Genomic DNA, 72,089 nt, shown 5'->3' with positions numbered 1-72,089 from the left:
GTGTGCAGCTAAAGCAAACTGAAATAGGTGTCAGGTAGCCCTGTCCACTCAATGCAGAACTAACATCACTTGCCTCTGCAGGTGCGGCAACGACCATCGATTCCAAGGCCCTGTCCTCCAGCCCAGGTTTGATTGCCGAAGGAAAACGGGCTCTGTAAGCATTCTTGGAGACGGATCAGACAGGCGGGGGGAAGCCAGTTGAAAACATTCTATCACCTGTGCTGGAAAATGATGGACGTCACTTCAGAGCGAACAGATGTGGTCCCAGAGAATGTGCCAAGTGTCAAGCTAGGGGCTGATAACAGGTTTAATTCAATTATTCTGCTGAGATTTTTAACAAAGTTTGAAGATTCATAGATGGAGTGAATGCATAAATAGGCTTTCCGGGGCACCGGCCACTTCTACTCATTTCTGAGCTGGAAACAAACAACACCTGGTTTTGAATATCTGGCATAGCTGTTTGCTAGACCCCATTTATCCCAGAAAACTTACAGTCTGGGCTGGCTGGCTGGAGCGGAGTTTAGACTGCTCAGGGATGCACACCTCGAGCAAGCAAGAGACAGCAGATGGGCCATTTTCAAGACTGTCCCTCCTTGACCTGCCCAAGAGGAGACTTGAGCAATGCTCACCTGCCCACACCTGGATAGTTCTCTACCTTCCGTATTTAGCATTCCTCACAAACCCCCTGTTACAGCTGACCCCCACAGGTGACGTATCAGCAAACAGGAAGAAATTCCCAGGAGCATTTGATTAAACAACAAACCCATCCCTTTTCCCCCAGACACATTTTGCTCCTTGAATCCAATGAACTAGCACTTGTGGCACTTGAATCCAATGAACTAGAGTTCAATTAAAGCATGAGGAAGGAACTGCCCTGCAATCAAACTCTCTTATTCCTCATTATCTTAAATCATCTTGGGTAAAGTAAATAAAGCCAAGAGAAGGTGCAAGAAAGATCCCTGGACACTGCTTTCAGATAAGAAATATGCATGCTCGTGCGTGGACGGTAGAGGATGCATTAACTAAAACCTTATCCAGATTTCCTGAGATCACTCAAAGTCCAAATATTGATTTCAATTAGTTCCTCTCTCTTATGTCAGAGCAGTGACACTTAATCTAAACATGCCCTGCACAAATTCCAGTGTAACAACGAGTTCTTTGGGACTTCCAAAGGCTCATGGATTCATATGGTGAGAAAGTTTAGGGTGGGAAATGAAACAGAGGAAACAAATAATGTAGTCATGTTAGGAACACACTGGAAGAGAACTGTTTAGGTATTTACCCTCAAGATTTTCTGTTAATCATTTCACTTTGTAATGTATATTTCAGTGTGTAAGAGTGAATTTCTCAATTGGTTCATCTTCTGTCTCCCACACCTGCCTGAGAGATGGGGAAATCCTCTCCTAGAGACACTTCATTGAGGAGGATACCAGCAGTAATGTTATTAGGTGTCTTTTCAGGTGGAAACATTTCCTTCAGTGTCAGTTGCTAATGATTCCTTGCCAGAGATTTAAATTTAGCACTTGCACAAATTACAAGAATTCATGCTTAAAATGCACCAACAATCAGAAAAGTGTCTCTGTACAAGGATTAGGACTCTGTATGATCTAACCCACATGTCATATTTGCTCAGTTCACAAGTCACATGGCAGTTTTCCATTAAGCTACACCTGGGATGAGAAAACCAAGCTGTGTTCTTTCTGCTTCTTCTATCATTCTTCTTAATGAAGATTCTACAGTCTCAGCGTGGCTGAAAATTATGTTGTTACATATGCAGATTAGAATCCAGCACATTTTCCTATCGGTGTATTGACTCTAGTATGAAAAGGAGTAGAAACTTGGTGGGGTTTTTTCTCAGTACCATGTGTAAAATACTGATTTGAGTCAAAGACACATAAAAGCAATTTTTTTTTTTCATGGAAAGGTGACCTGTTTACCATAAGTCTTTCTTTTGACTTTGGACCAAATTCAGTTAATGTAGTTAATGGGGATTGAATCCACTTACTCCAGGGCAGCACTTGGTCTTTAAGACTAAAGTTTTCAAACTAGATTTCTTAGTTCTAGTTGCTCAGACCTACCCCACTTCAGAAGCTATTAGTACAGTGCGTGAAATGCCTTTTAAAAGTTAGCATGGAAAACATGGCAAAAAATGATTACATGGTGATAATAAGAATATGTTCAATATTTAGGTGTCAAATGAAACATAATTTTGAAGGATATTTTTGCCTTTAGGATAATATATCATCCTTCCAAACTGACACAAGCTCCTGTTATTAATACTCTTTAGAATGAGTGGGATTGAAACGATAATGAGTTTCTAAATTAATAATGCAACTTCCCATTTCGATATTTGACGAGCTGTATCAAAACTTCATTAAATCACTCTGTTTTGCCAGCTACTGTTTATAATCAGATCTCAGATACATGTCTTACTTCATATCTCAGTTAGTGCCCTAAACCATGCGCTAACTCACTGCTAGTCATGACTGGCAAGCTCCGATGTGCGATGAACTACGTTAATGGGACAAATAAGAGAGTTAATGATGTGGTTTTCAAAATATGACAGCAACATTTTTGACTGTTAAGTAACTATTGCATGCAAAATTACCAGGCTAACAAGATGAGACTTTTATTTGTATTTTGTATCAGTTATCAGAGTTTCTCTTTTTACTCTTCAATACTTAGAGAAGTTCCAATAAGTTGCTCTAATCGTTTGCTGCTATTTGTGAAAAGCAGCAGACACTGCCCTTATGTCCAGGTATATTTTGTTTTTACTTTGCACTTCCTTCTTTCCTTTCATTTGGAGAATATCAGCGCACTTTTCAAAACGTTCACTAAACTCCCGGGTTTCCAACTCTTGTGATTTTATCTCAAGTCTCAAGATATTTGTTGTTTCTCTTACAGCCCCATCTCCTAAAGTCACCAAAATCTCTCTGCCTTGCTTGCTTCCCGTCTTGGTAACTGCCTGACATATGTGCCTGGCTTCAGAGTTTTATGTATCTGTTCTGATTACAATATTTTTGCATAAAAACTAAAAATTGTCCCTAAAACTATATTTCATTGATCAGGAATAAAGGAGAGAATAGAAATCCCCTATTAACACCTCCTAGAGTGGTGTCTATAACTATGCCCATTATAGTCTTTACTGGAGCTAGGACTCTCCCCATAGCTTTAAAGTTTGGTTTAGGTCTGGATATGCTTCCAAATAAGCTGAGTCTTTGAGTCTGCAGAACTGGGACATCTCAGGAAAACAGCTCTTCCTAAACCCAATGTGAAGAACACACGTATCAACACATCCCAGGACTGCAAAACAAGTGTGAATTTGGTTCTACCAGATGGGGAAATGTTTGGGACAAAGGGTGTTACTAGAGGAGCAAGGGTTTTTTTGTTTTTGTTTTGTATTTCCTGTCACTGTTACATGTTCTATTGTCATTATAATTCCCAATAATGGAAGGTCATTTTGAAAGCAATTCAATATCAGGCTACCAAGTTTTCCATTGGAATGTTGAGCAACAGACATCAGGCTGTGACAAAAAAATCAATTTCTAGAATTCCAAAGAAGCCTTTACAAATCTGCAATTCAAGTAACAATTTGAATTTTATAGACTGGACAGTGGCTTTCTTCCAATATTTACGGCTGTGTTTCTTAAGCGGCAAGTGCCTAATGAAGGTTTCAGATCCCATTTTGGTCTTGTTACACTCTTTGTAATTCACACTTCCCTGATTATTATCCATAATAGCAGCAGATATCTTATTTTCTAATCATTCACAACTTAAATTCCCAGCAGCTTTTTTAGTGACAGCAACCTTCACTACATTCTTCACGGTTTGTTTTTCCAGGCAAATATCCAATGTGTTTCAACACCCAAATCTCTCTAAAATTGCTTATAAACATTTGATATATGTTGTACAATGTATTTTTATTTAGGTATCAAAAGAATGAGGGCACTAGCAGTCTCCATATTTTCTAATCACCATGTGTATGATGTACAGGATAAAGCTGGGCACATCCAAACATATTTGTGGTTAGTATAAGTGGATCCGGCTGCCAGGCATTACGGGTGCTCAATGTTTCCGGTTATAGGTCCTGTTTTCAGTTGCGTATGATTTTGCCAAACTTTGGGATATTTGGAATAAAATTCATCATGGCAGGTGTCTGCCTCAGGCGGATTTAAAATGTCAATAAATAAATAAAAACTCATCAAAGACCATTCAGCCATTTCTGAGAATAAAATTAAGGAAAAATACCCTGTTTTTTCCTGTGTTAAAAAGGATTCTTACCACTATTTCATTGAGAAACCATAGCGGTGGCCCCTGTTTTGCTCTATAAACATAGTGTGACTAAGTTACTTCTTAGGGAAGAAAGGTGAAAACGTAAGATCACACCCAGACACTTATAGGATTAGTCTCTTGGAACACTGATAGGTTAGACAGATAATGGTGGGAAGGAAGTGTAGCAAGAGAAACCTTTTCAGAGATGAAAGATAGCATCATTAAAGTACTGATGTATAGAGGAACCAGGACGTGAGCTAAACATATATCCCTAATAAGTACAACTGTTTCTATCACAGCACTGTCTATTCTGTTTTGAACAATCATACACTTTCTCATTTGGGAATAGCTAATCCTCCATGAATATTAGGTTGCATAGGTGGCAAACAAGGGCAGGATTTGGCCTGCAGAATATATTCCAGATGATGACGCATGACCCAGAACAAATCCAGTTTAACAATGTTCAGATCCCTGTTTGGGCCTATAGGGCTGGCATTTAGATCTGAAAGCACAGAGACAATAAAGTGGAAACCGATGATATTTTTTCCAGACACAAAACTGGCCTGTAAGAATTTGAGTTTCTGTTGTTTTACACTCTCAGTGACGCTCAGTGCTACCCCAATTCATTCCTGCCTCACTGCTGTATCTTTTATTGGTATTCAGTCTTTGCACATGGTTACTAACTCAATTCTTGTTAGCCTAACTCCTAAATTTGATGTTCAAGTGTAAGGGCAAAAGGTACAGGTTAATTTAAACTGACTCCTAGTCCCAAAGGATGGCTAAACTTGGATTATCGTGCCTTTCAGGAGGTAGGCACACTGACTGGGTGCGTAGACACACAGTCCAGTTGCACAGAACAGTTCAAACTAACCCCAGCAGAGGCCAGCACCACATAGTCACTGAACATTACACTTCATATCCTAATCAAAGAGCATTCAGTCCCAGAAAGGGGAACATGGCTCTGGACTGGGCACCACTGAGAGCTCAATTGAATTTAAAACTATTCCGCAAAGAGAATCACACTGATCTTTCCAAATAGGAGAGCAGAGTTTTGCTTCCTTCCCAGGACTTTCACACCACCCAAGCCACAGCTGTAAACAAGGAGATGGGATTCCTGTCACAAGTAATAAATCCTCAGGCAGCGCTAGAAGCTGAATCTCTAACAGGTGCCTCTAGTTTAAGCTTTCAATGACCTAATTCAACTAGGGAGCAAGCTAACTAACCTAATTTCCATAGACCCACAAATAGGTCAACAGAGTAAATTAATTAGAAAGCAATTTCAATACTTGTAAAATAATTTAAAAAATCCTAGAGCTAACCATGCTGGGCCCTGCACTCACTGTGTGTTTTTTGTTTATTCTCAAACCTGCCTGTAATTAAACTGCATGTGCCAAGCCAAGATTATACTTAGCTTTTAAATTAAACAGACCTTTTGGTGCCTGGTGAGAGATGCAGCTAATTCATTTAAATTCTTATTTCAAGGGAAACATTTCATTTCAAATTTGGAACCTAATGACTTGGCCTGCACCCAGAATCTTTGCCATTTCAGAATAAAGAGATTATTTCAACCTCCAGCCCCTTGAATATTCTTTTCTTTAAAATGCTAATAAAAAAATGGAGGAAATTGGAGTCCCCTGTTCTAAGACAAAAGCACCAGCCTTGCTGTGTAATTATCGGCCAAGGGTGACTTTGTTTGCATACAACTATGGCTGGGGAATTATTTTCACCTCACTTCCTAATTCATTGTCTTTTCATTTAAACCTTCCCCAAAAACCTGACATGATACAAAACTAAGATTAATAGTCCCCTCTTCTGCTTTTGGCAGTATTGGGCCCACTATCCTATACCACTTCAGAAAAGCAGCTATTCACATCCACTTTACTCTTGCATGAATAATCATAAACAGTGCAGAGCCCTACAGTGGCTGTCTAAAGGGATCAGGGCAGAGACAGCTATCCAACCACTACACCTGCCATTTCTGCTACTAGCCAAGCCTGGGAGCTTTTATAATGCCCCCTGCTGACTGCCACAGGTGCCTCTCTGCCTGCAAGCGAGCACAGCTTGTGGTGATTTATCCCCCACCAACACCTGGCTGGTTGGACAGGCCTTATGGCTGTAGTGTTTCAGTGTCCTACAGCACCAAGGTCCACTTGAGGTGGGCTTTTTCCCCTAGTCTAGATTGTTTCATTAGCAGTGAGTGATGCAGCAGGCAGGCAGAGCTGTAGGAAAGAGATCTGTATTAAGCACGCTGAGTGTTATAAACAAAGGAGGGATGGCCTGTTATCTGAGAGCCCCATTCTGCAAGGAGAACTGTGCACTGCACAGAATCCCAGTCACTTCAATAGCACTCCCTGGTGGCCCTGGTGTCTGCCTGTGTGCTGTACCTTGTGGAGCTGAGGTCTACATTAGAACAGCACCCACCGGATGGGTCCTTCGGGTGTTACTAGAATAGAATGGAATAATTCACTTCATTTGGTATTGGTTATACTGATCTCAGGGGAGAGACCCTGCAAAAACAAAATATAAAAGCAGGACTGTCACTAAATATCACATCTTACCACCATCTTTACTTGGTCTCAGCAAGTCTTTAAAAATGATCAGCCCTACCCCTCCCACCAACCCCTTTTTTTCTGTTTATTTAAAGATAAATCCCTGGTCAGAACTTTGCACACCCCACCCCAGGGCCTGTGAGGCCAAGGGGGAGATGAATTGAGGCCACAGCATGTCTCCATTATTCGGCTTAGTTGGTCCAATCAGTGCGGAGCAGAAAACCAGACATCAATCTGTAGTAAGGACTAAAAAATTGATTCTTTTAAAGTTCCTACAGAATGTAAGTTCATGTGAGGGGATTCAGGCTCTGGAAAAAAGCATAGATCGTCTATTAATTTACATTAATGAGGCTTAACAATGTTTGCCCCAAAGTGATTAAGGAACTGTGTACTAGCTTTAACTTCTGTCAATAGCACAAAGGCAGCTATCGAAGGCATTAATCGAGTTACACATACAAGGAATCCTGAAAATAATTCACATGTTCTGCCCGGCAGATGAAGATGCAAGAAAAACTGCAGGGATGAGTTATGGCAGGGGCTGGTTTTCAAAGGTACCCAGCTACTGAAGCTCCTATTGACTTCAGGCCAGTTCTTTAGCATCGGTTTTCTTCAAGGTTTCTATCTGTCCTCTATGTGATTCTATTCTGCAGGCTTTCCCTGAGAGGCAGCATGGCCTGGGGGATGTGGTACCTGACCGAGGATCGGGAGACTTGGATTCTAGTGCAGCTTTGTTTCTGGATGACCTTAGGCCAGGTGCTCTACATATTTGTCTACCTTGTTTATGCAGATTGGGGAAAGGGGCTGTTTCTTCCTATATGGTGGTACAGTATCTAGAACAACAGGGCCCGGATTTTGGCTGATGATTCTAGGTGCTACCGTAGCAAAAATAAATTAGATCATGTTTAACCAACTGGCCACTGTGATCTTTCCACTCATGTTCATGGTACGAGCTCGCTGGCTCACCTGAAAGGTCCCTCTGTATGACCCACTTCTGCACGTCTGCCTACGCATGACGTGTATTCAAATGTCCCAATTGGTTATTCACCTTCCTCGAATTGTGGCCTACGTGTCTGCCCATCCTGAGACGGCGAGCAGGACAGGGATATCCAGAAAGTGCCTCGCATGTGGCGAGCCCTGGCAGAAATTAATAATAAATAGTAATAACTCAGAAAAGCAGCTCCCACCCAGCTGTCATGCACTAAATGCCCTTACATTCCTCTCAGGTTTCAGGGCCAAATCCTTAATGGTGTAGGCCAGTGTAACCAATGATTTTAGTTTATTATCCATTTATTGTGTGATGTTATGATTAATCAATATGTTATATTACATATATTCATTATATGTTAATTAGAGTTAATTTGTAGGATTATGAAAGTATAAGATTGATCAGTATTTAGAGGAACCAAGTATTAGACATGAGTAAGACAAGCTGAAATGCAAGAACCCATAGGCTGAGGCCTGCGAGACTTTAGCTTAGCTATTTTAGACCTTGGAGACAAGAAATGATGACTTAAGCCAATAATTGAGAAATAACCCAATGCCCTAAGATTATGGGAAAAGAGGTACCAAGTGGCAATATAGTGCAAAATTACCCAGAAGATTAATATTATATCATAAAAATACTGTAAAGGCACATCTGTCTCAGACATGTGCCTTAAACCACGGGGTACAGGTTGTGTGTCCATACTAATGAGAACAAAGGAAGCTTACACAGCCTATAGAAAATTGGGGTCCCTTAAGTTTCCAGGGGACACAGACCAATAAGAGAAAAGAGGGTTGACACTTTAATGGACATGAGCAGAATGTAGCTATAAATGGGGGATGCCCAGAACAGGAAAATTGAGCTCCCTATGGGAGACTCCAGCAGAAACCATCCCTCTACTGATGATCAAGCCAGGAGAGACCCATCAGACCCTAACGCTGTTGTTAAGGATGTGAGTATAACTATAGTTGTAACTTGTGCATAGGTCTGTATAGAATTTCTATATGTTTGGGTAATCATCACTTTAATTGTAACTTTAATAAAACATGTAAAATAGACTAGACCTTGTACTGGTGAGTGTCTGTGTGGTCACTACCCTTGGTCTTCATTAGTTCCTACAGACTAACTCGGAAGCAAGGAGCAGAGGTGACTGTCACTCTGTTAAGCTTGAAACTGTAGCCTCCAAGCTGAACCCCGGTGGCGTAATACCACCGTACAGAATTCACTTGAATTAAAATAAAAGGCTACACCAGCATAGCTTGTTGGCCTCAGTAGAGCTACTCTGTAGAGCTCCCCCAGTGTGGAACTGAAGGGGTTAACAAGCAATGCCCCCTGACTGAAATGATCTCTTCTCTGAACGCTACGGTGGGATCTGCCTGGCACTAGAACAGCAGTTACAGGTGGGGTCTGACTGCGCTCGATTTCAGTGGGGCTGTGTGTGGGCACAGGGACAGGCCCTCGGGCAGTCATTTCCAGGATCAGGGCCTTAATCATTGGACCTTTCCCCAGAAAGACATTCACTCCCAAGAATATGAACTGAAAGCTACTATTTGATTTAAAAACCTTTGAGTCCCGCTTCTAAACAGGGGGGCGTGCTGGGGGGTCCATGAGGGGTATGGGTGGGGGTGTGCGTGTTGGGGGCCCCTGCTCCCACCTCTTATCAAACCCCAGCTATCAATCCTGAGGGAAAACAACAATGCTCTGATGAGGCCACTAGCCCCTTGACTGCTGTCAAATGCTCTTGCCTCTTTCAAATGGCCAAAAAGAAAAATCCATCATTTCCTCCCATCCCTGTTTCTAATATAAATTGCATAAAACCACCCAGGGTGTTTCGCATGGAACACGCCTCTGTTGTTGCAGCTCCATCTGCCACTGTTTAAGAAACAGTTGGAGCGGCCGCAACTGAAATTCATCATGGCGAAATGTACGCAGCCAAACGGGCAGCGTGGTCGGGGAAGAGCAAGACCAGCTATACAAGAGGCTTTTCAAAAACAAACAGTCTGGCAGGAGGGCCAGGGAGCTCCAGGAAATGAGACTCAGCAAATTAAAAGGGTTATTAGAGGGATGAAGAGAAATGACTGGCCGCAAACGACAGAAGGCGTTTTACCTAATAAGAAAAGGGTTGTCAATCATTCCAGCATGTCCAGAGTTGACAAAAGAGCAAACCACTCCATTAGAAATATCGAACCAGCATTGCCAAGCCTGAGCATTCAGAAAACATGAGTCAGGCCCTGAAATATCATGAGATTCGCTTAAAGATAAGGATATTTAAAAAGAAATAATAAACGTTGGGTCATTTTTCTTTGCTTTCTGATTTCTGAGGCTTTACCGGGCTCTCGGGTGATGCTTTCCAGCTTTTCTCTGCAACAATGAGAGCTAGAAGTATGTTTTCATTTTGAAAAGATTGCTGAGATTCTCATGTAATCACAGGATTCCAGAAGCTGGGGCTTTTATAAAGGTACCAAATATCATGGGACTCATGATAGATTTTTGATAGTTGGGAACCCTGAGAAACCCTTTTGTTTCTGACCATTTGTGAAGACGGATAGTCGATTAATGGCCAAATGTAACTAATTCAGAATAACCCACCACAAACAAACCGGGCAGCTCTGAAGATCAAATGCCCACCCCCTTCTACTAATTTCCCATCCCTGAAAATCCCATCCCTCCCTCCCCTATTTTCCAAAGTCTGGGTGCAAAAATGAGCTTTGCAGTGTGTCCCTGTATATGACCTCTAGAGCCTGTGTCCCAGTTTCTACAGATACACAGCAGGAAGCAGGAAACTCACCTGCTTCAGGTACGGTCAATAACCTTAATTGTGAGTCTTAGTGTGCCTGGAGACCCTTAAATTAAAAGCACTATAGAAGGGCAATGGATTATTATATTCTCCTGGGGCACAGATTGGCTTTTTGTTCTGTGTTTGCACAGTGCCTAGGACAATGGGGTGTTGGTGCATGAGTAGAGCCCTTAGGTGCTACTGCAAGGCAAATAAATACTAAATAAAATAGTAATAATACATCTGAAAGGTGGCAGGCAGTGGGCGAAGGCATTAAGATATTGCACATGCATTTACAGAAGAGAATGAAGATGAAGAATTGTCTGAGACTGAACATAATACTAATAACCCTTTGCTTTCCTATGCAGCCTACAGTTTAGGGTTGGTTGCAACTGAGGCTTGGTCCCAAGAGTTCTCACTCTAAAGAGAAGCGACTCTCACCCGGTGAGCCAGTGGCTAACCCAGAATGAAACCCAGGAGCCCAGTGCTTTCACCTCTTCCACAGTGTCCCAAAGGCTTGTAGACTTCAGAGAAGCAGGTGAACTTTAGGGGGGGTTCATCCCTAACTGAGCCTGCAAATCCACTTGGGATCTTCTGTGCCCATGAGTCAGAAGAGGAGGTGGCAGGCTGGAGTGGTATCTGGAGCACAGAGCCCTGGCCTTTCAGGGCATGTGAGCCCAGGAGCAGAAGGCGGAGGTGGCAGGTGGTTTCTGGGAAGACACTAGCTGTAGGGATTACAGGAACTGGTACAATGACATCACCTCCTTTGGAATGAACCTGCCATGCTGGCTGGAAACTGGAAGGCTACAAAGGAGGCTCTTTGGTCAGGCTCAAGCCCTTCCCATCTTGAGGGTGGGGAGCAGTAGGGTCACCTGAGTCTGTAATATAAACGCTTGTCCTGTGGGCCCTATAAGACGTAGCCATAGACTTGGCCCCAGCCCTTAGGGGTGATGTGGGGCGTTGAAGTCATGAGCAGGACATGCTCAAAACTGGATGTCATAATTCCATGAGGGGTCTGTCACTTTTTTATCCTGATTGGCATTTCATTCTCCTAAGCCTTTAAAACTGAAATCTCTATCTGGAAAAAGAGAAGCGAGAGTGAGCAAGTCTGAGCCAGGAAGCAAAGACCGGCTTCCTTTTGGTACATGCCGCGTTTGCATTTTCTACCCTGATAACTCATCCTGTCACTAGCATACAGCAACAGAAGCTGAAATCTAATTTGGGTTTTGTCAGGTTAGTAAATGGTGTTCTTTAGGGGCAGGCTCCTAGTAAATACGCTGAACTCTAATTTGGAGAACAGAATTGCACAGCCAGGGAGCTGTTTGTGCGAACTCAAGGGTCTGTCTCGACAGAAGAGGTGTCACATTAAGTGTGCTAATATTGGGGATGAAAAATGGGCTTTCCCCCCCATCAAACTACACTGTGGTGTCTCTCCTTTACAGACAGATGTTCCCAAGCAGCAAATGTCCTGAAGACTCGGTGGTAGGAAATGTAATCAAAAGCAGGGTAATTTCCATGAGGATAATAGCCACATTTTTAAAAAAATGACTAATGTTATTTAACAAGTTTCAGAGTAGCAGCCGTGTTAGTCTGTATCCGCAAAAAGAAGAACAGGAGTACTTGTGGCACCTTAGAGACTATATGCATCCGAAGAAGTGGGCTGTAGTCCACGAAAGCTTATGCTCTAATAAATTTGTTAGTCTCTAAGGTGCCACAAGTACTCCTGTTATTTAACAAGAAACCCGAGTGACTCCACACACAGTGTGAACATTTCATACCCATCTGAGTAAACAGAAGTGAACTTCACCAAGTTTGGGATTTCAGTCCACTTTGGAGAAGTCTTGAAAAACTCTTCCATTCTCTCCATGGAGCTTATCCAAAGCCATTGATTGGAATTGTGGGGGAGGGTGTCTTTCCCGCAACTTGATTGGACTTTGGAACAGCCTCACGACCATCCTGTGAGCCCCATTTCCTTCCTTCCTTCCCCAGCCACGTTCCATCTGCCCTGTCTCACCCTTAAAGATCCTGCTGCAGGGCCCACAAGCTCTGACAGCCTCTGCTGCCTACACCTGCTGTGTTCACTCTCTGTGGAGCAGAACACAGCCCATGCTAGAATTAATTCAGCAGTGGGCTGGATCCAGCAGAAAAATTCTCAAAGCTGCTGGGCCTCACAGGGGATTTTCCAGAGGTTACAAAGAGTAAGGGAGGCCATGGTGAGAAGCGGGGGGGGAAGAAGGATGATCTTGTGCTTGACGCACTAGACTTGGACCTAGGAGATTGGGCTTCCCTTACCAGCACTGCCACAAACTTCCTGTGTGACCCTTGGCAAGTCACTTAGTCTCTCTGTGCCTCAGCTCTTCCTCTGTAAAATGGGGATAATCATATTGCCTGTCTCCCAGCTTGGTCTGTCTTGTCCATGCAGACTGAGAGCCGTTTGAGGGCAGGGACTGCCTCTTACTAACTGTCTGCACAATACCTACCACAATGGGGCCCTGATCTTGATTACCTCTGGGTGCTCATCTAATACAAACATTATGGTTTCCAGGGTCATAGGGAAGAAGGGAAGCACCAGGCCCCACAGTAGGCATACCACAAATAAATAATATAAACAAACAGGGCATGGTCTGTGTGGCTGCATGAGAGCAGAGCCCTGGGTTCACACTATGAGAAGGAAAAGGATCAGAAGTGCAGAGAAGTCAATGGAAAGGCTCCCATTGACTCCAAAAGGCTTTGGATCAAATGCAGCATTTAGATCCTGGAAACAGAGCAGTTTTGAGATAGGATTCCAAATGACAAAGAGTGTCAAAAAAATTACAGGAGAGGGGAAGGAGTTTAAAGAGCAAGGCATCATGGAGAGGAAGCAGAACATTTAGACACAGAGACAGAAGAATGAATCAAGGTTAACAACATAACATTTAAACAAAAAGAAATGGGGATTCAGAATCCAAATCAGGCAGCTCCCCTGAAGACAGGAAATCCAGAGACACTTGATGTGTATCTCTCAAGCTTTAAATAATTTGTTTCAAGTCAATTACTGTGTGTGCCCAAGACTCAGGCAGTGCTTGAAAAGTTTATTCTTAATGGAAGGATTTGCATCATTCATTAGAATGTACTTCTGAAGTTTGACTATCTTGGCTGGTCTCTTTGAATTCTTACCCACAAGTACCTTCCTGCATCTGCAGCATTCTTACAGATATTACTGTCCAGGACATGGGGGATTCGAAGGTCATTAAACAGGAATTATCATCCACATGGTCCTATGGAATGATCAGCGGAGTGGTTTGGTTCCTGTGCTAACACTACAAAGAATGCTTCATTTGTCTTCCTGCCAGCCTGTTACAATACAAGAAAGTAACCAATATGGCTTCAGCAGCCCCAGGACCTGATTTGTGCGAGCCTCCAACCTTGGTGTCAGCTCCCCCATGCAGCTGTCAAAGGACATTGAGACAGGATGGGAGCTGGATGGGGCGGAACCAGGGACCGGAGGAGGGGGAGCTCTCCTCTGAGCTCAGTGTGGGTGAGGAGGGGCTACGCTTCTCATTTTAACCGTGGTGTGTGCAAAAGAAAACCTTTACTTCACCAGCAATGGGAGTGGAAGCCGCTGCGTGCACATGCCCAATAGCCTCTCTGCTGCATCAAGCTCTGACACTTCTAAATCTACAGTCCAGGATACAGGCCTTGCGCCCCCAGATTGCTCTAGAACCCATTATGTCTTATTCTGTATATGATGATAAATTAATGCTGCAGTGAACTGCTATAGTGTTAAAAGATACCAGTCCTTAAACAATAGTTCTAATAGTCACAGATCAACAATAGAAACCTCCAGCTCAAAATGTTGGAGAAAACTAGCTCTTTTAGTCTTAGGGTGCAATTTTCGAAAACACCTGAGTGACTTAGGACATGTCCCATTAAGACTCGGAGACCCACCAGAGTCTCCTAAGCCAGGTGGCTTTTCAAAATGCCAATCTAAAAGGTCTAGCAGATAATTATCTATGGAGCCTTTCACCGTTAGGTCATTGTCTCAAGTCTGAATCACGTAATGCGGCCCCTATAAGAAGTTAATGTGAGGTCTGAATCCAGTTTGGAGTGAGCAGGTGTCTACAGCTCAGAAGCCATCGGCATGATTAGCAGAATCTCAACAGAGCAATCAAGGAATGAATGGGCAGGGAGAAGCATCACTCCTCAAAAAGCGGCCCTTACAGAGCCCACTCGAGGTACATCAGAGGGCTAGGAGTGTGGGGAAGGAAACCATTCAAGGTTCTGCACGGCACCTCTTCAGTCTCCAGGACAGTCAGGTAGGCCCCATCATTAGCATGACCTTAGCTTACAAATATATTTATAAAGAGCCCTCCTGAAGCCCTAGCTGGTGGTAGGGTTTCAATGCAATAACCTCAGAGCTAAACCCACTGGCTGTCAAAAACAGGGTTGGTTGTTTTTATTGGTTTGACAATCAACTGCACACTGAGTACGTTAGGGTGACCAGACAGCAAGTGTGAAAAACCAGGACGGGGGGGTAATAGCAGCCTATATAAGAAAAAGACCCCAAAATCGGGCCTGTCCCTATAAAATCGGGACATCTGGTCACCCTAGAGTACGTTCACTCTGAAGGTGCTCCTAAATGATACGTCTCCTCAGGCTGTGAACACACACGGGGTATTTTTTTCAGGATAAATTTGCGCTGTTGTAAAAACACAAAATGCACAGATCTTCTCTTCAAAAGAAAAAAAAGACACATAATTCACTTATCCCTTATTAAAGCCACCGAGATTGTTGAATCAGGGAGGGTTTTTTTTAAATTGAAGGGGGGGGGGAGGAATTATTAAAGTATTTGATGCATCTCCTGAAATTCCTGATGACAAAAATATTTGGGGACGTGGCAGCAGCAGAATTATATAAAAAGGTTTAATGAGCTTCATGGGAAAAACCTTCAGACAAACTCAGCAGTTCAGCCTGCACTGTATTTTAACTCACTTGCTCATTAAATGGGTTGCACTGGGACCTAAACTGATTTACTTAGCCTTTCTGAATTGTGACTTTGCTTTTCCCAGTTTTTCTCCATTTTGTGCAAACTCTTTAATCTGAGGGTCGGGGAAGTTAACAGTGGAAAAGACATATCAGTCAATATTAGGTCAAACAGGCCATCCCCAGAGGCTAATGTAGGATTGTTCCATACAACATAATTTTGAGGGCTTTGTCCAGTTCAGTCTTTAACGTCCCAAGGGACTGAGCTTCCACCACTTCCTTTGAAAAACGATTCCACCACCGAATTGATTTTGCTGTTAGGAACTCTGGAGGATTCCCAGAAGGCCATTCGATGTAGTTTGCTCTGTTGGGAGTAAGTCAAACTGCGCAGGCTTCTTGATCCAACTGCTCCTCCGCTGCATTAAATCCCAAATCTGGCCCCATTTGGGGGGTTACAAGGAAGGGGAGAAAAAGGAAAATCTCAGCAGTCAGTGTGATGTCACCATTGATTTGATTTGTTAGTCTCGCTTGTTCATTTATCTTGCCCTGAAAATCCAAACAAAAGCACAAGCCTCCAAACTGTAGCCACAACTGATATATGCAACCAGTGTTCCTCCTACCGTCACCACTGCCTTGCCCATCTCCTTCCTTATGTCCTGCACCCACTAGTCATGCCTTGTCTCTGGTTAGGTCCTGGTCCTGCAAAAACACACAAGCAGACAGCTGCACCTGTACTAAATCCCATTTAAATCAATGGGGCTCCACCTACATGGATCCATTTTCAGGATTGGGACCCTTGGAGCAAAGACTGTCTTTTATTTCTGTACAATGCCCAGCACAAAGGACCCCTGAGCTCAACTGGAGCTTCAAGGTGCTACTGTAGCATAGGGAATAAATAATAGAAATGCTAAATGGGGGCCAAACAATAGCAAATGTGAAACACGTGAACTGCAGTGACATTTCTAACGTGTGCAAAAATATCCATGAAGCAAAATCCCGGCCGTTTTCATGAACCCACCTCTTGCACTTCTGGACGTTTGAGGAGAACGTGCAGCTGGGTACATGGCCTCGAGGTATTGAATGAAAGAGATGCAGGAAGCTCTGAACTCTGCTGAAAATGACACCTGCCTGCTCTGAGCACAGCCTCCTGCAGGACCCCACAGCAGAGCTCCAAAATGCCAGCTTTGTTCAATAATTCATCTTTCCAAATCCAGTGAATAATTGACAGTCAGACAACAATGGTGTGTAGCATCCACATTCTCTCCAATAGCAACTTTGCATCCCCTGTAACATCTTGCCCCCCAAGAAACATCATCTTCTAGTGCAGGATTTTGAGTTTACAACCCCTGTGCTGGGAATTTGAGAGCGAACTAGAAATAATGGAGCCTTTTATTCTGCGTGACACCGAAAAAGGGAGGTCCTGCAACACACAGAATAATGCACATTTTCAACATGATACAAGGACGAGGGATGGGGAGAGAGATTGTGTCACATGCATTAACTGATTTGGCCAGGATATAGGACCCTGCTGGAATCTATTTAGTGACAGACGGGCCTGAAGATTTTTCGGTTTTGTTAAGCTCTTTTTCATGTTTGCCAATCTTTTAATTAACTTGAGTGTTGTAAAGACAATGGGAAGAAGCTGATAGACTTGAATTCGCTGCCTCCAGTTCTCAGAGTCCCAACTTGATAAGGTAGCACAAGCAGCCATAAATTACCCTAGGAGCTGTAGAATTTTAAGCAGGGAAGTCTGGCTTTGACAAAACTTCAATGCAAGTCTCTCCCAGGTATATCTGGAGTTCTCCACATGGCAACAGACTGACTGTAATCAGGGAGCTTCCTTAACCTTTAGGCTGCTGGATGCTACAGCCATCCATGCATGTAGTCCATCAAATCTCTAACATCTAAGGGGCTGAGCTGACGGAGGAGTAGAGACAATGGATGCACCTTGGGCCACGGGAGGTTAGGTGGATCCCCTTCCGGTTTGCTATTCACCTACCTGTGTTGTTTCCTATAGTGCTGTTGATACCCATCCCTCCAACCAACGAGGCTCTGATGCTGGTGCTTCTGCTATAAAGCCAGCTGATCTGTCTAGCTCAGAGCCATGGGCCGTGCAGAGTAGGTTGAAACAGGCAATGAGACTTTTCTATTATGAATATTAACAAGGCCCACAGTGCAGAGAGCAACGTTGCTAGAGAGAGATTCAGTTGTCCTGGTTCTCATAAGAGGGGGGATAGTCATGAATAGACCCATTTGTAGGATGGGTAGGGGGCCAGGTACCTTTTGAAGTATCCAAATTACAGCATTAATATATCGGGGATAATATTCCCCAGTTACATGCAGAGTCGGATCAGTGACCTGCCAGAGAAAGTCATTTATGCATCTGTTACGGTACAATAGAACCTCAGAGTTACGAACAACCTCCATTCCCGAGGTGATCATAACTCTACTGTATCTTGGATTTTATATTGGCTCCCATTACCGCTGTATCTGGGTGCCTTCTACATGCAATTCCAGTATGAGTTATATTTGCCCCATCCGGGCCCTCTCAGAACACAGACACCAGTCTGTCTTGCAGGCAAAGATTAGTATTTTAAAATCAGACATATATGCAAGGATTGCACCTTTGGGGATGAAACTGAGGCATTAACAGGCACTGGGGAACAGTCAGAGTTTTTAGTGAAGAAGCTGGGGAGGCAGCAAGGTCCCGGGAATAGGGCACCTCAGACTTGGGATCTAATCCTAGATCTGCTATTAGCTGACTTAGCCTTTCAGTGTTATTGTTTACCCTCACACCCTTTGCCCATCTTGTCATTAAGCTTGTGAATGTCTCAGGACAGGGACTGCCTCTCACTATGCATGGACAGCACCTAGCGCAATGGGGCTTTGATCTGACTTGGGATCTCTAGGCAGCATTGTAATCCAAATAATCACTCATACTAATCAGCTGTTTGTACAGCGCCCTGCACAAGGGAGGCATGATCCCAAACGGGGCTTCTGGACACTGTTGCTATATAAATATTAAATGATAATAAGTAGAGAGCCATGCAAAATAATGCTAGATATAATCATTCCAATGCAAAAGAATTTTAAAAAATCTGCCGTCTTCTCTGCAAAAGTATTCCTAGATATTTAAAGGGGAAATGTTCCTGCCAGTTTCTCTTGTTGTCAGGGTTGATGGAGCTAGGTACATACAGGGCCAGATCCTCAAATCAGCATTGCTCCATTGGACCTGATTTAGACCGGCCCAGGGAGTGGCCCCTATTCCTCACTGCACTGAGCTGGAGAGGGGAAAAGGGCTTTGCGGGACTCTTACGTGCCAGAGTCACAGCTCTCTGGGTTCCTCCTCTGTGTGCTGCTGCATGGGAAGCAGCTGATCTGGAGAAGAGGCGACAGCGAGCTGCGATTGTTCACTTGACTGGGCCCCGAGTTTCTTTTTATGTGCAATGAAGTGGAATGTGCTGCTCATGTAACCACGAGAAATGGACTGAAAGGAAATGTTTTAGAGTCACAGCTTGGCACAGTGCTCCCGTTCGGCGAGCTCTGGCAGGGTTTGCTGCACAAGGCGCTGCCTGAGACTCCCCTGCAGAGCTTCAGAACGTCAGACTTTGCTCCCTGATTCATTATTCTAAACCTCTGAATAATTCAATGTGCTGGATTAATGGCATATGCTCCATATGGAACTTCATTTCCCCCAGCAGAGTAACTTCTCCAAAGGCAGCATCACATCTTCCAATGCACCGAGCCCCAGGAATGCTGTGCACAAGCTTCCCTCTGACAACGGGGTAAGGATGGACCTAGAAGGGCAAGCTGGCATGAAACCCGGAAATCAGGTTCTTCTCCAACACGGCCAACATCCCAATTCAATCCCAACTCAGCCTGGCTTGCTATAGGCCGCCTGCAGTGGATTGCACGGCGCAAGAGGCAGCTCGGGTCTGTGAACATCAGGGCCAGGGAAGGAACGTAGGGATAAAGAGCTTTCTGGTCTCCCTGTTTACGAAGTTATTAATTAAAGGGACATTCTCAGCCAGTAGAAGCAGCGTGGACGTACCCTTCGTGACCAGCTCTAGGCTCCTGGCACTTTGTCACAAAACTGAATGGCTGAAATATTTTATCTTGATGTCTAGAAGAGCTGGAACGGTGGGTCGATGGTTCTCGCATTTGTAAATAAACCTCTGCATCCATTATTATCCGTTCCTGTTTGTATTCCTGTAGAGCCAAGATCAGGCCTCCACTGCGCTAGGGCCTGAACATACACCTAGTCAGAGACAGCCTCTGCTCCAGAGACGAACAAGACAGACAAAGGAGGGGCTTTATCCAGTTTTTACAGATGGAAACCAACGGATTAAGTATCCCAAGGTCACACAGTGAATCTTTGATAAGCACAGGACATGAGGCTGATTTTCTGGAATCTAAAGCTAGTACCTCAATCACCCTTCTTCTCATCCACCCTGCAGCCCCTTTTTATGGCCTCATGGAAGCTAAGGTTGCAGGTCTTTCTGCTTCACTCTTAGTACAATAAAACCTGTGGATCTTTGCTCCCATTTATGTGGGTCCCATCTCTTAAGCATAATACACACAGGGCCCCAGGCATGTGTAAGGCTTAATGGGAGCTAGAAAGCTTGCTGAATAAACAGAGGAAATATAGACATCTCCTTTATACATTATGTTCTGCTGGAATTTTGAAGTCTCAATTCATGTATTATTGGCATAATTAGGGAATAGTGGGATATTTGATTTGCATTACCGAGCTGCTTGAGGTTGGAATTATAAGAGCCGATCAAATTCCATTGTAGTTCATTATATTTGACTATTTCTTACCCATTATGTGCTGAAATGAACAACCGTATGCCAGTTTAATATGCTCTTACATTGCTCTCTCTGTCTGCAAGCCACAGGGGACAGGGGAGCTGTACTACCTTATAGCTGATATCACGGTGAGAGGCAATACCCATTCTTGGGCAGCAATGAGAGTGATAAATAGGCTCCCATTAATGGAAGTGAGACTAAAACTACCCCGTCTTTCATGTCACTGAGAAGGCATGAATTGTTAACGGAATAACTTACAGGTTGAAAAAAATGGGTGTGTCGGGGGGCAAGATTGTTATACTATAACCCGCTTCCCTTACAGGAGAAAATAACATTCACCTGAGGGTGTCAAAGTAATTTGCAGAAGTGGGAAGGTGCTATGATACCCATTTCAGAGGTGGGAAAATGTAGACACAAAAAGATTAGAGAGCAAGGGTGATCTTGTGATTAAAGCACTGGGCTGGGATTCAGAAGATATGGATTCCATTCCTGGTTCTGCCAAAGGCTCCCTGGGTGAGCTTGAACATGTCACTTAGGGGTCTAAATACCTTTAAATATGTGGCCCTCACTCCCATTCAGAGCAATGGGAGTTAGGGGTCTAAATACCATCTGTCCATGCCTCAGTTTACCATGTGTAAATTAGGATTAACAATACTCCTTTTCTTACAGTCTGTGTCTGTCTTGTCTATTTATAGTATAAGCTCTTCAGGGCAGGGACTGTCTCTTATGATGTTTATGTACAGTTCCTTGCACAATGAGGCCCTGATCTCACTTGGGGTTGCTAGGCATTATCATAATGATACGCAAGGTGCTGGGCATCCCGGAGTTTAAGTGGGGCGTTGGTTGCTGACCACTTCTGAAAATAAGAACCGACATGACTTCTGCCAAGCACGTGAGCAAGCTCCGGAGCTGGGAATAGAACCCAGGTTTCTTGACTCCCCGTAAACATTAAAGATAGAACAATGGGTCTCAAACTTTTTTACTGGCAACCCCTTTCACATCGCAAGCCTCTGAGTGCGACCCCCCTAATAAATTAAACACACTTTTAAATATATTTAAAACCATGATAAATGCTGGAGGCAAGCGGGGTTTGGGGTGGAGGTTGACAGCTCACGACCCCCCATGTAATGACCTTGTGACCCCCTGAGGGGTCCCGACTCCCGGTTTGAGAACCCCTGAGATAGAAAGTTGGTATCATATCTAAGAAAGATGGCCCAAAAGTTAATAAGAACTAGATTTTGGCTTATCCTTTCTTTACCCTGGCTGGAAAGACTAGGGGCAATGCACTGAGCTTCTGTGTGGCATTGCAGGTCACTACTGCTCAGTAGTAGTCGTTCCAGGCTTCCTTGACTATAAATGCAAGTCAGCCTTGTGCAAAGCACATTCAGACACAGTAGAGGAGCCTGAGACATCAGCTAAGGTGCCTCTTTGTTTTCCCTCTGAGTTCTATGCTTACAAAGTGAGTGGACAATATCGATTCCTTTGCATGTTTCTCTTATTTAAAGTTTATCCTAAGAATAAAACAGGAGACACATCAGGTCTGATAAACTTTGCATAATAACTTACGGTCCAGTTCCCAAAGTGAGGACTGAAGGTGAAATTCGTGCCTGTGCAGAGTGACAATGCCAGTTTTGAGCCTTGCGTTAGGTCCTCCTTATGCTGGAATGAATTTCACCGTGAGCGAAGAGTGAATAAGGACGTCAGGGACCAAGTCCTTAACAAAAGAGAGAAAAACGCCGTACGAGAGAGAGTCACAAGCTTTTGGGTAAGCTGGTCATACGGTTCACAGTGACTCCGTCAATCCAGGAGCATCGATGGAGCTGGCATCTTCCCCATCCCAATCCATAATAATTGAACAGAAAGTGGTAACAGACCCAAAAGTACAAGAGATGGAGCGATCTCGCCAAATCAAATCAACGTGCACAGTGTAATCAACACTCATTAAGCCAATTTAGTCAAGTGATGACCTCAGTAGCTTTTATTTAATCATACACTTAAATGTCAAATCAATATGCAAATTTGGCATAGGCCTTTTCCAATTATATCGTATTAAAAACTTTCAAGTAAATAAATGCAACTGGAGTTGACTGTGTCCGATAAACATCACTACAAAATATCTCATACTAGTCAACTAACAGTCAGATTTCCACACAAAGACCTGAGTGCATAAAGTAATTACACTATACGTACTTAGTATCAGAGGGGTAGCTGTGTTAGTCTGAATCTGTAAAAAGCAACAGAGGGTCCTGTGGCATCTTTGAGACTAACAGAAGTATTGGCTTGCATCTGAAGAAGTGAGGTTCTTATCCACGAAAGCTTATGCTCCCAATACTTCTGTTAGTCTCAAAGGTGCCACAGGACCCTCTGTTGCTTTATACGTACTTACTACATTCTCCATAATAGAGATGGCCAACATATGAAGGCCTAAAAGAGCTTGTTAGTTGCAGTCAGTGCTGTATTTATATAGAGGGTTGCAAACATTCTGTGCATATAAGCTGCTCTCCTAGTACTATTCATAATTTTTTAAATGCCTTGTTTCAGCTATTGTTTCCAATTGTACTTGGGACTGCAGCTGCTTTCCATACCATCTCCACCCCTCTGTCATTTGTCATTGTAGAGTCACCTGTGAATCTTGCCCAAGTGCTTTCTAGAACTAAAGAGTTCTTGTAAAACAGATTTTTCTCCAAGTACATTGTTTGCGGATGAAATATGCTGTTTTGTCGAAATCACGCAAGGCATCCAGTTACAGGCTCGTGCACCCGAAAACTCTGCAAGCATTCCGTTCCACAAACCATACGTCACATGAAGCAAAGCTGCCAAACACCCCTGGGGAACAAAGGTTTTTCTGCATTGCAAACTGGTTTCTGAGTGTGCAGACTTCCTGCAGGCATACATGTGTCAGCGGAGATAACTGAGAGCTGCCACTTTTTTGTCTAGTGTCCTATTATTTATGGTGTTCATAAGGCTGAGAGCAGTGACAGGTAAAATATTGTAAATGTCTTGATAATACCACAACTACAAATTGGAAAAGGCACTGCTGGGCTAGCAGACAGAGCGGGAACTGACTCACCCATGATGCTCAACTGTCAAAAATGACCCTTTAAGTGAATCTGATCATCAATGTTAAGAGACTGGCTCGGGGTAAGATTAACCCTTGGCTAATTCCCAGAGGATGGAGGTTTATGGATGAGTCGTACCCCACCACACAAACCAGCATTTCTAATAATCCAGCATCACTAATTAATTCCGCTTGCTTAGGCAAACGGATAGCAAACCCTGCGACCCCCTGGGAAAGCCACAAACAAAAAAGAACAAAAACCTAACGAGAGAGAGATTGATTTTTCCTCAGAAGAGAATTTGTAATGGGGAAGAGGGAAGGAAAAAAATAAGGTACAACAAGGAATTCTCATAAATACTTAGTATGAAGTATGGAGATGCCTATTGGTGTCATTAGTTCTTTAAGCAGCTGTACAAATGAGCATACAAGTACTGTCTGGGTTTGGCTAGTGATAGTGATTGCCGTACAGACAGGTGCATTTGGGGGATTTTTACAAGGCAGGTATAGAGGACGGGGTACATTCTCTGGTGCACTGGGCCACGGACAGGGTGGATTGCACCCTGTGTTGCTGCAGGAGGGCACTGTGCCCTGCATAACCCAGCCCCGCCCCATGGCACAGCAGACCAGCAACAGTTCTTCCAAGTTGCAATCTGCAGCTGCAGAGGAGAGAGTTGCATTTGCCCCTTAACACAGGATGTAAGTGGGGTTTGCGGGGTGCTTGGTGACTTTTGCTGGCAGAAATCATTCCCACTCGGGAGCATTTTACATTCACTTTGCATTGGTGTAAATGACTGCACAAGGTCCAGGGCAACGGAGAATTTAGCCCCTTGTGTAAAAATCATGTGTAGCCTCCAATTTGATGAAGATTTTACCAAGCGCTTTATGCATCAATTAGTTCTGTCCTTGCTCCTCGTCCTGTGTTGCAGTGGCTGATAGACGCACTCTACACCATTCTCCCTGAGTACTTTGATGCTATCAGTGGGTGCAGGGTGAGTAGAGCTGGTCTGAAAAATTCCATCACAGCAGTTTTTGTCAAACTCACCAAATTGTCAATATCAAGTTTTTTTCATGGAAACAGGTGGATTGTAATGTAGTTCTGATGGTCCCTAGGCAGGGCTGCCAGCTCACCCACCCGGCTCCTCGGCAGCCTGGGCTTCCAGGCCACTTCCAGGTGATGAACTAAACTCCATGACCAAATCCTTGCACTTTCCTACTCTCAGAGCCCTCCCCCTGCAGGAAGGGGCATTTGCATCCTTTTCCCATTAGTATCACACACACACACAATTGCAGGTGATTTTATTTGTGGTGGAATTATTTGAATGCACTAAACAGATAAAATAAAGCGAGATGGAGGATAACCAGCCAGCAGGTGAGAAGTGTTCTGCTCTGCACCAGAACTGCTTAAGGTTAATTCATCAGAGCTCAGTTGATACCTCCCTTATATGGAAAGTAAATCTGCTTTAATATATCATACCTATTCCTAACTCACACAACTGAAAATCTCATTTCATGGGCTCCAGGTTCACCAGATTACAATTCCACTGGAGAGAGTCTCTCAGAGAGATACAAACTAATAATAACATATTAGCTTGTAAAAAACGGATTTTTCTTCTGATCGCCCCTAACACTCGATGATGTGCAACGCAGAACCTGGTTCCGCCAGATGTGCATGTGGAGAGGTCTATTTGTCATACACAGTGTGTGAAAGAAGAAAGCCATCGATCTTTGGTTTGTTAATGGAGTGAGGCTTTCCATTTGTGTGTTTACTTGTCTTAAGGGGAAAGCATTTTCCACCACTATAGCTGCATATTTGTGATCAAGCCGAGATTCCTGAATGATGCTCCACTTTAAGCCATGCTAGGCTGCAGTAAATGGTTTAACATTACAGAATGCCTGTTCCTTTTATAACTTATAAGGGGGAAAGATCCTTGCTTCTGTTGCTTTAGCTTTTGGAAAATTCTTTAGAGGGAAGATCCTGCAAATTCTCATTTCTCCGTTATTCTGCAGCGATGCTCTTACTGCAGTTTACTGAAATCTAGCAGTCTCATTCCCTCCTCTATGGCTGCTGCTTTAGGGCCTCTCCGGCTCGATTCTAAGATTAAGCACCCACTGGCATGAGCAGCCAGCTATATATTGATCAGTTGCACAAGGAGCCAAGGAAGATTAATCCTTCCCTCCAGGTTTGGAGCCAGGGCCGGCTCCAAGCACCAGCCGACCAAGCACGTGCTTGGGGTGGCACCATGGGGCGGGGCGGTGCTAGGGCTTTTATTTATTTATTTATTTAATGGCTCGTCGGGGCAGCGCTGGAGGGATTTTTTTTTTGTTTCTGCGGCGCTCGGGGGGGGCGGGGGCTTGGTGCGGCGCTCGGAGGGAGGGCAGGGGCTGGCGAGGCACGGCGCTTGGAGGGGGCTGGGGGCTTGGCGTGGCGCTGGGGGGTCGGGGGCTGGCATGGCACGGCGCTTGGAGGGGGGCGGGGGCTTGGCATGGCGCTGGGGAATTGGGGGCTGGCGCGGCACTGTGCTCGGAGAGGGGCAGGGGCTTGGCATGGTGCTGGGGATCGGGGCTGGCATGGCACGGCGCTCAGAGGGGGGCTTGGCGCGGTGCGGCGCTGGGGGGCGGGGCCTGGCGCGGCATGGCACTCGGAGGGGGGCAGGGGCTTGGCACGGCACTTGGAGGGGGCGGGGGCTTCAGGCAGCCTGGTGCTTGGAGGGGTCGGGGCTTCAGGCGGCGTGGTGCTCTGGGGGGCAGGGCTTCGGGTGGCATGGTGCTTGGGGGGGGCGGGGATTTCAGCGGCGCTGGGGGGGGTTCGGCTGCGTGGTGCTCACGGGGGGGGGTGCTCTTCTTTTTTGCCTGGGGCGGCAAAAAAGTTAGAGCCAGCCCTGTTTGGAGCCCACAGGCTACTTGGGCCAATGGACTTTGTGCACCCTTACCTGGCATCCTCCGAGATCCATTCCCATCGTGTCCCGACTCCTGCCTGACCCTTACATACTTTAGTGCAGGGAGCTTGCGTAGCGTGTGCAGGTGTAACACTGACAGAGCCCGGTCATCGGCGAGCAGGAGCGAACCTGCGATCTCAGTACATAAGCCTCTACCGGATGAGCTAACAGCCAACCCGTTGTTAGCTAATGCTGTAGAACACACTCATTCATCTCTCTCGCTAAGTGATCTCAGTGCTACTAGGTGGGACAGAACACCACACCTAGGAGGTGTGTGGGTTACACAGGCATGCATTGCGCCCCACACGCCACAGCTTACTGGATGAGCAAAGTTCTTCCAAGGTGCTCTGTGCAGCTGCAGAGTAGAGGGGGGTTTGCTCCTTAATGCAGAATATAACTAGAGTTTGCGATGGGTGTAGTTCCTTTTGCAGGCCCTCTGCACTGGGGTGAACTTCATGTTCTGGGAATGGAGGGACCTGATTTTCAGAAGTGTTGACCCGCCAAAAACTCCAGTGGAAATCAATAGGAGCTGCGGGTGCTAAGGACCTCTTAAAATCAGACTCCTGGGTTCTTTTATCAACATCTAACTGGGGTGTCCTAGAAATTTCACTAAGTTAACCAAGGCCCTGAAATCTACATTCCAGCACAGGTGGAATTCTGAGACACTTTCTCACCATCCCCTCGTATTTTTTTTTTTTATGCACAGCCAAGCACCCAAAAAAAGCATCCAATTTATCAAACAGATTTCATCATGTGGAAAGCAAAGTGATGAAGCCTAAATTGCAATTGACTGAATTTTGAATTAAGCAATCAACTGATTAATTACTTGACTTTTGTCTAATAAAGCAAAATGTAAATGATGCTAGCAAAAAGTTACATTCCATTAGTGTAGCGTTCGCCTGACTCTGAACATTCCAATGGAACTGCCAGATGCAAAAGGAGATAGACAAGACTCGCAAAATGGCCCAGCTATCTTCATCTGTCTTTGTTTTTTCTTGATGTACAGCATGTTGCCAAAAAGTGAAGGAAAGATTTTTAAAAAGTGTATAAAACAAGTATTCTGTTTCCTATGCAATAAGATACTGAGATACTTTGTCAATTCCAGCATGCTCTATCAACATTAAAGTAGGTGCAACACATTGTATCCTTCAGATTGATTTTCCACTGATGAATGTGAGATTGTCAGATTGGTTAGCGTTCACAAATACATTAATCAGTGCTAAGGTCAGCCTAGGCTCATCTACAATAGCTTTTAACATCTCTTTCTCCGCTGTGTGATACCACTGATAAATGGTCAGGGGAAGATAGAGTCTATTCTGCAGCATATCAAGGCCACAAACAGGAGGACTGTCAGAAGCAGCCTTAAAACCTGCTCCATGTGCTGTTTTTCTGAAACCCTTTAAACAGCGTTCTCCCTCCTACTTGACATTAACCAATGGTGACGTCCTTCAGCAGGGCTGAGCTTGCATTTCGAGAGAAACGTCTCTAGATCCTGAAGATGGGAATCACCTGAAAAGCAATGCATGCACTGTACGCTGATGGGAAAGATTCTTCACGTCCGTCTGCAGCTCAGAGGTAATCTATCCAATCCCAGACCAAGACATGGGCCGCAGTCAGCACTGTCATGGGCGCCGATTCCATGGGTGCTCCGGGGCCGGAGCTCAGCATCCACTGGCAGCAGCCCCGATCAGCTCCTCTCCCTCCCCCCAGCACCTCCTGCCCACCAGCAGGCCCCGCCCATCAGCTCCTCTCACCCTGTGTTTGTGCAGCACCTAGCACAATGGGGCTTGATCTTGGTTGAGGCAGCTGAGTGTTGTGCTAATAGTAAATATTAAGGCCTATATCCTCAAAGACATGTCGGCTCCCAACTCCCATTGACTGCAGTGGAAGTTAGGAACCTAAATAGCTGCAAGGATCTGAGTCTAACTGAGTCAGGGATGCTGTACTTTTCATACCGCTGTCCTTCCACTGAGAACTTCACCCAAGAACCTTCCTGCCCACCACAGATGGGGGCTTTAAAGATCCCAAATTAATTTCTAAAAAATAAAGAATAAAAGGGAGGAGGTTAACTTAGTCATGACATATTTATGTATGTGGCATTTTCCAGTCTTATTTCCACTGTGATGTGTAAATATTAGCATATCGCTCTTTGTTATTAATCTGTGCACAAAATACCTAGGGTGGGCAATTTAACCTTTACCTTTTGGACTATCCTGATTCCAGAGTGATGAGTATTCATTTTTAAATTGAATTTAATTGTCACTTTGAAGACAAGGAATGGAAGAATCAAAGGCAGATTTTCAGGGATTCAGTGTCAGCTTTCCCAAGTAAAAGTTCTGAGTGTGCCAGAATCAAAGCACGGGAAACTGTGAAATTATAATGATGCGTTTAGTTAAGCTCCCCGTTAATATTTCAGCTCTGCTGAGAATAATCATTTTTGAATAATGAATTACATAAGAACAACGAGGATAATAAAACACTACGAATAATTATGCTTCGCTCTTAGAAGCAGCTTTTCATCCATCGATCACAAAACACTTCACAAAGGAAGGCAAACTTCGTTCTCCCCATTGCATAGATTGGGATACTGAAGCACAGAGAGGGACTTACCCAAGATCATACAGAGCCAGTAACAGAATCCAAATCTCCTGATTCCCAGTCTACTTGGTGGTGGGGGAGGAGAGGGGAGGTTATAACAAATCATTATAGTTATTGGCTGGGGTTTTCCAAGGAGTCGGGCACTCAGCTCCATTGGACTTTTATGCCATAGGATTAAGATGCCAAACTTCCTGAGGGTCCTTTGAAAAGACCAGCCACCAGACAAACAGCAGAGCGATAGTCTAAATGTTTCACATTCCAGTCATAATCAATTCACAGGCACATCAGGGTTCAGGTACAAAGCAGGGCAATGCAGTCACTCTGCAGCGAGAAGACAACCTCTCCTGCCCATGTTCCTATCTGCATTGTCCCCCCTTCACCTCCCTAAATGACATCTACGGACCTGGGAGGGCACGGCTCTGGGATGCACTCTGCCCAGGGCTCAAGTAATGACACTTATTTGAGAATCACCTGGGATAAGAAAAGACCCTGCTACGCGCTAGAGCCCACAGCTGGGAGAAAAAATATGCTGGATCGGCCCCATAATAGTAGTAATAAAAAAGTTCTAATTTTAGCAAATGAAAAAATAAATGGCCATAGGCCTGTATAATCTACACATCAGCACAACAAGATGCTTAGTCAATAAAATAGTTCAACTAAGTGATCTCAGCATGTAATTCCATAAGGATTTTTTGCAGGGGAAAACACTATCAGTTTCCATTTCTGTTTAATGAATCATGTGAATTATAGTAACATTACAAATGGTTTTCTTTGCAGCCTATTAGTTTGTTTCTGTAGGGTTCTAATGGAAGACATGCTTCATTTAGATCTGAGCTTGCCCCCAAGCCATAAAGAATAAATTGTATTATTATAAGCAGTTACCTTTTAAAATGATCTTATCAAACAAAAAAGTATGCTTCATTGTTGTTGTGGAGGGTGATAATCATTTCAGACAACATGTGAGCTCTTAGCAGGCTCTTAGCTGTTTTGTTTATTTGTTTATTAATATCTCCAGTAGAGAAGGGACCAAAGAGTTCAGAATAATCCAGGCATCCTTTAGCCATGGAAATGGGCAATGTCTACATAGCACTATCCTCTCACCAGAGGTAAATCCAACTAATTTAAATTACTTCACAGATTCACAGAGAAAACCAGACAGGAATTAGATCATCTAGTCTGACCTCCTGTGCATCACAGACCATTACATTTCTTCCAGTTACTCCTGTATCGAGCTCAGCAACTTGTGTTTCACTAAATCGTCATCCTGAAAGGCCTCCAGTCTGGATCTGAAGACATAAACAGATGGAGGATCCAAGACTTCCCTTGGCAGTTTGTTCCAATGATAATCATAAGAACATAAGTACGTCCATACTGGTCAGATCAAAGGTCCATCTGGCCCAGTATCCTGTCTTCCAACAGTGGCCAATGCCAGGTGCCCCAGAGGGAATGAACAGAGCAGGTAATCATCAAGTGATCCATCCCCTGTCGCCCATTGCCAGCTTCTGGCAAACAGAGGCTAGGGACACCATCCCTGCCCATCCTGGCTAATAGCCATTGATGGACGTATCCTCCAGGAACTTATCTTGTTCTTTTTTGAACCCTGTTACAGTCTTGCCCTTCACAACATCAAATCGCCCTCATTGTTAAAAAATGTTGTGCCCAGTTTTTCAAGATGTATTAAAAATTAACATCAGTGGACCAGAGCTCACATGAGCCAGATCGTTTAGGACACTTGGGTGCAAGTTATCTCAGCCTGTTCATCCCTAGCAGATGTTTAATAGCATCATTGTTTATAATGGACTGGAAAGCACTTCAACATCCCCATGTAATATAAGCACATCATTCTGCTTCTTTCCAGATACAGAAGAGAAATAAGTATTGACTTCTGCCTTGGCCGCCTCATTACTAGCAATTTGATTACTTCTGTCTAGTAATTGACCTGCACCATTGCCAGGATTTCTTTTTTACCTGATATATTTTAAAAACACCTTCTTATTGTCTTTTGCCTTCCAGCTATTCATTTTTCCCTGATAGTTTTTGCTTCCCTTCTCATTTTTCCATATTTCATAACTTTTCATTTCTATGGATTGCGATCGGTTTTCCTTTTTTTCCGTTTGTTATATGTTGCTTTTTTACTTCTGATGGCTGCCTTCACTTTGCCACTGAACCAGGATGGGCTTTTACCCAAAGTTGTCCTCTTTCTTGATTGTGAAATCATGGCTTTTCGGCCCTGTTAGAAACTCTTCTTAAAGAACTCCCAAGTTTCATTCACATTTTTCTGTCTACATTTTTCCTCCCAGTCAGGTTGGCTCATGATTTTCCTCTGCTTTGTGAAACTGGCCATTTTGAAGCACTATCTATCTATCTAGATATAGCTATAGATATCTCACTGGTTGGGAGTGTCCTCTGTTTACTCATATTAAATATAATCAGGTCACAGTAACTGATCCCTAGCCAACCACCAACTTCCAGTCCAGTGATTAATTCATCTTTCTCCATCATAATGAAATCCAAAATAGAGTTACCTCATATTGGGCCCAGAGCTTTTGTGCTGGAAAATTATCTATCATTTTTTAGAAACTCCAGTGATGTTTTTCTACTGGGTGCATAAGCGCTCCGGCATATGTCTCCCCGATTGAAGTCCCCCATAAAAACACAATTTTTCTTTCCCTACACATTACCAACAGATGCTTCATCCTGTTCTCTAATTTGATTCAGTGGTATGTTACGGACCCCCACCAGTACCCCCTCCTGGGCTTTGTTAGTTAGCACATTGATAGATGTACATGAAAGTTCCTGTGGTTCTGAGTTATTAATAACTCTAAAACAAGTAATGGTGTCTTTATTGTAGAGTGCCACCCCCAACTCTTTTACCTACACAGATTATAACCAGTAATTTTAATATTCCAGACGTGCATTGTCCCACCAGGTTCTTCTCATCAATGAGGATTTCCAGTCCTCTTGCTTGTTATCGAGACTCGCGACGCTAGTATAAAATCACCTGGAAAACTTCTTCTCTTCAGTTCCTGGCCACATCAGTTCAATTATCTGCGACACACTGAGTTTGTACCACATTTACCTTTCTTAACAATCTCCCCTTGGGCTGCTGGTTTTTTATGTCCTCCTGGTTGCTCCAGCTAGTCTCCAATGGAAAGGATTAGCCCCCAACCCCACGTCTGTGGGATGCATGCTGTCTCATTTGTATAGCTCCCTCACCCACTTGAACATGTCATAGTGTTCACAAAACCAAAACCTTCAGCTTCACACCAGTTATACAGACAATGGTTCCATCCTGTCTTTTCTGCCTTCACTTAGCCATGGAATTGGGAGGATCTCCTGTTCTTTAGCTCTCTTCCAAGATCCCTCAAGTCTTCTATAATCTGTATAGTCCCATATGATACCATGTCATTGGCTCCAATGTGCATCATCACCAGTGGAGACTTGCCAGATGACTTTAGAATCCCACCCATTCTTACAATTGTCTTGTAATTTGAGTCCAGAGAGTTGCCAATGGTGATTACTCGCCTTCTTCGCATGGCTGAAGAACCTCCCTTGGTTGCCGTTTGCTTCATACTGCAAGGATGCCCATCAGGTGTGTCCCCTAGAGCTTTTTTTTTTAAATCTGTTCCTCCAAAGCCAGGTTCCTTGGTAAGTGACTGAGTATCTCAAAATGATTTGATATTTCTAGTGGTGTTGAATGCTTTCTGGTTCTCTTTTCCTCTTGGTCACAAACCAACAGTCCACATCCTCAGTTTCTATTGTTTCCAGTTCTCTTATGGCCGATTTTTCCTCTTCCTGCATCTATGACAATCATTTCAGAATCTGGTTGTGCAAGAAGTCTTCCTTTTCTCAGATTCGATGCAGTGCTGAAATTTGCACTTCCAGACCAAGTATCTTCTCATCCAGTATGCCCACCAGCTTGTACTTCATGCACCAGAAATCTCTTCTGTCCTTCAGCAAGAAGGAAAGCAGAACACATCCAAGGCAGGTCACTTGACAGAGATGTCCCCAGAAAGGCACATGACAGAGTCGGTGTGTGGCTATTCTTGCTTCAGACAGATCACATGATTGTGCCAGACATTCTGAACCTCTTTAGCTCAGAATTTATCTCAGACAGACAACTTTAGATCTGTTGATTGGATGGAAAGACTCAAATATACCTTTTATGAAATAACTTCACTAAAAACCTTTAAAATACTATAGAATTGTAAACGTAGTTATATTATTTGCATTGTAGCAGCACCTAGAGAGAGAAAGACCCTCAGCTGATGTACACTATCGCCCCACTAAAGGCAACTTAGACAGCTGGGGGGTCTGCCCAAGACATTCCAGTCAGGACAGAAGCTTCATTATACTAAGCTCTGTACACTCACGTAGTGAGAGACCGTCCCTGCCAGGAGGAGTTTATGGCATGAATAGACAAGGCAGAGGAAGGGTTGATTATCCCCCTTCTACAGATGAGAACTAACAAGTCTTTCTGGACTAACCCCCCAGGTGTTCTGTTCCTTCCTCTGTTCACTCCCTCCAAGGAAAGGAGGGCTGCTCTGGGAATGAAGGCACTAGTCTGGCATTCAGGAGATCTACATTCAATTCCTAGCTCAGTCACAGATGCCCTATGCTTTGGCTTTGGCCAAGGCAGTCTCCCTGTGCCCTGGTTCCCTATCGGGGGCAGTGTTTCCATTTCCGCTGATGAAAATGACAAAAATTCACCTGGGACAAATTTGTAGGTTGTTTTTTTTTTTTTTAAATACAGCAATTGAATCTCTGGTTTTGCTAAGAGGAAAAACAATCTGCAGGCTAAATGGGGAGGGGGAGACATCACAGGGTTTCCAGCCAGTAGCAGGTGAGACAGACACACGGAGCTGAACAGATCTGGTGTTCTATCCTAGCCACACCAGTCAGAATCCCACACGCACTGTGGTCTCCCTCTTCTGCCTCATGCAATGAATTGAGGCCAGGAGCTCAGTTCTGCTGAACCGTCTTTGCTTCCCATCTGTCATGCTACCTGCAGCCGAGCAGTGCAGAACGTTCCTCTCTTAGCATAGGGCCAGGGAGTCGGGTTAAAGAGAATCACATCAGCTGTTTCTCTAGCAGTGCACAGTGCACAAGACACAGCTATCTCCCACATTACCATGAGAGTTCAATCCTTTTACCAAACCCTCTGGACACTTAGCAGTGCACTACATGGTGATAACAACTTGCTGCAAGTGGGGGGCTTGGTAATTATGTTCACGGTGGGTTCAAAAGAAACTCCCATGTCACCTGCACTCAGAGTTAAAGGCTTGATGTAACCTTGCTGCGATGCGGTGTGTAGCGGATAATTAAGTGGCCACTAGTTACCATATAATTTAGCAGCAATTACCTGCTATGTAAGTGCTGTAATGTAAATTATAACCATATTCATGAGCTTGTGGCTGTCTGAAGGGCACAAGAACACGCTAATAGATTCACTGAAGAAAGACACAGCTTGTTAATTTTCAAGGATACAGCAACATCTTTAGTCTTGGATTTGAATATCCCATATTGCCATAAGTCTGGGACCTACCTCCTTGCCTGCTCCATATGATCTGAATGGGAAAATATTAAGATCTGAGCAAGAACCTAAACACTGGAAGTGGTACCAGGTCCTTACTGATCGTGTTCCACTTGAAAACCCTTCAGTTCACAATTCACCGCCCACTCCCAGATGCTCCATTTCTTCACCAGCAGATTCCAAAAGTTTGTCATACGCACTAAGGGATAAATATTCCTAGTGCGGTTGTCATTTAGATCAACATAGTTACCTAAATGGATGAACAGCCAAACTACTACTCTTGAGTAGAAACTTCAGGTGGTTCCTATTTACTGTGCTTTTTATAAATATAACAACAGAAAAACGGCAGGTGAATAAGCACTGAAAGAATTCTTGCTAGTGGCAGGAAGAAAAAGAGGGTCATCAAATTAAGGTGCTGTCACTTTATTGTAATGCTGCTTCTTAAATAGACTTGCTTTGTCAGTACAATAGCGTATGTTCTATCAACGCTAACAGTAATAATATGCTGTGAGATACAAGGGCAAACGCCTCACCGTGAGTCATAAAGTAGCACTTTATTTGATGTCCCCAACATTTCAATCAAATTATTATTAAAAAAAGAAGAAAAGAAAGGGAAATATACATAAATTACAACATTATCCACGGTGGTGTTGATGCTTTGATGAGGGCAGTAAAGACTTAGATTATTTTTCTCTCCAATATAATCAAATCATGATTTGGTCCCAGTTTGTGGAGAGGTTTATATTACACACACAGGAACTGCTGATATCCGGAGGTTTTGAAAAGTGGGGGTGATGCAGCCTGAAGCTCTGGGACGAAGCCTCTGGTCGACAGCTCTGCTCCTCACACACAATGGAACATGCGACCCTAAGGATCGAGTTCGTCTGTGCAGGAGTCTGACTTTCCCCCGGGTCCCATCCCAGGCACTGGAACGACCATCAACAGGAACTAAGGGACCATCAGAAATCTCTCCGCCTTCAGCTCCAAGTGCCAAATGTACTTTCCAGCCTGGCCTCTCCGACCTTTTCAAAACGAAACCCTTACCAAAACAAACCACTCCGCTTTACACACAGGAGGATGGTGATAGAGAATGAACACAAGTGACAGGTGTTAGTCACATGGCTTAAAGCATGACTGGAAGGTGCTCAGATACTGTGGTGATGAGGTTGTTATAAGGACCTGACTAGACTAGACAGCTTGTCAGGACAAGTACTGCTTTGCTATGAAACTGCTCAGAACGTGTAATTATAATAAACGAGGCAAACTTCACATAACTCAACCTGCTTGCAAACCAAGTGAGCCATTGGATGAATGAAAAGCACCACCGAATCCAAACTATCTAAGGAACCAGACTGGAAATCCTTAATTGTTAAGGCAAGAGGCAGACGGCATCCCACTTCAGTGTTCCTTGTTTTGAAGTATGTTACATTCTTTAGTCCCTACGTTACCCAAGTGCCACATAAATTTGCTATCCCCTCCCTTTTACTGCTGAAACTTGTTTACATCAGAAAGAAAGGCTCTAGAAGCTGAGGTTATAGAAAAAGCCATTCACAAGTAAATAGGGCTGGTTGAAAAATGCTGCATGCAACATTTTCCCATTGGAAAATGGGGTTTGTAGAAACTGGGATTTTCTGTGGGAAAAGATGGATTTAGGCAGAATTTTCCTTCAGGAAAATCAAAACAAAACATTTAATTTTAGATCAGGTTGACAGCAACCTCTGCTTCCCCCCGAGCTGCACAGCCGCTGAGCGATAGGGAGAGACCCTGGTGCAGCTTGGGAGATGTAGGCTGGCCAGAGAGCAAGGCCCACAAGGGAGAATGAAGACCCAAGGGAACCATGACTACGACTTCCATGAGGCACCACGGCAACTCGAGCAGATGCAGAGAGTTGATCTGAAATGAAATGTTTTGCATTTTCCAAAGAAATGTTGATTTTGGAATTTGCTCTCGATTTGGGATTAATACAAATGTAAAAATATCAGAATTTCCTGCCAGGTGGAAATTCCAGTTTACAATCAGCTCAGTGCTAAAGAAAGAATGAATAATGTGTGTGTGTCTTCCATTTTGGGTCATTGTCTCACCTCTGGGCCTTGGCAATTTGAGAGCTACAGCTGGCAGAGAAGGGAAGTGTCCTGGGGATATTTAGGCAATCAGATTTATCTTCACATGCTAGAAATAATTCACTCTTAATTGTAGAATTCATCCCAAAGCTCTGCCTCCTCACGAGCTTTTTTCAGCAGGATTTGCATACGTGGCAAAATCTACCAGAAGTGGTGAGATAATTGGTAGATAAGATATGTGAACAGGTAGATTAGCTGTGCATTATCTGTGCTTTCCATCTTCTTGTTTTCAAAGTAATCTCCTTTGGAATCCCTTAGTAACACTTTGGCTCTGTGTGTTTATTAACCTTTCTTCAAATGGAGGATTCAACTATCTGGCTGTGAAGCACAAAAAGGAAACAACATGGAGTAATTTACATAAGAAACACAGGAATTGCCAGAGTAGATCAGTCTATAAACCCCGTATCCTATCTCCAACAGTGGCCAGGACCATATGCTGCAGGGGAAGGTGCAAGAGACCCTGTATTAGGAAGGTGCTCCCATTTCCTCCTGACCCCCATTAGCTAGAGGTTAGCTCATGCCCCAAAGTAGGAGGCGTTAGATTGGTGCCAAAACTCTTGCTTTATTAGGAATCCTTGCTATTGTAACCCTGGATGTCCTCATCACCTACATAAAAATCACTACTTTGTGAATCCTGCTTGGGTTTTAGCCCCAATGTTATCATGTGGCAATGAGTTCCGCATGCTAATTATTCATTATGTAAAAAAATCATCATTTATTTGTATTAGGTTCACATTTGCGGCATTCCTTATCACTATTCTGGTTGCTCTGATTTCCCCCTCCCTTAATGGTATATAATGCCTTCAATGACTAATATCTCCTTAGGGCTGTGACCCTCATAACTTCGGAAACCAACCAACTGAAGATGACCTTGCTCAGGGAGTGGGTTTTTGCTGAGCTCTCCTGGCCTCTCCCTGTAAACAGAGCTGCATTTGTGTTGATGTATAAACCTGGGTCCCTGCCCAGATGCAACCTGGGATAATAATTACTTTGTGAGTTACAAGACAGCAAAATTGCTTCAACCTGAGGTTGTCACTGGGCAGAATGAAGTATGGTGGCCCCGCAAATTAATCCATGTTGGCAAACTCTTAAGAGGGCTCCATAATGGGTTAGGTTCTGACAGCTTATTAACTGATGTTTATGAGAAGTCCTGCCATGGGCAAAGGGTTTTCCTCTTATTAACTGCAGAAAATAAACACAAGGAGCTTTCCCCTGTTCTTTGTAACTACTTCTGCAAAAAGCCATTTGAGATACGGATCTCTGGAACACAATTAATCCCCATAAACTTCATAGGCAAACAAATTCTAGTATCGTAATTTTAAAAAGGGAGCCTATTTTGCTATTCTCTCTTTGTTTTGGCTCCCACGGTACTTTCTAGTTATGATGCTGAATCTTTATATACCAAAAGACTTTGCTCTCGAGCTATTGTTGATACAGTATTTCAGTGAGAATTCACAGTGCCTGGTTTAATGCACTTTGACTCACAGCCCTGTTCTCCTCTCCTCCTCCTCCCATTCTTTGCAACAGCATTCTGGGCTGGCAGTACAGAGCTTGGGCTGGGATGCCATTCAAACAGCAAAGCACCAGGCAACGTGCCCACAGTTCTGCTGCAGCTTGAAACACAAAGCCTCCATCCTGGGTCAGCTCGAGCCGAGCCGAGCAGTATGCATTGTGCAGGCTCTCCGGAGTCTGGAAATGAGATAAACTGCTTCATTTAAAATGGGCGCAGGGGTGGGGGGGGGGATCAGACGTGCCAACTATTTCTGAATGAACCATGCTGACCTTAAGTGGAGTGAAGTCAGGAAAAACCACCAGGGAAGGAGAGCCTGGTCTCAAAGAAAGGGAGAAGAGGCTTATTGCCCTAAGAAATGCAAGTGAAGGGGTGACTGCAGCATGGGGAGGCAGAGTTTCGATTGACCCACAACTGCATTCTCAGGGGAATAAACTATTCATCAAAAAAATAATAATAATAATAATAATAATTACCCCAATTCTACTCCTAGCCCACTGAGGCTGGTGCTTGAATTGTGAAGGGTAGGGGTGGCTCTTCCAGACTCTCTCTCTCTCTGTAGAAAAGAAGAAACATCTTGTGAGAAAATGGGTGATGCATGACTTCTATCAGCCACACTTCAAGCAATTCATAAAATAACACTCCGCTCTTATACAGGGCTTTTCATCAACGGATCTCAAAACACTTTACAAAGGAAGTCAGTGGAAGTATGCCCACTTTACAGATGGGGAAACTGAGGCACGGAGCGATATGACTTGCCCAGGATCACATAGCAGATCAGAGGTAGAGCCAGGAACAAAGGCCAGGTCTCCTGAGTCCCAGTCCAGTGCTCTATCCACTAGGCAGCACTGCCTGGCAGGGGAGCCCAGTGCCCAAGCCCTAGGGTGAGCCTTGGATTTATAGCATAATGCTCCAGAGAGAGAAAAGAGCTACAAGATAAGCCATTTTCATTGGAATGACACATTTTAGACTTCCTCCAACCACACAAGAGGATGTTTCAACCAAAGGGCATTGTGTTTAAACCCAAACATCCTGCCATTAAAGACACTAGGCGACAGGTAAAATTACCCATAGTCTGAGCTCTGTTATTTGAGTCCCAGGCCATCTTTCACTTGGCTTCTCCTGTTTCTAAGTCAATGCAACCTTTACATGACAATGTAACAGAGCTGATAATGGCTGCCTCAGCTGGCTTCTTTGTAGTGCTTTTCTGAGCATGGAAGAGAAAGTAATACCATGCTAGAGTTCTGGTGTTTATAAAGTGCAGTCAATGCATTTGTCATAGAAATATCTCCTGTTTAAAGCCACATTCCAGATTTTGCCTTGACACACTTTGGAAAGAATCACACTGGTCTTTTCATTTATATCTAAAGCAATCCCATTATTGGCTTGTTTACTGAAGGAATCGTGGCTGGTCTCCATAGGATTTAGTTGGGGATGATCCTGCTTTGAGCAGGGCATTGGACTAGATGACGTCCTGAGGTCTCTTCCAACCCTAATCTTCTATGATTCTGTGAATACTGGTGGAAATAATTAACCACAGAAGAATTTTAGAGAACCCTGAAGTTTAGGTTTGAATAAAAAAAGAAACCTTTTTTTCTTATCATCTAATTAGTTTCTATTTTGCATATTTTAAGAGCACCCAGTATGATCGGAAAGATAGCCGTGGTGAGTAGAAAAGGCCAACATTTTTCAGCTGGAACATTTTTCTATTGGAAAATGCTGTTTTGTCAACATAGACATTTTCCATGGGATGTCAGCTTTGACTGAATTTCACTTCAGAAAACTCCCCACCAGGAAGCTTTTCAATCATTTCAAAATGTTCCAGTTGGATCTTTTTGTAATGGAACCTTTTGGTTTTTCATTTCAAGGTTTATTTTATACTACGGAAACTTAATAAAGAGTAAAAACTGAAACAAAACCTTTTGACTGAGCCAAGATCAAATTTTTTTCAATAATTTTGTTTTGTGGAAAATTTCAAAATGCTTGGATTTTTGTCAGATTTTGAAGGAAAAACACAAAATTGCATAATGTTCCCTGACCTGAAAATTCTGGTTCTTGCACAGCACTAGTGGTTAACTCTAGGCTTCAGCTTAGGGTTAAGCGCATGACTAGCTATAAACATCTTTTCCTGTTTACAAGTGTGTTAGTTAACTTGGGTTGAAACACACCTACAAGTTCATGTGTAGACATATCTGCTGAGGAGGGGGAAGGAGAGACAGAACAAAAGATCCCAGGAATCCAGCTACTGTAAACCCATAAAAAGAGCTCAGTCAAGTATAAAAAAGAAAAAAGCTTTTAGTAAATTTTGACCCCACCAGCGTTCTTACTGTGCTTTTGTGTTACCGTCTCACATGGGAACACAGGAGTCTACACAACACCTACAAAAGTGACACTTTGAGGGTCACTGAGCAGAGAATTGCCTAATGCATTAAAAAGACAAAAATATCCATGCTAGATAGCTGTGGCTGGTCCCTGAGCAATCAAGAGCTCTCCAGAGTGTTCACTGATTGCCTGCAATGGGGTAATTGTACAAAAGCCGGACTTGGGCAGCTGAGACATTTGGTGCCTAGATACCAAGTGATTGCCACAAAGACTGACAGACATTTCAACTCAAGACTCCAGCCTGCACAGGTTATGTTCAGGGGAGGAAAGGATACAAAGCTTTGAAACTGGGTTGGTGGAGACTGTTGCCGCTGGGTGTACTGCCACTCCAGCGAGGTGCTAATAAATGTCATGCCGCATTAGTAAGTGAAAAGGAGATTGCTAGGGGGGCACCTCGCTGCTCTCTCTAGAACAGGCTCATTCCAAGAACCTTTTCCTCTTGGATGGCCTCATAACAGAGACTGGGAGTGGTTGGATCATTACACTAATTGAATCTATTTCCCCATGTTAAGTTCTCCTCACACCTTCTATGGGTCATCTCGATTATCACTTCAAACGTTTTTTTTCTCCTGTTGATGATGGCTCATCTCAATTGATTGGCCTCTTACAGTTGATCTGGCTACTTCCACCTTTTCATGTTCTCTGTATGTATAAATATCTTCTTTCTGGGTGTTCCATTCTATGCAGCCGAAGAAGTGGGCTGTAGCCCACAAAAGCTTATGCTCTAATAAATTTTCAGAGGGGTAGCCATGTTAGTCTTAAAGGTGCCACAGGACCCTCTGTTGCTTTTTACAGATTCAGACTAACAGAAGTATTGGGAGCATAAGCTTTCGTGGGTAAGAACCTCACTTCTTCAGATGCCACAGGACCCTCTGTCAAATAAATTTGTTAGTCTCCATGGTGCCACAAGTACTCCTGTTCTTTTTGCGGATACAGACTAACACAGCTGCTACTCTGAAACCTGTCATCCCCTCAACCATCTTCAGGGATGCCTGGTTTGGAAAGTAGACTTCCAAGAGCATGTCTTTCCCAGAGCAAAGGTGGGGTGCAATTTGGGGTTGTACAGAGTGGAAGAAACTAGCTATGCATTGATTCACTCCACATCGGTCACTTTTGACAGGGATGACTGGCCTCTGGCAGGCTTTCTCTGGTCATCTGCAGATTGAGGCTGATGGCCACCAGTTAGGCCATGGCAGGAGAGCTCTGCATGCACCATCAGTGACGCTAACCCTAGGGCTAAGTCTACACTACATGCTGGGGTTGATTCCCAGCTCGTGTTCACACACTGGTGCTAGCTTGATGAGAGCAAGTGTGAGTATCAACAGTAGTGTAGCTGTGGTAACCTGGGCGGCGGAGGTGTGGCTTAGCTGGGCCAAGTACATACCCAGGGGGTCCAGGCGAGTTGGTACTTGACACACTACGCTGTGCCGGGGGGGCCTCAGAGAGAAGGGCCAGGAGCGACGTAGCAGCCAGTGCTTGCTCTGACCTCTGGGTAGTGAATTCAAAACGTGTTGTGCCATAGCCGAGGTTTCCAACTATTAGCTCTCAGCCTCGGGATACGTCCGAGCGCTGCGTAGCATGTCACACATGTGGTGAAGCACATAGCAAGTGCCTGGGCCTGCCTAGCACATCGGGGGCCTGGTCCATGACAGGCTCTGAGGTGCTACAGGAACACAACTGATACACACACACACACACACACACACAGGGAAGGAGGGAGAAGTTCACACCCCGGAGGTTACAATGAGTACTTACTCCAAGCAGTGGCACTACCCAGCGAGGCCGAGGCACTGCAGTCGGCTCTGTGGGCCTGTGTCGAGCTCCACTGGGACTCCGCGTGGGCATGAGGCCCACCCAGATCTGATGCTTTATCCAGGCCCCAGTGAGGATCCCAGCCTGGCATTTTTAGGATCCTTGGGCTCCTTTGAAATTCCCAGCCATTGATCCCCAAGACACCGTTCACGTGAGTCTTCGCAGGGCCAGGGACAGTTTGCAATTTTAAAAGTCACTGAGGCTTTTCTAGAGAAACGATGACATTTCCCTACAAGCTATTTTAATCCCCAGCAGCTGTCTTTGAAAAACATCCTTCCCATGAAGGGTTTGTTGTGATGACTCGTTATTGACTGAGACAAGGAACGTGATTAACTTGCTGAGAAATGCATTTGACCCCCGTGTTGGCAGGCTCTGCAGGGTCCACGCCATGGAGACGCAGCTCCCCATTTCCTCGAAGAGGCAAATTCTTCCAGGTCAGGGTTGAGGCTCTCAGAAGGGCAGGGGAAATTCATGCTGTACCTGCTCCATGGGGTGGGTAATTAGAGGGAGCCAGTGTCTAGGACAGGCAATTCAACACCCCTCACCGGCACAAAATGCATTTTAAAAAGCAATAAAAACATAGCGGGAAACGTTGGAGCAGCATAGATGTAAGCCTGGTCCATGCAGTCTGAGCAAGCCTGGCTTATAGTGTTTGTGAGGCCTGGCCCAGGGGGTCCAGGCGGTCCTAGGCCAGTCAGCACAGACCTGACTTATCGTATCCTTCTGCCTTAGCAAGAACATTTCCCCTTTGTAACGAAACTTAGTGGAACCGCTCCAGCTCTGAAGCTCTTTTCATCAATTAGCTAAACCCATTTGGCTTCTTCTCGAGGTTGCATTGATTATGAACATCCTGTGCCCTAGAGATAAAAACCACCTCCCCCATTCTTTTCCCCTGTGCTTTCTCCATATTGGCTCGTAATGTGACTAGACTACTGATGAATGGCCTGGTGGGAAATCAATAAAAGCACTGACATGTCATGGCCCCAAGATTAATGAAACTGACTTGGGCCAGAGGACTTTCTTTCAGCTGCATAGCCGGCCCACGGTGCTTGTCAGCTCGGCTTTCAGTGACCGCAGCTGCAGATTGGACTCGCACGCCAGCCTGTAAAGTGAAGTTCGTTATTTTCCAGAATTCCGGCTCCACAGCTGGCCACTAGAGCCAGCCCACCCTGGGTCTAAATCAGAGACGACTGTAAGTATTGGGGAAAGTAGTTTTCTTCCTAAGTACAGGTAGGAGCAGAACCCAAAGTGGGTTAAACGTTAAGCCCCAAAACACAATTGATTGCTTCTAACAGGGCAGCAGTTATACTTTTTAATCATAGTTAATTGCTCGGGGAGGGAGCGACTTGCTTTTATATTAACCCATCACATCAGTCTCCGACGTTGCCCCAGTAATTGAGATCTCCGACAGCTCAGAAAGACACTCTCTCCCCTGGGATGATACTATTGCAACTGAGGCCAGTGAGGGGGCTGGTTTTAGGGCATTTTCAATGTTGCATCCTCAATGCTAGAATGCTCTTCCTTTCCTTGGTCCATCAGAGCCTGGATATGCCAGCTTTCAGCAGCATGATACTTTCATAGTTTGCCTGCACCTCACTGCAATGAATCACCATTTCTCTTGTCTCCGACTGGCCAACAATCTCAGCCTTCATCACCCGCTTGTTCTAATTTCAGACAAGCCCCTCATGCCTTCTCCCATGCTCCCCTCACACTTGGGAGGAACGTCACAAACACCCACAAAGCCACCTCATCTTCCTGCAACTTCGTCTTGAACGCCCTGCTTTGTAATGATACCAGCACAATATCTGACAATGGCTAGCCCGCTGGTGTGCTGAGAATACAGCCTGTCATGTCCCTCGTGTTCCCCACCCCCGGCCACCTCTCTGTATCTACCTCTTGTCCTATACTTAGGCTGTGTCATCACATTTATTTACAGCGAGGTAAACGAACACACGATAAAATCCTGAGTGGAGACAAATGGAGCGTTTACTGCAAGGTAGCTAGGTGAAGTCAGCACTATTTGCCCACCCAGTAATGACCTCTCCTACTTTCCCTGGTGGTAAAACTAAAGTGCCTGGTCTCCACTGTTTTTACAGCAGGAGAACTAGCATGCATTCGTTACCCAGAGATAAAAAACATCTCATTTGGTGTGTGAGGACATAGCCTTAGATTGCAAGCTCCGTGGGACGGGGACCATTCGTTTGTTCTGTACAGTGCCCAGCACAATGGGGTCCTGGCCCCTCATGAGGCCTCCTAAAAGCTACCACAATGCAAATAATAATAATCAAGTCATGCTGGGCCAGCTGCCACTGAGGCCGTGTTCCTTTGCATATGGGTCAGAAAAGTTGTCTTGAGACAATCTGTTGTGGAAAACTAAGAGATGGTCCCGGAAAGATTTAGGGAAAATAAAATGGGCCTCTGTGTAAGTGGTTGTGTCCAGAAGAATCAGTTGCATGTGTGAAAAGGCAGCAATATGTATTCCAAAAATATATGAGTTACCAGAAGCAAACAGGAATCCAACTGAGAAGTGGTTTGATAGCCAATTAAAGGCTAAACAGTGGCATCATCCAATCACTAACCACCAGGAAACGTGCCTTGAAAGTTTTAGACTCCAAGACCATCCTAACTTTGTGGCTTTGAAAGAAAGGGAGGGGAAGTGATCTGCATTTTGAACAGCCTACAGAAGAGAAGCCCAGCTTGAGACAAGCCAGATAATCAAGATGAAACTTCCACTGTGGCTGTTTGGCTGCTAATCTGCAGAAGAAAGAATGTTTATTCCCCGGCCTCTCCCCTGAAATGATTGGAGGCATTCCAAAGATGCAAACTGGACCTGAAACAAAGCCAGAATCGAGTGAGTAAATTAGTAGGGTGGATTTCCTTTTAAAAAATCTATGCTGTTATGATTCTAGCTGGCAGAGGATAATGCTGTAGCTGAAAGTCCTGCAAGAGTCAGTGGATCAAAGCTAGCATACGAATAACTCTAAGAACCTTCCTCTTCCAGAAGGTGGCTCAAAGCTTGCAAGGTGAGACAGCTGTGCTCCTTTTCCTTGACCTCTAGCATGCAATGCTTACAGGTAATTCTAAGCATAAATAAATTACCTCCTGATGGAATGTCTTGAAAAGGTGACCAAGGTTCATCAGAGGAGAATCAACTCCAATACAATCATAGGGTGCAGGTAGATAAAGGCACTACCTAGTGATTGAAAGGCCCAGATTATTAGGACTGAAACAGGACTGGTATTCTGGAGACCTCGTAATGTGAATCTCTAACTGGGATTCAAAAAGCAGGAGGGCAGGGGACTGGGGGTGGGAGGGGAGCATGGTTTTGATTGGGATATGGCCCAGGGCTGCAACTCAGGAAATTCCTGGCTCTGCCACTGATCTACTATGTGGCCTTAGGTAAGGGCAAGTCCTGTGCCTCTGTTTCCTGTCCCACCCTTGTCTGTTTAGCCTGTAAGCTCTCCAGGGCAGAGACTGGCGCTTACAATAAGATTGTAGAGTGCCTAGCACCACGGAGCCCTGAAGCTGGCTGAGGCCTCTGGGCCCTTCATAAAAAAATCATAATAATAAATAATAATAATAATAGAGAGAGAGTCAATGGGAAGTGTGCTTAGAATTCTCTTCTGGAGTCCAGGGCCTTGTCTACAATGGGTGTTTTAGCTGCCAGCATAGCCTGGGATGGACATGGTTTAAACAGGTGCAGTGCAGCTTATGCTCATGTCTAGTGTCTCCACTTCTTTGCGACTTGGCCATCTGGCTGTTCTGTAGGCTTGAGCCGGCAGCATCTCAAGGGCATGCCCGGATGGTGCCCTTGGCTCAGTGAGTGGAGACAAGCACATCTGCAGAATGAAGAAGATGTCGTGGAGTATCACTGGTTGTTTTCCAAGTCGGGTGCTGAGAAGGAAATGGGTCATGCTGGCTTCTTGGTGCAGGTAACCAGAACACATTTACTTTCTTATCCCCTCAGGGATTGCTCACCTCCATTCTTTGCATGGTCAGTAAAGCTGGCATTATACATCCTTTAAGCTCTGAATTAAGGTGAGAGGAACCTGCGTTGATGCATCTAACAACAGCTTAGCTACCAAGAGCAGCAGCTGAACACCAGCTTTGCCTGAGAGTTTCAAACCATTAAGCTCAATACACTTCCTCCCATTATCGGTTTAGCATTGTTGATTAGAAATGTGGGGTTTTTTTCCTGGCTAGCTGAGCTCCTTAATAATAGCCTCGTTTTCTGAGCTGCTTGTTAACCCTTAAATATTTAACCCTTCCTGTCGTGATTTCAACAGAAAAACAGGTGAACTGAAAATATTTGCCCTTTTAGCTCCATAGCCGCTCCTCATTCTCTACCAATGTTACCCACTAGCACTTTCCAAGATACAGCTAACTCCTGGGTTCAATTCCTGCTTCTGTGAAGAAATTACTGGTGTTGGCAACTCATAATTTTTATTGCAATATTCAGTGTTTTTCTTAAAGGCTCAGCTGCTGAAGGTTTGGGATTAGGAGAGAATCTCAGAACTTGCTTTAAAAAAAGCGGGGGGGGGGGGGGGGAATATTTCTGGTTGGGGAGAAAATCTTGAAAACGTGACCCAAGTGCAAGCTAAAGGGTCCAAAAACACAAGACAAGGTCAAAGAACCTGTTGAGACCTGTATGCAGATGCCCAAGCGCTCGATGTTCTGACAGAGGAAGTGTTTTCAGGATCAGATCCTAAAGGAAATAAGTACAGCCAAAGAGCTACCAAGCATCAGTCTTTAGGACTTATCTGCTCATTCATAGATTCCAAAGCCAGAAGAGACCATTGTGATCATCTAGTCTGATCTCCTGTATAACACAGGCCAGAGAACTTTCCCTTGATTATCCTGAAACTACTTACCCCCAGGGCTGACAGCAGCTGATGTTCCTTTTGACCATATCAGTGACTATCTTCAGCCACAGCCAAAGTGATAGGCCTCTGAATAGCTTCTCTCCCATCCCCACAAGCTCCAAATAACCATAAATCTTGGAATAAGACTGACCAACTTACTTAGTTTTCTGCAGACACTCCTGTGGGCTTGCAGATAAGACTTGGACTGAGGAAGAATGTCTCACAGCAGTATATGCAATAAGGAAGCGCAAGGCGATATGCAAGACCTTTTAAATCAAGGATCCCATCATCATTTTTAGAAATATTGAAAGTTCTGTTAGATAATCCAGGTAGGTATTATACCCATTTCATAGATGGGTGCACAGAGTGGTTAAGTGACTTATCAGTAACACGGAGTGGCAGATGCAGGACTAGAACTCTGGGAGTCCTGACTATCAGTCCTCTGCTCTAATTACTAGATCACTTCACAGAAGCAAGTGTAGCCCATTACTATGCAGTGGCCCCAAGGCAGCAAATGAAGTTTATCCGCCCAAAATGTTACATTTCCCAGTTCAAAGAGGTCCCGCACCGAGTAACCCTCTTCCTGCCACACACACTTTACAAACTGCCCTGATACATATTTATATGTAGGGGGGAGGGATAGCTCAGTGGTTTGAGCATTGGCCTGCTAAACCCAGGGTTGTGAGTTCAATCCTTGAGGGGGCCACTTGGGGATCTGGGGCAAAATCAGTACTTGGTCCTGCTAGTGAAGGCAGGGGGCTGGACTCGATGACCTTTCAAGGTCCCTTCCAGTTCTAGGAGATGGGATATCTCCATTTATATTATATATATATATATTATATGATTTAGATTTTAAGTCTCCAAATAGCCTCCTGCATAAATTATACACATTTGGAAAATCGTGCAAACACGTATTGCCATGGCTGGCTATGGCAGCTCCTTCCTCTGTTACAGTACAATAAATAATACATGTTTGCAAAATTACCTGAATATGTATTTCCCAATTTGCATGCGCCTCTGCAGTGCTGCTTCCATAAACATTGAGACGAACGCACTTCCCTGCTAGGGTTTTCATCGCTTATTAAAGAAAAAAGAATCGAAGCACAAAGCATATGTCCATATAATAAGACTTTGACTTTAACTCCTCCCTACCCCAAAGCAAAGAAAGTCTAGATCAAGCTGAAATACAGTCACCCCAGGCTCAAGAGAGTGAGCTAAGGATTGCAGGGGTCCTTGGACCACGTGTGATCTTGGTAATAGTGATACCATTTAATCTGGGCACTGGAAGCTCACATTTAGCCTTGCTTTACCCATGACCGAATTCAATGGGATTGCACAGGACCTCAGTCAGGGCAGAACCTGGCTCTGGTTTTCTGGAGGCTGGTAAAAGTCAGTGTCCACAAGCAGAATGAGGGTCTGCAGGGTCTGCACAATTGCTTAGACCAGACAGTCTCCCTGGCACACCTGCCACATTAATTCCCACCAACGCTGCTAAATTCTTTCTTCCGATAGACTACATCCCTCTGCCTCTTCCTTCTACTCAAAGAGAGCTTGGAGAATTTCCCTCTTTCAGGTGTTTGTGATCTCACATGCTGTTGCCAAGGAAATGCCACATCCTGAGACTAGAGTTTGGCAAGTAAAAGAAGAGGGGGCTGGTTTTGGTTTGGTGCGTGGTTGTGTTGTTTTGTTTGCTTGGCTCTTATGTGCAAAGACATATTTGCACATTTTAACCCTTCCTATGCATTGTTTTGGAGTGTAGGGCACAGCTTTCCACCCAGTGGTTGTCAATGGGACTGCTCACCTGCTCAAAGCTAAGCACGTGCTTAAGGGCATGGCTGCACTGCGACCATGAAAGGCCTTGCTGTGGTGAACATCCCCCTTAACGATTCAGGATCGGACATGCTTTTAATTTTTCTTATCAACAAAAAAACAACAACTTTGTTTGATGCCTTCAAATGGCTATGGCAGGTCATTTGAGCTGTACAAAGCAATGAAATGCTGATGAGATACATTTCAAGGGTCAGCTTCTGCTTTCAGGGACCAGCTTATGAAATCTATAATGTGTACGGGAGCAGAGTGTGTAATTAGAAGGAAACGCTTTTGATCAACTATTGAGTAGCAAGCAATAGCTACTATTAACTAGGCATCAATGAGGCTACTTCTAGAAACAGGGGAAGAAGTTGTAGCTTGGCAAGGTGCTTTGAAAGTCTCCAGGAATGAGCTTGGCCCTTGATGAAGTCATTTGAAGAAGCCTCTTCTGCAGAAATAAAGGGATGAACATAGGAACAAGAGGAAGCTGAATTCTGGTCCCATTTCAAGTGGAGACAAGCCTTACATTTGTGAATTTAAAGTAGATTTGTAGCACCCTATTAAATCCCTGTGTGGACGCTCTTCCTCAGAAGTCAGGTGGCCTTAATTCAGTTTACCCTAATTCAGTTTGAAAGTGAATTAAGCTAAACTGAACAAAGTTTGGCCACATTAATTCTGAATAGGAACATCCACCCAGGAGCTTAATGCAATTTAACCAACCCACTTAAATTCACACGTTTAGTTGATTCGGAATAATTTTTTTCAGAGTATCCCTGTGTAATCAAGCCCCTAGTATCTGCCATTAGTAGATCAGGGCCCCATTGCATTGGGAAGGAAGTGTACAAAAGCATGGAAGTAAAGGGTGTCTGCCTGAAGAACTTGCCTGGACAAGACAGACAAAGGAAAGGTTATTATCCTCATTTTACAGATGGGCGAAGTGGGGCTCAGAGAGATTAAGTGAAACGGCAGGTCAGTGGCAGAACCAGGAATTTAAGCTTCCATAGGAGGAGAGATTAAAGAGACTGGGACTGTTCATCTTAAAAAAGAGACAATTAAGGGGGATATGCTAGAGGTCTATACAATCATGACTGGTGTGCAGAACGTGAATGAAGTGTTATTTACCTCTTCACATAACACAGAAACCAGGGGGTCACTCAATGATAGTAATAGGCAGCAGGTTTAAAAGAAACAAAAGGAAGAACTTCACACAATGCACAGTCAACCAGTGGAACTCATTGCCAGGGGATGTTGTGAAGGTCAAAAACATAACTGGGTTAAAAAAAGAAAGGTTCATCAGTGGCTATTAGCCAAGATGATCAGGGATGCAAACCCATGCTCCGGGTGTCCTAAGCCTCTGACTGCCAGATGGTGGGACAGGATGACAGATGTTCCTTCCCTCTAAAGCATCCGGCAGTGGCCACTGTCAGAAGACAACCTACTGGGCTAGATGGACCATTGGTCTGACTGCCAAGCCCGTGCTTCATCACAAGACAATGTTCCATTCCGGAGAGTGAAATGGGTTAGTGAGTGCTTTTGCTTATGGTGCCAGGGCCCACCCTGCATATTAACTGAAGAGAATGGGCCACATCCTCCAGGGTAGGACCACATTTCGCACTGCAGCAGTGTCTGCCCATAAAGCCAGTTATGCAGCTCAGGGATGAGCCATCCTCTCTCCCCCACCCAATGTCAGAATGTTCCCCCAGCAGCCACGGGAGCTCGTATGCAGCATCAGACCACCTGTTGCAGGCAGAGCAGGCAAATGGAGCAGGGGGGGGAGGGAAACGGGGTGGAGGAGATGTGGTTGTGAGGCCAATCTGCTGCACTGATCCTGGACCACGTCTCGTGGCTGTTACAGCCCCCCGCCAGTTAGCAGCACAGCCTTGGAGCTGCACTAACATGTCACAGGGGCAATGGGTTGTCCCAGGACCAGAACTGTGCACCGTCATACAGAATCCCCACACTGCAGTTTGGCAGCCAGTGCGGGTCTGGGCTCCCACACTCTGGCTGTCAGAATACTTCCATCTCCTCTGGCCCTTAATAGCCATCTTCCAATTACCTCGCAATAAAGAGACATAGGACAGGGTGTGAGTGGTAAATTATTCTGTCCATTTAGAATTCTTGATGAATGCCACATTATTTTAATAACATTAATTATTCATTGATCGATTAAGCGTGTGCATAACTGAGGAGAAGTCTCTCCAGCTGGGAGGGAGCTGGAGAGTTTTAGAGTGTTTATTTATGGCTGGGCCACAGGTAACTATTTCGGGGATTTCCATTCTGTCCCATTCCAGGGTGCAATCCAGACCAGTGCAGGGTTGTGTTACCGCCTGCCCTGCACCCTAGGGTGCCTCACAATGTTTTGTTGTTGTAGCTGCCTTCCTGGGGTGCTCACAAGCAGCATGCAGGTCATATCACTTGCAGGGTGACCCCAACACACTCTGTCCCAGATTTCCCCCCAAAACATGTGTTCTGCACCGTCCGGCCCTCTCCTGGACAGTTCAGATATTAAAGGCCCTTTGCCCCTGTAAGGGGCCAATAGCTTGGTACTTTAACTGGAGTTACCAAATAATTTAGTTTGAACACAACACTGGACTTGTTTTGATTAAAAAAAATCAAACAAGTTTAATTAACTACAAAGAGAGAGATACAAGTGCAAGGTATTCAAGTCAGAAATGGTTACAAGAAAAATAAAGAGAAAACGCTTTCTTGTAGCTAACCCTTACCACCTGTTCCCAGCAACAGGGCTGACCAACTCCTCAGGTCAGAACCCCTCCCAGTGTCCAAAGGCTGGTTCCTTTGTTTTCTTAGGCAAGAGAGAAAGGGAAATTCTCGCGGCATTTTTTCCCCTGACGTTTAGAGTCCAGTCCAGTCCCCCTTGAAATGCATTTCCCTGAGGGTTATCTCTAGGTAAAGCGCCCTCCCACTGTGAGGACAGAGACATGGAGTCTCCTGGTGACAGAGGTTCCATGTTGTTTGCTAAAATGTGGATCGATCTGTTCCTGCCCCCCCCCCCCCTTGCCAAACAGCCACTTGACTGGCAATTGCCAGTGTGACACTTGGCTGGAGGTGTCAGCTTGTCCTTTCGCTTTGAGAAACAGGTTTGGCAACTTCCCAGACTTGTCTGGTAATTTCAGCTGACAATGTGTCCGTAACTCTTAATGTGCATTTCATACAAACATGGCTTAGGAATACCAATGACCAGTGTGTTAGTTTACACATGATACTTCCCGAGGCATATTTTGTAGAAGGATTATGAGGACCATGAGTAGGGTGTGAATACCGGGGTGCATTCCATTTCACGTTCCCTGGCTTCAGTTCCTCTCAGCTTCCCCAGCTGCTACAAATAAAGAGATGCTGATTTTCCTGTGTCTTCCCCATCCCTTGAAATTAGATTGGACTAGATCATGGAAGTTTCCCCAGGAAACCATTTCCATTGGGATGGGCTAGAAAATCATGGGACTTTGCTCTTCTCTTGCAGTTTTCATCTGGAGGTCTCAGTGCATTTTACAAATGTTAATTATAAAACCTCTCACAACACCATTGTCCGTCCCACTTTCGACTACGGCACAGGATTGGTGTGTCCAAGTGTAAGGCAATCCAAGCGATTCCATGAGGTCACACAGAAACTCCACAGCCTAGCCAAGGATGGAATGCCGGAGTCCTGAATCCCAGTTGCTAGCCACTACACTGTCCATCACTCAATGGTATTTTCTAGTTCTACTTGGCATTATTCCACATGATCTTCTTTCTCCCCTTGCAGCTCCCAGTTGGTGGGATGCATGCTTCTGGTTTATGTAGCTCTAGTCCCACCCCTTCCCATGTGACATGAAATTAGATAACCAGCTAGGGGGAGAGTTTCAAAGGAACCTAAGGGACTTAGGAGCACCACTCCATCTGACGGTCAGTAGGAGTTGGGAGCCTATCTCCCATAGATCCTTTTGAAAACCCCAGCCTCAGATGCTTTTGAAAAATCTTCCTCCTGGATTCTAGTGCACTTAAATATATTGTTAAGTGAGGTGCATGTATGGGGCCAGCATCTGCTGCCAGAGTGGTGCAAATCTGGAGTGACTCCCTTAATTGATTGCACAGCATTTATCAGAGTGTACAGGGGAAGAATTTGGGGGATGCTCGTGTTCAAACACTGGCAGCACATCCCTGTCCTTTAGTGCTGATTCAGCAAAGCACTTAATCAGGAGCTTAATGCTACACAGGTTTTTAACGCCCCTCAATGAGGGCTTTAATTACTTTCAGTAGGACAATGCTGAGGGGTGAGGAAACTAAGACAGTGGACATGTTTCTTTGTGCATCCAGGAAAATGACCCTGGGGCAAATTAGTCCTGTAGTTGCACTCACACAACCCCAGCTGGCCTCAGTGGGTAACTGCAGGTGGGATTTGCATGCAGGAGTCTGATCTTTAAACAGGCCTGCACATGCAAAAGCGGCGCAATTACTGCAGCCCGGTTGGAGCATTGCTTATTGACGGAAGGAACAGGACTGGAGCCTGCCCAGTTGCTGCGGTGCTGTTTCTAGGACCAGCAGTCCTCTGCAGCCACGTGTCTACCGCTGCTGACTCTGGAACATGGGAAATTAAATTCTCTAATTCCCACCCGTCTTGGTGGGGGCTTAAAAACCGCCAGGTACAAAACTCCCCCATTATATGCAAAATAAATGGAAGCATTGGAAAAAAAACAACCTGGACACTGGAAAGGGGGGAGGGTACAGTAGAGGGAATGAGAGGGCATGTGTGTAAAATACAGATAAGAAAGCAAATCCAAGCTGGCTTCGTTATCAGCCCTTCCTATTTCTCTGGCGAGAACATGTAATTTTGTGCTGTACTAGCAAGGCTGGAGTGATTGCGGTCACGTGTGAATGATACTGCTACAGCTTTCCTCCGTACAAGTCTCTAAAATCTGTTCTCTAGCTACCCCTAGTTTGCCCAACACTTGTCTTAGCACCTCCTTTTCTAGAGCTCACCACTTTCTGAAGCACATCGCTGAGCTAAATAATAACAATATCCTTTGCATTTTTGAGAGCCTTTCCCAAATATTCTCCTTTACCTTGCAGTACTTTGAGTTAGGCAAATACCATCCAAGTTTGTACACATGGAGCATCCGAGGCAGAGAGGTTAAGGGATTTCCCTGTGGGCACAAAGGAAAACATTGCCAGAATCAAGGCCCCAGTTCAGCAAAGCATTTAAGCTTAAATTGATCCTTATTCAGAAAGCATGTATGTGCATGATTACTTTTAAGCACACGCTATGACTCCAGTTAAGTCAGTGGCAAAACTCCAAGTGACTTCAGCGGTGACAGGATTTTACTCACGGGACTTAATTATATGATTAAGGGCTTTGCTGAATAGGGATGGACTGATGAGAAAGGGACCAAGATTAGAAAACAGGAACTTCTGATCCTCATTACTCTGCTCATACCACTACACCACACCATTGTGGATGAAATTCTCTCACAGCGATATGCACACAGGAATGAGAATTATTACGAGCAGCACTATCACCGCCAACTCTTTCTCCTATTATAGTGTTTTGCCCTAGCAAGAACTAGACCAAAGTTGAAAAACATCTCCCATTACATACCCTGATTTTCACTTGGCCATAATTTTCTCAAAAATCCCCCAGTGGACTTAAACTTTCCATGATTGAGGTCTCCACATCATTGTTTTGCTTTGGAAAGTTAGTGGAGAATCTGTTCAGCCATTTCTGGACAAGTGAAGCATGAAAATATATAACAAACATACATACAAAATATAGCATAGAAGTAGGTGGGCTTTTAAATTCCATACCTTGCATATGACTAGATCAATAGTGAATGTATTTAATATATTTTTATGGCACCTGTCTGGGGGTTACTAAGAGAGGCCAGATACAAAATATTAAAACCAAAGACAAAACAACCTGCCAAATACTCACTTTGCTTTTTTTAAGGAAAAGGAAAAATAAAGTTTTAAGTGATTAAGAATTATTTTTGTTGCATATGTAGTACAAGGGTCCTGATTCAGCAAAGCACATGTTTAATTTTAAGTATGTGCTTAATTCCCATTAATAGAATCATATTACACATCACAATTTATTAAATGCACGCATCTTGGCATGTTATGTGAGTTTCTAATTCAAGACAATTTTATAATACACCTATCAGCAGGAGCAGAATTAAGCTTGCAAATTCAAGCTTAAAGCTGTATTTCCTGATTTAGTATACATTCCAAGTATATGAATACATAATGAAGGCTTTTTGCATAAAATAGTGTGATAGGTAGATACAGAAATAGATATTGTTGAAATAGATACAGACTTGTGAGATTACAGTGGTGTTTATTTTATCACTCAGAATTCCAAAAGTGAAGTTACAATTCCAACATCCTAGAAAATAGCTTTTCTAAATACAGTCACTTCCCTTGTTCTGAAAAGAACAATGCCGTGCATTTAGAAACACATTGGCATTTCATTTAAAAAAATGAAACCAAGATGCACACAGGTAGTAGTTCATTTTTAATGATGCCCTTTGGATAGTAGCGCTACCTTGTTACCATTTTGAACATTCCATTTCATCTATGAAAAATAACGCTTTCAGCACAGCTCTCCAAGTTCCGCCACTTTTGACTGATAGCAGGAAATTGAACGGCACTAAGCACACATTAGAAAATCTGATAAATATTGTTTGGAAATATAATTGAGGTTTAACCGAAGCATGAGTTTTTCACTCCAAGGTAAAAATTTCTCCTGTTATTTATCAGGAACAGATTTACTGTTACAAACAAGGATGACAGTCAAGATAAATGTTGACCTAAGTTGTGCTTTTTCTTGTAACCTGTAGCGCCTCCTTGTTTAAAAGTACTTATGTCCCCAGCATGCATGTCTGTAGATAGAGCTGGGTGAACCCTCTGAACTTAATGTCTAATTGATTAGATATTTGCCCCCACCTTTTCAGGTTTAGAAGTGAACTAAAAGATGGCTATTTAATCATTTTGCTTGATTTGAAATTATTGGAGGAATATTTCATCTAAGCTCATGAACAACCCATAGGCTACCAAGTTCATATGGGTATGTCTACACTGTAGACATAGGGTGTGATTGCCGCTGAGGTAGACATACCTGACCTAACTTTAATCTAGGTAGCTCAGGTACTGGTAGCAGTTAATCCATGCCAGCATGGACTTCAGAGGGCTAGCCACAAAGGTAATTACCAAGGTTTTGGGCAGGTGTGTAGAGCCGGTGCTGAATTGTGTGCTGCTGTGTCTTAACTGCTCCAGCCCTGAGCTAGCCACACTAACGTTGGCACGAATACGTAGATACCAGGCAAGTTTGAAAATGGCAAGTTTACTGCCTGTAGGCTACCAAAAACCCAACAGAAGGTCACATTCTGTCATTGCTAACTTGCAGCTGATCTGGAATTGGTGACCTGGTGAAGAGCAGCTATGCATTCTATTACCACACGCTGAAGGTGGCCATTTCCCTTTTCAGACCTATTTTTAAGACCTGGCACAATTTCCTCTAAGCTCTCTTGGAAAGAGTGTCCCACCCAGCCCTGGAAGTTTCTACACCCGTATGCTTCATACACCAGTCTCAAGATCTCAGAACCCAAAGGTACCTGACTAATATCACAAGGGAGATCCAGGGACTGACTTCCCATTGTCCTGCACCGTGTGTCATAATTTACATCAGATCAGAGTGGATGTAAAATGCTACCAGAATGAAATGGCAGTTGACATCTACTTTCTCCCCGGCGTAGATGACTACACACAATGCAGAGCAATGGAGAATTGGCCCACTTGCCTAGGTTCCTAGAGCTAACCATACTACCGAGCATATAAGACACAAATGGGTATGTTCTGACAGGCAGCCATATCATAGAATCATAGAATATCAGGGTTGGAAGGGACTTCAGCAGGTCATCTAGTCCCACCCCCTGCTCAAAGCAGGACCAATCCCCAGACAGATTTTTGCCCCGGATGCCTAAATGGCCCCCTCAAGGATTGAACTCACAACCCTGGGTTTAGCATATCATTTGTCCTTAGATATTATGAGGAATGAGGATCATGGGGGCAGGGTAAGCCAGGCAAGAACAGTCATACTTGCTGCTGAATTTATTACTTGTCTGAGTGACCAGTGTTATGAACTGAGCTTTACACAGTCGGACACTTAGAAGCAACAGTGATGATGGGTGCCACGGGAACTCTTATTTCTAATGCAATAGCAACCAGCAGCCCCACTCCTGGACCGGGACCCCATTGTGCTAGGCCCTGTACAAAAAAACAGAACAAAAAGAGAGTCCCTGTCCAAAGAGTTACAATCTAAGTTGTTATATGTGCCTATACCGCTAGCTAGACAATGCATCTAACTAACAGTTCTATTTGAATGACGTTAAAGTGATTGGTAGAACGTTCTTCTTTGCTTATTTGCCTGCCTTCTCTCTTTGTGAACCTTCCGTTTTCACAGGTGTCGTTCTGTGTGTGAAGCAACAAGTGATCACGCTTAGAAATCTGCAAACGTTTTGCTCTACTCACACAACTTTGTGAACAAAGAACGGCTGGTATGAACCGTTGTTGTGTTAAATGAACAATATTACCTGGGAATTTTTAATGTGCACCAGGTCAGAGTGGGTTCTGGACTTGAATGCTGAAGTCTCAGGCCTCCGGCAGCACCTGTTCCATTAAACATCAGTTTTCAACTGTGCAAAAAAGCAGTATTTCTCCACCACACAGCAAATGCTAGATTCAAATCCAGACTCCATGCCTTATAAATTTTCATCCTGGTTTCACTTGTTCTTTTTACAGCATTTTTAAAATGTAGGTTATCCTCTGCATTTTAACTAGACATGATTGTATCAAATGCCTGAATTTTACAGCAGCTAACATAATCTCAAGTTAGATGAACTGGTCTCGGGTGATATAATTGACGGCAGTTGTCTGCTTTGTCAGTAAATCAAGGGTTGACATTTCCCAGATTTGTAAAGGTATGATGTTACGGTAAAGAAAAGTGTTCTCTTGAAAACCTATCAGGCAAGGTTAGATTAATAAGCAGTTTTAAAAAATGGTCCCAACTTAATGGTTTTAGAACATCCAAACTCAATTCCACTTCACTGACATTTCTAAGGGTTTTTTTTAAAGGAACTCCAGAAGTGTGTAAAAGACATTTTATGGAATATTCTATCCATGTGCTTCTTTGCTTTACAATAATTGACAACATTTACATATATTTCCATGTCATTTTATGCCATAAATTTGCATAAATCCGGATTAAAGCTGTTCACATCGGAATGTGCTGGTCCCTGGATTCCCCCTTCCTACTGAGAGAGACCGAACATGACTCATTTTAAATTCCTTTGGGGGCTTGTTCTCCACGGCACATTGTTTGGGCTGCTGCTGTCCATTAACATCCCATATTGGCATGGGTGGAATGTTAGGGCATATCTACTTGCTCCATTAAGCAACAGGCTGGTGCATGCCCCCTCCACCTGCAGGTAATGGAATCCATCATTCACTCTGATGGGCATTATAGGAAGTCCGCTGGTGGAATTTTTGTAATAAAAGTCAATTCTCTCTGCTTGGTAGAGCTGCACGCTCAGTCCTCTCTATAAAGTCAGTCTTGATCGGTGCATCTCCAGAGTGTTTCATCACTCTAATTATTCCATCGTCATGTATTAGTGGAAAGTAATAACCTCAGTAAGTGAGACCCAACAGGGTCTGAAGTGCTGGGGAAAGGACCCAATTAATCCTGCATATTAACACTCTGTTCATGTCATTAAATCCTCTAATTATTAATTATTTATACAGGGCTATAAATGTACATTTACAGAGAAATAAAAGATTATTGGCCAGATCTAGTGGGACTGACCATTGGGCACCATGTGGAGCTAGAGAGGACACTGCTGTGGTTTCTGTTCTTGCCCTCATTTTTAAAGACATGATCTAAGTCAGAGGAGAACTGCATGACCATGTCTCAGACTACGCCTATTACAACTCTACAGTAACGGCCCATATCTAGCTGAGCACTAGGCTTTATAGACTCCCGTCCACTCTAACCAAACCTTCTGCAAGTTCCTCACTCTGAGACAAATGCAATGGAAAACTCTTCCCATGTAAAGAGGAGCAACTATTTAAACCTACAGTGCTGCACATTGCACACACCGTTGAATGGATCTCACTGGTGGGGTGGACAAATATTGGACAATACCTGGTTGAAAGAAGGTGCAGTCCTCCTTTCTGTCACTATGAACTCATGCTGACCCAGTCTGGAGAGCCCTTACTCCCACAGTGTGCAGGCCCTCGGAGCTAGTCCCACTAAAGTCAATGGAAGGACTTTTTTGAGAAACTGCTCATGAGTGGGGAGGGAGGGATCCATAACTTGTCCCTTTGTGTTGAAATATTGGCTGACTGCTGCTTGTTCAGGGGTCACGCTATAGATACAAGTCAGGTACAACGGAGTAGCCCAGAGGAATCCTATTGTGATTTAAGGGGTATGAATTATAATAACTTTTAAGATTCTAGTAAGACACTGATGGAAGCAATAAAGCAGTAAATCTCTCCTAAGCAAAGGAGAGATTCGTTGTTGAATGCATTGTCCTATATTTTCCACGTTATTAATTTTGCTATAAAGCCGCTTTAGCAATTGCATAGGAAGAGTGTTCACTTCCATGTTCTACATCACAGTGGAGTTCAGTGAACCAGACCCCACTAATAGATGCCAAGGAGCTCTACAGCCCAGCACGCCGCTTAGCAGCACCTAGAAAAATACTGCATGTTTGTCTTCACTTCTGCCAGATTTTCTGCATCAACCATTTCCAGGCTTTTCTCTTTCAGTTTATTTAATGAAAAGACAAGTCTTTTTCAGATGATGCCCCTGCATAATTCAGGAGCCTGCATACTACATGGAAAGGGAAAATCAAAGAGGGAGCGATTCTAGACATTCTTATACCATGTAACTCTCCTTACATTTCAGCCAAATCATTGGTTTGTTGATTCACTCTGCCTTTTTTTTTTTGAGAGCTATTCTTGACACTTTAAAAGCTCAGATGGGTCCTGAAATTAACACAAAAACCCTTCTTGTGCTGGCCTGAGAATAGTTATATGTTGTTTTTTTCAAAACGTTAAAGTAATTTAGGGTCATGGTTAGCTAAACCATATTGGTTAGCAGCAGTTGGAGATGTCATGAATTTAAATGTGACATTTGGCAAACGCACTATCCATCTGGCCCTGTAAAATCTATACAGGGCACCTCTCTGCTCCTCACCAGGGAAATGTTCATTGAATTACACTCTGATCACCATCAATAATTTGTTTTATAGAACCAGTCGTCACAAATCTGATTGAGCGGAGCTTTTTGCATTGGGAAGCTGACTTGCTGCCAATTTTTCTGCAGACAGTAAAATGACAATAAAAAGTTACCTGCCCTATTTTAGACATTGTTTCTGCACCCTGGCTGAGATTGTCATGGAACTGAAGGATGGGCCCATCACTTAAGTATTGAAGCCCTGGTGCTTCATCCACTGGGAATCAAGCTGGACCTCTAACCATAAAAGACAGATCTCAACCACTGAAAGCAGTTACAGGCTGGTAGTCCCTTATGTGGTCTATCCACTAGAGAGGAACAAAATAATGCTTGGCCAGTGTTACGTTATGAATCAGTCCATATTCCACCTGCTACAAACATTCATGAAAATTCACCCTAGGGTGAGCAGATGTCCCAATTTTGGATCTTTTTCTTATATAGGCTCCTATTACCCTGTCCTGATTGTTCATATTTGCTGTCTGATCATCCTAATTCACCCTCATGTCACACCAGCAGTGTTGCCAAGTAAAAAACATCACCCACTTCCTTCCTCCCCAGAGCAGGTGGGTGGACAGTTGACACAGCTCTGGTTCCACATACCCCTGCTCGATGCTGAACTGGCGTGGGAGGGATAGTAATTTTCTGTTGGCGAAGGCCAGATGAAAATTACTACCGTTCCTAGCCCCCCCCACCCAGGAGCAAGGGGGCAGTTGGGGAGAATTAGGACTCAGACAGATGCCTCCAAGTCACTCCGTCTTCTGGGGCTACTCCTGGAGTGGTGCCGTGTTAGCCTCAGTCTTGAGCAAAGGGTGGAAGTTACATGGCCTCGGAGCGGGGGTGAACGACACTGGAGAAAATAACTTATATCTGGCCTACACCATGAGGAAATTCCTGTTGCTACCACACCGGCTCTGATTCTGTGTTGGGGAATGGACTGGTGCAGTATGCAGAGGGACGATGAAGCTAGCAAGACTGCACTCATGACAGACGGATGAGTGCCCGGAGATTCCCTCTGACACCAGTCTCTTTAAAGTTAACAGGGACTATCACTGCTCATTGCTTGGACTGCAACGGACCAACCAGTGTCAGCTCCGTTAGCTTAATTAGCTAGCCATAAATAAACATCATTTACAAGACCTAAACATTTAAAACACCCTGTTAAGCATCTGAAACATAAATGCTTTAATTATAGAGTAGCTCAAGATTTAAATAACACTGGGATAAATGCCATAGAGCAGCTGTCTATGAATATTTTACAATGAGATTGCTCTCTGTTCTTCAGGTCCATGGGGACTATCAGGTTGGGAAGAGCACATTCATTCTTTAAAGTGACTGTTTTCCTTTCTCTGTCATGTATGGTTACACTCCGCTGTCATTGCTGGCTTGCTGTCAGTGAAGGGGTCATGGTGAACACAGATGTTCGGGTTTCATCTGGGGCTATGGTTAATTCTGCATCTCAAATGAACTCTAGCAAAACAAGCTCTTCCAAGGCATAAGTGAGTATTGGAAGGTTCCCATGAAGGTCTCCCACTGACTTCAGTGGGCTTTGGAGCAGACCCCATAGTCTGACTGCTGCTTCTCTAATCACTGGGCTGTTCGCTCAGTCTGCCAGGATAGCTATTAAAAAAACCAAATACAAATTACCAATCATACCAGCAAACCAGTGAGCAACTCAGCTGGTTTGTAGGCACCTCATCCAGAGAACCTGAGTACATGCTGGGTCTGCTTGCATGTTTAACAGTAAATGTGTGCTTCAGACCATGTCTCTGTTGGAGTCTAAATGCAGGACCCATGATTGTTGCTTGTAATATGGATTCACACCAGCACTTGCTACGACACCATCCCAAAACAATGCTGATCAGCTCTAATGCAAACAACAGTGCCAGAGGGGCAAATTCCCTCTGTGAAGAGGACTAGAGATGCCACTTACGCCCTATTTTGAAGGGGCCGCTCATACGTAGGCCATGTGCTGGCCTCTCTGCATGTTGGAGAACTTGACCCAAATGTGGAAATAGTGATGTTTCCAAGAGAGGCTGGTTTCATGGTATTCCAGGGGGTAGGATCTGCAATAGGGACCTGATTCTCATTTGCCTAAGGCTTCTTCATACAGCTCTAGCAGTGCAAAGGTGTAAACATCATTTATTTTCACTTTAAGATCCCTTTATACACTGCCAAAGTGGTGTCAAATAACCTTAGTGTAAACAAGAATAAGGCCCAGGACAGTGGTTCTCGGCCCGCGGGCTGCTTGCGGCCCTATCAGCACACAGCTGCAGCCCATGTGACATCCTCAGGGCCATACAGGTAGTATATATATTGGGTGGATGCGGCCCACATAACACAGAGAGCGGCATATGCAGCCCACAGTGGCAAATAGGTTGAGAACCACTAGCCCAAGGTATCATAAAAGAGCCTAGAATTACAGAAATTAGAGACAGAAAAGACCCGTTAGGTCATTCAATCTATTCCCCCTGGATAACCTAAGAGATATTTTCCAGCACTTCTCATTTCTATGGGACAAACCCTACATAGCGCTTGAGCACTTGCAACTTTGACTGGCTTCAGCAGGATCTTGGGATCCCTCTGGCTTTCCCTTGTGATTCTGGGATTTTCCATTCACATAAAATGTCCAGCTTCTTCTAAGAGACAAGGTGGGCGAGGGAATATCTTTTATTGGACCAACACTGCAACCAGCTTCTCATTACGTGTATCATTATTTCATGTATTGAGCAAAGAGTGTGTGAGATACGTTTGGAGCAGCTTTGAATAGACATCCACATTTCTCAATGCTTATCCACCCTCCACCCTCCCCTCCTCCCACCCACTCTTTTTAAGTTCAACATTCATAGCCTGGCTTTTCCTAAGTTTGATTTCCTTAATGGTGAAAGGCAAAGAAAGCAAAAGCTGAGCATGGAATCCGTCAGAAATATGGGCCAAATGTCCATCCTTCTTGGTCCCCAAACACAGCTTGATGTCACCCACCACAGAAATCTGAACACATTCACATCTTTTTAAATTAGTTTTATAGTAGTTCCTGAAAGATCTGCTGGGTGGTTCCTCATTTCCTCTTGTTGCCCCAGAATGCATTGCAATTAGCCATTAACGTTGCTGTCGAACTGAGCTGGCCCACGTGAGTTCCAGATTTTCAAAGTTTATTTAGAGGCCGATAGAGGCCCCAGTCAAGATCCCCATCGTGTTAGGTGCGGCACAGACAGAGATATTCGACAGCAGTCCCACGTACACAAGTCAGACCACGAGCGAGGAAATGGGAGTTCTTTTAACCCAAGTTTACAAGTGGAGAATTACAACATAGAAACACTAAGTGACTTGGTCAAGGTCACACAGGGAGTCTACATCAGAGCCAGAAATTGAACCCAAATCTCCTGGATTCCAGTCCAGTTGCTTAACCACAAGCCTGTCCTCTTCTCCACTCACCAAACAAACATCATGAAGTAAAACTTGTACCTCAAAGGTTTCAGTTTCTCTGGAAAATCCACACTTCCCCTAGCTTGATTTAATATCATTAACTCTTAACGGAACAGGATTTATGGGTTTTGTCTGACCATTAAAATTATAGTCATGGGTCTCCGTTCTTATGTGAAATGAAAAAATATTCAAGTAAACAGGCAGCAACTGAATCAGGCTTCAATGAGAGCAAAAAGCAATGCAGTCAGTTTTACCTCCAGAAAAGGAACACACTTCATTCACTGAATCTGTTAAAAACATCTGGAATGTATTGATTGCAAGCACTTAAGCAACCACCATTAGACTGTTATTTTCTGTCTCCCTGAACCTTTGCATTTCTTTAAGCAAGATATTCTGCCTTCTCTATTATTTCCTATACAAAATAAATAGAAACTCGTGATTGGCATTTTTACAGACTCAAGCCTTCATTCCAGTTAAAATGATGGCAAGCTATTAGTTCAAGGAATTAAGTTACTATTGATTAGGAGAGGAGGAGAGAAACTTGGGCCTATATCAGGATTTATCCTTTGCTGACGGTAAACATTTGAAGCATGGGAGCCTGTCAGGCATGGATCACCTTTCACTTATTACCATGTATTGGTTAATTGTAATCATGCATCTGATGAAGTGGGCATTCACCCACGAAAGCTTATGCTCCAATACATCTGTTAGTCTTAAAGGTGCCACAGGACTCTCTGTTGCTTTTTGTAATCAGAAAGGTGGATCAATAATGCAGAGGCTTTAGTGAAAGGTGCCTCTTCATACACCGTACTGACATGATGTCGCAATGTGCATTTTAGCTAAACATTTCACTTTCTCTGTGCTCCAAGCTACATTATGGGCTGCAATCGTTTTTCAGCCTCCTGCTGAAATCTGTTATTTGTTTGCAGCAGCACCTACATGTTCCAGGCCATTTCCAGAGACATACAAGAAAGGACAACCCCCTACCCCAGAGAGAGCACAGCATAAGGATGGCCAGACAGACAAACAGATGGGCAGAAATCAGGGCGTGCAAACCACAAAGAGATTTCCCTGTAGGCAGCACAGTGGATGTGGGTTTTAAGAGGGGCTTAGAAGTAGAGAGGGTAGGGGCTTTGCAGTTGCATTCAGGGAGGTCACACCATGCATAGGGGTCCATGCCAAGGAAGGCTGGGAAATGATTACTCTAAATATTTCCTCAACACACTATGCATCACAGCAGGTCCTTTCTCCTGGCTCATATCTGGAAGGGTTACCAGCACCCCAGGGAGACCTACCTGAGTGCAACACGAATATGTGGTGGCACCCAAAAGCAAGATACAGGAAGTAAACCAAGTTTGGGGGCTCAGCACTTGTAAGCCATAGAAAATAACATGGCATTTTTATTGTTTTACCTCATTACTTTGCTGCTCCTCTCCATCACTCCCACTTTCAGGTCTGCCAGACCTAGAGGTCAGAGCCAGAGTCCAAAATCACAAGACTGGAGTCAAGAGTCAGAACACCAGGGGACAAACGGGAGCTCAGAACCATGAGTCGGGAACCAGAGTCAGGTCAGGATACCAGGGGGTCAGAGGCAGTAGCCAAACTGCTGGGAAATCAAGCCACGGGAGCAGCAAACACAAGGAACGTAGTCCATGGCAGGGCACAACCCAGGTTCAAACAGCTTCCTAGGCCGGCTGGTAGCTTAAGAAGGGCAAGTGGGCCAATCAGCTGCCCTGGATCTCCACCAATCAGATCTCAGGGGCAGAGCATCACACTGGGACTGGGCTTTGCAGGTCCCAGGTAAGCCCTAGTCAGCAGCTGGAGTGTAGCTCCTCCCATTAACCCTGCAGGCCCGGGTCATGTCACATGCTGCGAGTGGCCATCCCCAAAATATTCGTGACAAAGCCAGGTAGGCTTTGAAAAGGCAATTTGTTTTTGCTTATTTGAAATTTTTCACAAATTTTTTATTGAAAATTTCAGATGTTTGGTGTCTCCTCCCTTTTTTCTTTTTCTCCCTTTCCCCGCTTTTCTCCTTTTTTCCATTTTGCCACTAGAAGGGGCGGGGGGAGAGGAAAAGCTGAAAAACAAAAATGAAAACTGAATAAACAAAAAATGTAAAAACAAAACATGAAAATGCAAAAACAAAAACAAAAAAACAGAAAATTGGGGGGAAATGAAACCTTTTTGCAAAAAAAATAATAATTAAAAACCTTCCTTTTTTACCCCCAAAAATTCCATTAAAAATATCTAGCAGGTTTTGTTACGAGGCGTGATTCTAGACAGTCCCTGCTCCCAGTGCTAACTGCACAGAGCTGAGCAGTGTGTCTCCAGAGCTACACATCATCTCCAGGTTAAATGAGGCCGGCTGGCTGTTCCATCATACAAAAGCCCTTGTCACCGGCTGCCTTGAGAAGTATGAGCCGTTTAACCTGCGTACGACTCCGTTCTCTGCGTATATGGAGCCCAATGCTGTATGGTGCCTTTCCAGAAGCAAAGTGGTCAAGAGAGGGAGAAAAGTTGACCATCTCAGGGACAGCTTGGGAAGCAGGTTTCTCTTAGACACGAATGTTAAGCTATGTCTACACTACGGGTAGGGGTGTGACTCCCCTGCCTGTGCACACTAGCGCAAGTATTAATCGCAGGGTCGCTGCGGTCGCACAGGTAGGAGCAGCAGAAGCACTGTGAGCTATGGCCAAGGCCGACTCCAGTATTTCTGCCGCCCCAAGCAAAAAAAAAAAAAAAAGCGGCAGTTCAGCGGCAGGTCCTTCGCTCCCAGAGGGAGTGAGGGACCTGCCGCCCCCGAATTGCCGCAGGTGCCGCCCCTCTCCCTTGGCCGCCCCAAGCACCTGCTTGTTAAGCCGGTGCCTGGAGCCGGCCCTGCCATGGCACGTATAAACCCATCTGAAACCAGTTCAGCCATGCCACCCACGCTCCTGTGGCTACACTGCTATTTATCCTCGTGCCTGCTCAGGGAAAGCGGGGGCAAGTACTTGTACCCAACCAGGGGAAGGACACCGCTAGCTTGTAGTGTCGACGCAGCCTTAGTGGTGGCGGAAGGTGCTGGACTGGCAGTTTCTGAGTCCTGAGCTTGTTCCAAGAGCTCTCTGGGTCTGCGTCCAGGTAAATAGGTAGGTAATAAAGTTTCAGTCGATGGTCTCTATAACAGAGCACTGGATTTTAGGCACAGGCGCAAGCCAGCATGTCTGTCACAGGGGCACCGCCCTTTCAGACCAGGGGTTGCTGGCAGTGGTAGTCTCCAGACAGGGGACAGCTGGCTAAGCAGGATGGGCCATGTTCCTGGCTTAACTGAGGGAAGACCCTGGGGGAAGTTCTGCCATGGGATCCTGGCAGGTAGGATTCCCGCCTCGGAGGTACAAAACCAGGACGTCCCTAAGCTGGGGAAGAGGATGACCAGACTGGGCGTTGCCCAAATATAGCAAGAAAGACACAAACAGCTCCACCAGTGTCCATGGGGGCTGATGCCACAGGTGATCTACCTGCACTCTGAATCCTGCTATTCCCCAGTTTCACCAAGCTGCTGCAAAATCCCCATCACCTGAGCCATCCAGCCCCATCTCGCACTTCTGAGTCAAAGCAGACCATTTGCTGCTTCTCCTTTGAGACCCCGGCGTTATTCGTCTATCACACACCAGTTACTTAGTGCTGCTTAGGCTTCATTTGCCAAGATATTACTGCTGAAAGGAAACTGTTTAATTCATTTACATTATTTTCGTCTTCAATTACTGTGTTTTGTTTGTGTGCGTTTTTCCACTGCCCTGGTTATTGTACCAGCTTAAGGCGTCTACATTCCAAACCATGTGCTTTGTTTATCGAATTACAATACGTCGTAAGAATAATGTGTTTGCCTTTACTCTTTTCCCCTCTCTGTGTACATACTGTTCAGCGCTCCCAGTTTTACTAATTAAAAGCATCCTAATACATGCCCGCCTTACTTTCCTTCTGGGAGACTTCAGTGCTTAGTTGTTTTATTAACGATCTTAGATCAAAGCAGTTAATTTATATTCATGTAAATAACAAAATTCATGGAGTCTCTCAATGAGAGGCTCAAGCTTCTGTTGATGCTTTGTATAATGTATCATCTGTGGATGCGTGCATGTCTTTTCACAGCACACGCTCTGTGCTCGGAATCAATTAGCTAAATACATTTCCTTATCCTGAAAAGCACTCCGAAGAACATGAAGACAATTTTGGAAGAATAACATTTACATTTTTATTTTGACTGTGTCCTAGTATTGCTGTTGCTTTCCGGAGAAGTTTGTTTCCTCCGCTAGTGGGCAAACCTCAATGGTTCAAAGGTTCTGTTTGGTTTTTGGAAGCACCCACAGGTTCCTCTTTGGAGGAGAACTCAGATTTGGGGTCTCACAAGCTTACTGTCTCCCAGGAGACATCTGACACTATGGTGCCTGGCTTTGGGCTAGTGGATAGAATGGATGAAAATCCTTTTACTTGGGAGGTGTGCAAAACTCCACAGTTTCACCTTGTAGGGATCCATGCAGACATAAGCTTTGATCCATTGTTATTTCACACGTCCCACCTTTACTAGTTTCATTAGCAAGCTTTGAGTTAAGAAGTGTTCAAAATCTCTATGCAAAAATCAGTAAAAAATATTCCACCTAAATTCATGTCAAAGCCAGTTTAAAACTTTTATTTTTGTCATGCATTTAACAAGGAACATCCTAATGTTTCCCTGATAATTGCTTCACTTCTTTAAAGACACCTTTCAGTAGTTTGAAACCCACTGCATATTTCATACAGCCGATGAGGACACCCTGGTGGGTAAGGCTCTGTGTGCTGCAGGACATGTTATCCTAATTTGTAATATGTCCAAGGATTGAAAGTCTCCCTGTGACAAAGGATCAGGCCTATTTGCACCAGGTGAGGATCAGGTTCATAATGTACTAATTTCCCGCCTAACAATTTGGGCATAAGTAAAACAAACATACTGCAGTCTACAACACCTCCTGTTTTCTGCCTAAAAAAGCCTCTTTTGATTGCATATGTGTACAATGTGATAAACCACCATTCCTGTATCTTCTGTTTAATATTGCCAGTTGGAATGTCTTGCAGATCTCGTCACTGTTTGTTAAACTGACATTGATACTGATTTATGCACAGGATAAAATATATTAAAAAAGAAAAAGATTAAAATGGATTCTCCATAAATGAAAAGGATTATGTCTTTGCGGCCCTGTATCAACCTGCCAGAACAACATCACTGTGTGTGTTCGTGGGGGAAATTGGGAGTAATTGGCATTTCACTGCAGAGTGATATTTGTAAAGTTGAGGTAGGCTTTAAGCATGAATCATTGTAGGCAATAATATACAATTAATACTTTTATGGACTTTGCTCCACAGCTTGCTCTTTCCCATTCTCTCTGGATTATCTGCATGATTTCAAGACCTTTCACCATTCTATTTAGGGCACTATGCACCAGACCAAAATGCTTCTAGTAAATATGGTGGTTAGAGAAGAACACTAAGGGGCAGGATGTTGGGGTTCCCCCAGGCCTCTTCCACTTGGTTTCCTGGGGACTCAGTTCAACTCCAGTCTCGTCACTCTAGTTCCTTCAGGTGGCATACAGCAAAGCTACGCTGAGTTGATTTGGGGGTTTTTTTGCCTCAGGATAAAAAAAACTAGATTCTGTATTTTCATGGCTGCAAAAGGGTCCTATTTTTTGAATAGCATCAGTATGGTTTCCTAAGACCTCTTCCACTTGGTTTCCTATGCTGAGTTGATCAGACTCAAATGTAGAGGGTGGGATCAGGGTATACCATCCATTCAAAGTTACACAACAAAACCCTTCCTTTGTATATATTTACACATCACATTACATTCATCGTACATTGCATGCCAGGTTTGGGGATTGGCTTGGTTACTTTGCAGGAATCAATCCCTACACAGCAAGGGTTCTCAAACTGGGGGTCGGGACCCCTCAGGGGGTTGGAAGGCTATTATGTGGGGGCTCACAAGCTGTCAGCCTTCACCCCAAACCCCACTTTGCCTCCAGTATTTATAATGGTGTTAAATATATTAACATGTGTTTTTAATGTATAAGGGGGGTTGCACTCAAAGGCTTGCTGTGTGAAAGGGATCGCCAGTACAAAAGTTTGAGAACCCCTGATCTACAGCATGCTCTGCCCATGCGCTGTCCATATTTGACTTTCTCGTTACCTCGTCTTTATGTTCCTTTATGCTTCTCTTGTCGACTGTAGATGGTCCCCTGGGTGTTCCCCCTTATCTGAGCTAGTGCAGACATTCTTTATCCAGCCTGGAGATACGTTTACCTCCCTAGTCCTGCCTCCCAAAAAATCAGACCTCACCCATGTCTGATTACTTACATCAGGCCAGGCCTACCCAGGACCCCTGAGTTGTATTTCCAACTCTGAAAATGCCTTGCGGAGTGACCTTGGGCACATTGCTTAATGTTTCCTTCCCTGAGATTACCCAGCTATATAGCCAGCACACCTGAGCTCTTGTCCCACTTAACTCACTAACATTTCTGATGAGCCCTGGCTCTAAAGGCCAGTCAGGAGGGAAAGTATTATCATACTTTGAAACTTAAAAGGTTTCTTTTAAACAACTTGCTCACTGAACAATAGCTTGTTTACTCGCAGCCTGCTTCGCAGAATCCCCTCGCCTATTAAACAGCATCATCCTAAACCCAGATGAAACCGTGGGAAATGTCCAGCTATTTGCACCAGTTAACGGAGTATCCTCTCTCGGTGTTCACCTCAGGTCCCCTCCTGTGACTGAGATTTCTCAGGGACTTGGGTGCCCAAATCCCAGTGCCTATTTCCCTTTGCATAGTTTGTGAATCTCAGCCTGTATGACCACAGAAGAGAACTGACACCAGCAGGGGTGGCCCTGGATAATCTCTGCTGGCCGCATGCATATTGATAAGACAGAGGTGTTGCCGTTTTAGTCTGGATCTGTAAAAAGTGACCAAGAGTCCTGTGGCACCTTATAGACTAACTTCTGTTAGTCTATTAGATGCCACAGGACTCTTGGTCGCTTTTTATTGATAATACAGGCCCTTTCCAAGTGTACCTGAAGACTAAAACCAGTGTAAAGCAGCTACCCCACTTCAGAGCATCTCACACAACAGGCTTGATTCATTGACTAATTCATTGGAAGGCATGTCTCTTTCCTTCCACCAACCCCACCCCACCCCGCCCCTCCCCTCCCTTGCATGGAGAAGGGCTGCAGTTTCCTCTGGATAGTTGTAGTGCACTGCTAAAGCCTCATCGTGGCACTTTCTTGTAACTAACCTGACTGTGACCAGCATGAGAGTCACTGCCTGCTTGTGCTGTTGTTATATTTGGTGCTGATAACACTGCAGGCAAAGCAAAGCGAACTAAACTTTAGGAAAAGAGACCCGGCAAGCAGCATTCCTCTGATTTCCAATGCAGCCCCCATCTCACTTGCGGACATGTCAGAGAGCAGTTGTGCAATGACTCGCCCAGTGTCTGAGGTGCACAATGGGTGTCAGAGACTGTCCCGCACAGGACCCCTGGGAGGGGCCGTTCTTTGGCCAACACCATGGAAAAGTTAATTTTATGGTAAAGGAAAAAGAGAGAGGGAGCACTGACACTCGGAGGAGGAGCCATCTTTCTTTGCTGATTCTCATGCAGCCGGCATTCTGCCTTCTGGGAAACCTGGCTGCATGCAAATGTCACGTTTCCCGGGGAGCGCTGGGGAGAAGAACTAGAATAATTTTCCATTCGGTTTCATTTTCAGATGGGTTCTGGCCAAGTCCAGAAGCAGAAGTCCCACAAGCAAGGCTATTCTCCTAGTATCTGTGCCCAAGCAGAAGGATGTAGCAGAAGAATCATGAGAAAGTTCATCCTCGTCCCTTTAAGAACCAGTGTAGCAGACCCGGGGGAGTTGGATAGCTCTGGTAAAAGTTTGGCTTTGAGAGAGAAGGACTGACCCAGTGACAAGGACACTATCTGAGCACTCATGAGACTGCAGTGCAATTCCCTGCTCTGCCACCGAATTCCCATGTGACCTTGGGCAAGACACTTAGTCTCCCTCAGTTCCCTGAATGAACCGGAATTCCTGGCCCCCCTCCCATTGCCTTATAACCAGCCGCAATGACCCCAGCCCAGCCTTCATTGCAGGGCATGTCTTTTGTAGCTAAAAGCCCAAGGAAAGATTTAGGGTGAAATCTGCTCTTCTGCCCCCCCCCCCCCAAGCAGAGACCTGTGGACCTAACCCCAGTGCTCTATGTGATGGGGATGAAGTGAGGTGGAGGCGGTGTGGCCTTGTGCTAAGGCTAGTCACAGGGCAGGATTTCATCCCAGGGTAACAAAGTTAGTGCGACTCTTTATTATCATTAATGATCATTCTTGTAGTAGCCCCAAGAGGCCCCAGCAGAGATCCCAGGCCTATTG

At 44.4% G+C, this 72,089-nt stretch overlaps 1 long non-coding RNA gene across 1 annotated transcript; it reads right to left on the bottom strand.

Annotated features, from left to right (window-relative positions):
- Nucleotides 1-34,898: 34,898 nt before the first annotated feature.
- On the bottom strand, nucleotides 34,899-65,350 carry LOC135977237 (uncharacterized). The gene is made up of 3 exons (XR_010594620.1): nucleotides 65,087-65,350; nucleotides 38,582-38,661; nucleotides 34,899-36,913 (listed from the first exon to the last, which is right to left on the bottom strand). It is a non-coding gene; the product is annotated as an uncharacterized LOC135977237 (long non-coding RNA).
- Between the last annotated feature and the right edge of the window lie 6,739 nt (nucleotides 65,351-72,089).

The sequence above is a fragment of the Chrysemys picta genome, chromosome 23, assembly GCF_011386835.1.
Source record: "Chrysemys picta bellii isolate R12L10 chromosome 23, ASM1138683v2, whole genome shotgun sequence".
Lineage (NCBI taxonomy): Eukaryota > Metazoa > Chordata > Testudines > Emydidae > Chrysemys > Chrysemys picta.
This window is presented reverse-complemented; position numbering and strand designations above follow the sequence as displayed.